Source organism: Podarcis muralis, chromosome 4, assembly GCF_964188315.1.
Source record: "Podarcis muralis chromosome 4, rPodMur119.hap1.1, whole genome shotgun sequence".
NCBI classification, from domain to species: Eukaryota; Metazoa; Chordata; class Lepidosauria; order Squamata; family Lacertidae; genus Podarcis; species Podarcis muralis.
Window position 1 is genome coordinate 16185677 of NC_135658.1, and position 72089 is coordinate 16257765.

The following is a 72089-nucleotide window of genomic DNA, read 5'->3' on the forward strand; positions in this document are numbered from 1 at the left end:
ATTATTATTATTATTTACAACAGTGGTTTGCCAGAGGTTACAGCTCAGAGGCAGATGAGGGGAAAAGTTGGGAAAAAATGGGAGAGGAGGAGCAGGCAGAGTCAGAGCAGCAGTTGGCTGACATGTTGTCACTAGAAAGCATTCCAGACCCTCCATCTCCCAGAACCCGGCGAGCCTTAAAAGTAGGAGAGCAAAAAGCTCAAAGACAGAGAGGGCACTTAGCAGCACCCGTAGAGGAGATGATGATGTTGACGAATGAGGAAGTGGGAGAGAAGGTGGGGTGGAGATTCACTCGGGACAATGCCAAGAATCCAAGAGGTTGTATTCTAAAACCTCCCTCTGAGAAGTTTGAAATAAAAAGGACTGTAAGAAAATTTTCCTTGTCTTTATACTTTCCTGGGCAACCAGCCCGGAGCCAATAACAGCATCCTTACACTGGTGGACTGGATGAAGGCCAAAAAACTGAGTTTGAGCTCTGGGAAGATGGAGGCACTTTGGTCTGGTAGTTCCTGTGTCTGTAAGATCAGCCAGTTTTCAGAGATTCTGAAAGACCAATTTATGTATGCAATGACGCCTGCCAGAATGATGTATGCCCAGAGATGGAAAGAAGATGTGGTTCCAACCAAGGAGGAATGGCATACAAAACTAATAGACTATGCAGAAATGGCTAAACTTACTGGAAGAACAAGGAACTAAGATGAAGGAATCTTCAATAAAGAATGGGAAAAATATGTGGAGTATTAAAATGTATATATATATCATTGTAAACAACTACATTAGCAGGAACTTAAGACAAGCAGTTAAACTACTAACTTATTTGAAAAGTTGAGAGTAATAATCATAAGGAATTATAGTGGAGATGCAGTAATATAAGTGAAATTAGAAGAAACCACAGAAGGGGAGGAGGGAAGTCAAATTATGTTTTTATTTGCGAAGATGTATTTTATTTCACATTTATTTTAAAATTGAAAACTTTGCAAAATCACACACACACACACAGCCAGTTTTTGGTTCTGGATAGGGTCTTTGCTCCTACTGAAAGAGCAGGTTCGGAGTTGGGGATTGATCCTGGCACCACCATTGTCACTGGAAGCTCAGGTCACCACAGTGGCTAGGAGTGCCTTTCACCAGCTGGTAGTACAAATAGGACTTCTTGGACAGAGATAACCTGACCATGGTGATTGATGCATTGGTAACCTCAAGCCTTGGTTGTTGCAATGCACTCTATGTGGGGTGACTCTCGGGTCTGGAGACTCCTGCTATTGCAAAATGCTGTGGTTAGCCTGTTGATGGGGACACACACTATTGCAATTACGAGCAGGAAAACTGCACTCAAGAAGGGTTCAGAGTAAAGCAGTAATTGTCGTATTTGCTCAGGGAACATAGCATGATCAGGGGCCTGTGGGGGACACCTTTGGCCCTCAGGCCCGAGGTTCCCTGGCCCTGATGTTAGACATGGCAGAGAAATTAACAGCCTTTGTAGAACTGAGTTTCCAAGTCGTTTGAGGCTCTTGAAGAATTTATTGTGATAGCTCTCTGAATGCCGAGACCAAACGAAAGGAAGGCAGCCACCCACCCCTGGAGCTGCTCAGCATCCTCAAAGTGGGAGGAGGCAAGAGAGGGGAAATTTTTGGTTTCAACATAGTAATTTCCCATGTAGAGAATGAACCGGATGACTGATCTATAATTGCAGTGCGATTGCCACCCTGATTAGCTAGAAGGGGGGAAGACGCCTGCATTGCTAATATCTATTTAGCCAGGGATTCCACAAGAAGGCATAAGCTTTGGGTTGGAGATCCAGCGATCGGCAGAACAGGAGCAAGAAGCTGTGTGCTTGCACATATCTTAACCAGGTAGGGAATTAAGGAGGAGGCTCAGGAACGCTCCTGCAGCCATTCATTTGTAACATCGCCAGGGAGAAACGATGATATAATTTCTCTTCTGCTCATGAAGCAGACTGGAAGAAAGATCGAGGCAATGGGCGTTTGCCCTAATCTGGAAGATGCTATGCATCTTTGATGCACACACAAAGATAGTGACCTGGTTTATTCAATGTAGAGCTTTTTTCCTGGGAGCATTCTGCCAGCACCTTCCTCCCACCCAAAGGTTTAAAGTGTGCCACTTACTATAACAACTTCATGGTGAATGTTGTGCTTGTCATTGAGCACTCTTCTTGAAGCATGCTCCAATCTCACTCATGCTTACAGGAGTAAGGCTTCTTCACCAACCCTACTAAACCCCTTAGAGCCAGTGTGGTGTAGTGGTTAAGAGCGGTAGTCTCGTAATCTGGGGAACCGGGTTCGTGTCTCTGCTCCTTCACATGCAGCTGCTGGGTGACCTTGGGCCAGTCTCTGAAGTCTCTCAGCCTCACTCACCTCACAGAGTGTTGTGGGGGAGGAAGGGAAAGGAGAATGTTAGCCGCTTTGAGACTCATTTGGGTAGTGATAAAGCGGGATATCAAATCCAAACTCCTCCTCCTCCTCCTCCTCCTCCTCCTCCTCCTCTTCTTCTTCTTCTTCTTCTTCTTCTTCTTCTTCTTCTTCTTCTTCTTCTTCTTCTTCCCCTTTGCCTCCCTTCCACCATATCCCTGCACACCGGCCATGTTTGTTGCTGTTCCTCTGAGGTTAGTTCAGAACCCTTGAAGGAAGCACAAGCCACCATTACCCAAATGGAAACTCACCCCCCCCCATTTTTGAACCTTATTGGGAAAGTTTATGGAAACCTGAGCGAAAGCTAAACTTGGCATGGGGGCTACACGGCCATCGCCTGAGTTCCAGCATTCCTCAGGGCCATCTTACCAGCTGCTTCTCTCCACTCTAGGAAACCAGTCACTTCCTTTCTGAACCTCTGCTAGAAATTCCGGGCTCGTCTGTGACTGTGTTCCCATAGGTCTGTCGACATGCAGAGGGCTGGGAGGCCAGCTGGGTAGCCCCAGCTGGGCCATCTCTTTCCAGCCGTCCGCTGCAAAAACCCATCGGCCTCTGCCCCGAAGTAAATCAGCAACCCAGGCTTCAAAGCCAGGGCACACTATCAGCAGATTGAACTGTGCACACAGAATAGGCGTGAGGCTTGTGAAAGCTTACTACAACTATGGATTTATTAATCATAAATCAGGACAAAGAAACATGCAATCTCTCTCGCTTCGTCTTTTCAGAGAGAACCGGGAAAAGCAAAAGGTATACACACAACGGAAGTTCCCAGCAAGCTGTGCTGGAATGTAAACAGACATGTGACACGCAACAGTTCCACACGTCTGATCCTTAAGGTGGAATGGAAATCTCTTCATGACAGGCAGGGCTGGCCTGCTCATGAGGCGAGGTGAGGTGGTTGCCTCAGGCGGCCAATCTGGGCCCAAAAAGCACATCGTTTGCTGCCACACCATGCCCCCGATGCTGTCTCCTCCTCCTCCTCCCCAGCTGTGTCTCACTGCTGCCATGGGTGCCCCCACCTCCTCCTCTGCCATGGGCATCCCCACTGCTGCTGTGGGTGCACCTCCCACCATCACACCCTCGCCTCCTCCTTCTCTGATGTTTGTTTAACTGGAATGTACGAAGTTAAGAGTCACCTCTGTTGCCAATCTATCCTTTGCTTCGGCCTCCAGAAGGGAATCTGGCCCTCAAGATGAAAAAGGTTCCCTGCCTCTATCTTAAAACAAGGTGACCTATGTGTGTCTGCAGACAACGGTAACATAGCAAAGGGAGGGCATATAGGGTGTCTTTCCTGAGGGTGTGTCCCCCCAAACCTGGAGCTGAGCCAGTGTGGTGTGGTGGTTAAGAGCAGTAGACTCGTAATCAGGTGAACCGGGTTCGCTTCCTCACTCCTCCACCTGCAACTGCTGGGTAACCTTGGGCTAGTCACACTTCTCTGAAGTCTTTCAGCCTCACTCACCTCACAGAGTGTTTGTTGTGGGGGAGGAAGGGAAAGGAGAATGTTGGCCGCTTTGAGACTCCTTAAAGGGAGTGAAAGGCAGGATATCAAATCCAAACTCCTCCTCCTCCTCCTCCTCCTCCTCCTCCTCCTCCTCTTCTTCTTCTTCTTCTTCTTCTTCTTCTTCTTCTTCTTCCCCTCAAACCAGAAATGGGTCCACTTATTTTTGGGGAGGAAGGGTAGATGAAGGGACTGCGGTACCTTCTCCCTCCCTCCTTGCCTTTGCAGCTGCAAAACTCTGCAGAAAGCACAACTTTACGTGACTCCAAACCCTTCCATTTTTTGAAAGGGACTCATTAATGCAGCTGTCAGCCAAGCGACCGACTCTCCAAACCCTCTTTTTGCATTTTCGGCTTTCGTTTCCCTGCTTCTGAAACTCTGTTTATCAAGAGTTCCTCTGGAGGGTTTGAAGAGGTAAGGGGAAAGCGGGTTTCGCTACTCAAAGAAATAGGTTGGGAAAATCCAATAAGACTTCACAGCACTTGCCAAGCCAAGTAATTACATGAGCTACAGCAAATATTTAAAGAAAAGCAACACTTTCGCCTCTCATTGCTGCTTTTGTTGATAATAATGAAGTGACTTGATAGGGAAGAAGCTGCAATGAGAGAGAGGGAAGAAGGAAATGAGAAACAAACCAGCTGGCTATTTATCTCCCTGCATTTGAGGACTTAACTGAAGGAGACACTTCTCTATTTATTTAGGCAAATGGATAGAGCACACAGAAATATCCAAAAGGGCACAGTGGCTTCTCAGCATTCTTCCACATTATTGCTATTGGTTGCTGGGATGATATACAGTGGTACCTTGGTTTGCATACGTCTTGGTTTGCATATGTTTTGGATTACAAGCACGTCAAACCCAGAAGTGTGTGTCCCGGTTTGCAACCTTTTTTTGGATTACAACCCATTTCTATTTTACTTTTGGATTATGAACAAATTTTTTTTGGAGGCCTCATTGGCGAAAGCGCGCCTTGGGTTACAACCTGTTTTGGTTTACAAACGGACCTCCGGAACAGATTATGGTTGTAAACCAAGGTACCACTGTAAACGGCATCAAGGGATGTGGCATTTGATGGAGTTTAGTAAAGAAAAAGATAGGCTCTGCCCCCAAGGAGCTTACATTTTTCTAGTTGCAGACCACTAATGAACAGGTAGCGTGGACGAGAGAGGATGTTAGCTGAAGTCAAGTCTGGATTCAACAGAGAGCAGATAGAAATAGCTCGTAAAATCCTCTTTATGGACCAACTCAGTGCTGGATTCAGATTTGTGCTTCACTCACAAATACATCTCCCCGCCCAAGTAAAAAAAGGCATTTTTTCCACAGTTCCAAACAAGCAAAAGTACTTGAGGGGGGATGCAAAGCAGGCTGGGGGTGGTATCCTGAGGGAAGGGGGTGTGGAATATCCTAGGGGCCAGATAGAGAGGTTTCAGGGGCTAGATTCAGCACCTGAGCTCAGCCCTCTAAGAGAGCTGGCAAAATGCTGGCAAAATGCAGGGAGGGGGTACATCGAATCACAGAATTGTAGAGTATGAAAAGGACCCCATGGTCATCTAGTCCAACCCCCTGCAATGCAGGAATTTCAGCAAAAGCATCCACGACAGATGGCCATCAACCATGGACACCTGCCAACGACACAAAAATTGCAAAGAAATTCTTAAGTGCTCTGAGAAAGAGACAGAAAAACGGAAGCCTTTTCCACAGCGGAAGGTAGCTTTCGAGAATCTAGAGGATGGGTTTTAAGCGCAGCACATTTTATGCCCTCCTCTGAAGAGAGCATAAGGGATGGGGCAGGGGAGATCTCTTATTCTCAAAAGAAACCCAGACTCTAGAGCAGAGCCAGATTTAGGTTTGACGAGGCCCTAAGCTACTGACAGGGATGCGGGTGGGGCTGTGGGTTAAACCACAGAGCCTAGGATTTGCCAATCAGAAGGTTGGCGGTTCAAATCCCCGAGATGGAGTGAGCTCCCGTTGCTGGGTCCCTGATCCTGCCAACCTAGCAGTTCAAAAGCATGTCAAAGTGCAAGTAGATAAATAGGGACTGCTCCGGCGGGAAGGTAAACGGCGTTTCCGTGCACTGCTCTGATTTGCCAGAAGTGGCTTAGTCATGCTGGCCACATGACCCGGAAGCTGTCTGCAGACAAACAGTGGCTCCCTCGGCTTATAGCGCTAGATGAGCGCGCAACCTCAGAGTCAGTCACGACTGCACCTAATGGTCAGGGGTCCCCTTTACCTTTTAAGCTACTGACGGTAATGGGGCCCTTTATATATGTCCAGCTGTCCTTTGTCAACAACAAATTGTCACTGTTTTTTATGTTGAATATATGCTATATGGTAATTTATGGACCTAATAGGTATCTAAAGCCATTTGCCCATGCAGAATGTAGGCACCCTATATATAGAAATGAGCAAACCAGTGATATTTTAGGGAGCAGGCTAGCAGGCAGGTCCTATTACTTACATCATAGGAGACTACACAACACAAAACACTGTTGCTGTATGTAGGTTATTATTTTATTTGTTTTTTATCTTATATTTTGGAAATGTACATCCGGTTTTTTCCCCTTTAATTTTTTTGGGGCCTCCGCCCAAGAGAGTGGGGCCCTAAACTATAGCTTGTTTAGCTTATATATAAATCCGGCACTGCTCTAGTCCTGTTCTGCAATTGTAATGGAAAATGTACAATCTGTGTATCTGAGGTTTGTAGACATTAACTTCTCCTTTCCTACTCCTTCTAAGAATGAAAAGAATGGAATGCTTCTCTGCTTTGGCAATGCAATACACACTCTTCCCTCTGCAATCCATTCATACTTAGGGCTCCCAAAACAGAATCCTTTTTGTGCCCCGTGACAGCATTATTAATGAATCAGCTGGCCACTGGGCATGTCAGGCCTCTGTATGGTTCATCAGACTGAACTAGTGAGCAATTATAACTACTTCATCTGTCATTTTTTCTCCTTCTTCCTTTATTTTCTAACCGCTAGTGCCGTCGCCTCATTGACCTTCCCTGGTACTCTTTCCTCATCTTTTAATTGGTACCGTTGTCAGTATTGTCGTCGTGACAAATCCACCTCTCCAGTATAGCTTCCATTGATTGGTCCTCTGCTATCCTTTCAGCCTCATCTGTTACTTCTTCTTTCTCTCTCCCACTCCCCACCCCCACCCCCCAGTTTGCTCCTCTTACTGTATTTTCATACACACAGAGAGAAGAAGGAATCATGAGGCAGCAGCTATCTGCAATTTTCTGCTTCTGGGGTGAGAATCTGATAGGCACTGTTGTGGGTAAGTGTTTGCGCAAAGCAGAACTGATAACAGTCTCATCTGGGCAAATCTTTGCTCCCGTGCAAAACAGCAGAGGAGCAACGACAGGGGCCAAGCTGAGAAGTAACTGATATTCAGAGGCATACTGAATACCAGGCAGAGGGCCTTCTTGGTAGTGGCACCCACCCTGTGGAGTGCCCTCCCATCAGATGTCAAGGAAATAAACAACTACCTGACTTTTAGAAGACATCTGAAGGTAGACCTGTTGAGGGAAGTTTTTAATGTTTGATGTTTTATTGTGACTGTTGGGAGCCGCCCAGAGTGGCTGGGGAAACCCAGTCAGATGGGCGGGGCATAAATAATAAATTGTTGTTGTTGTTGTTGTTGTTGTTACTACTATAGTGGTACCTCTGGTTGCGAACGGGATCTGTTCCGGAGGCCTGTTCGCAACATGAAAAGAGCGCAACCTGAAGCGCTGTATCTGCGCAGGTGCACAGTGCGATTTGGTGCTTGTGCGAATATGCGAAGCACAAGCGGCAAAACCTGGAAGTAACCCTTTACGGTATTTCCGGGTTGATGTGGGACGTAACCTGAAAGAACGTAATATGAAGCAAATGTAACATGAGGTATGACTGTACTATTACTACTACTACTGTCTCCAACAGAGGAAGCAGAAGATAGTCCTCAGGGCTAGTATCCATCAATATCCTCCATGAATTTGTCTCATTCTCTTCTAATGCAGCTCATGTTGGTGGCCTTCCATGCCTCTTGTGAGAATGAATTTCATGGCTGAACCATGCATTGTGAAGAAGTGCTTTCTTCCAACATTCAGCTTCAATAGATGGCCCTATTTCTAGTATGATGAGGGAAATGAAATCTCTCTCCACTATACATATTCCAGAAGGTTGTGGAGAAGAAACCAAGTTCTGCTTCACACATGCAGGTACTTCACTGAATGATGAAGATAATGATTTTGCATTCAGCTTTTACTGGACACTTGGCATCTGGCAGCTGAATGTGTGGACTTGAGTCCACTGAAAAAAAGCATCGTTTTAGAAGAGATAGCCAGGTTTTCTCTGCGACATGTTATCTGTGGTGGTGCACTTCACAGACCTAGTCTACACATCTAGGAGACTGATACAGCAGCATCCTGAGGTGGGACAGTGGACTCTTCTACTCCAGGCAGAAAATTTTAACAATAACAATAACAATAACATATTTATACCCCACCCATCTGGCTGGGTTTCCCAAGCCACTCTGGGCAGTTCCCAACAGAATATTAAAAACACGATAAAACATCAAACATTAAAAAACTTCCCCAAACAGGGCTGCCTTCAGATGTCTTCTAAAAGCCAGATAATTATTTATTTCCTTGACATCTGATGGGAGGGCATTCCACAGGGCAGGTGCCACTACCGAGAAGGCCCTCTGCCTGGTTCCCTGTAACCTTACCTCTTGCAGTGAGGGAACTGCCAGAAGGCTCTCGGAGCTGGACTTCCCATGTGAAAAACTTCACGAAAGCAAAGAACTAGCTCATCAGGGAGAAAGGTGCTAGCTGAGCCCTGATGCTTGATGTTCTACCCAGCCTGCTATTTAGTTGCGCTAGAAGCATCCAGAGAGAATTCTGAAGGAAAAGAGACGGTAAACTGACATAAAAAAACAAACAAACAAAAAACGTTGAAACCAAAGAGCACCGCAGAATGTGTCATCTGCATCTCCTAAGCTATTTTTAATGCTTTTGCGTGTCTGTGGGGGGAAGTGATTACAAAGTACACCTGCATGCCAGTAATTGAAGTTGTGTTTAATGCTCATTAAGGTGCAAATCAGGAGGAGAAAAAGGAACACGACCACCAGGCATTTATAATTAATGACACTGTATTAAGCCGTTACTTGGATGGCTAAACGATACAGAGCGAATTGCAATTACAAGACATATTTCCAGGCCATCAGTTCATCGCCACCCCCTCACCTGTCTTTCCTCCATTGCAGTCCCTGCCTCTCACACGTGTCTGAAGAGGATTCTTCGTCTCCATTCACAATGCATTTTGGGAAGGGCTGTGGCTTAGGGGTAGGGCATCTGCTTTGCACGCACAAGGTCCCAGCTTCAAACCCTGGAATTTCCAGGTTCTGCTGGAAAAGATGCTGCAGAGGCACTTCCAGTCACTGAGCTGGATAGTCTCTTGTTGTTTAGTCGTTTAGTTGTGTCCGACTCTTTGTGACCCCATGGACCAGAGCACGCCAGGCACTCCTGTCTCCCACTGCCTCCCGCAGCTTGGTCAGACTCATGCTGGTCGCTTCGAGAACACTGTCCAACCATCTCGTCCTCTGTTGTCCCCTTCTCCTTGTGCCCTCCATCTTTCCCAACATCAGGGTCTTTTCCAGGGAGTCTTCTCTTCTCATGAGGTGGCCAAAGTACTGGAGCCTCAGCTTCAGGATCTGTCCTTCCAGTGAGCACTTGGGGCTGAATTCCTTCAGAATGGTGAGGTTTGACCTTCTTGCAGTCCATGGGACTCTCAAGAGTCTTAGTATGCAAGAAGTAGAGAGGTTGGAGAAACTGGCTCATAGACTGTGGCCCTCCCAAGCCAGAATGACCACACAGAACATAGAAAATGGCCTTATACTGAGAGTTGTCCACATGGACTAGCAGCAAGCTGTTTCCCTCAGGTTTGCCTAGGGGTTGGACCTGGGATTTCTGCATGCAAGACAGATACTCTGCCGCTGAACTAGAACCCTGCCCCACATAGCAGGGTTTGCATCCTATGCTCATTTACTCCAAAGTAAAACCATTTTGTCCAATGGGTCTTCCTTCCAGTGCATTGGGTTACAGCCTCAGTTGCTGCTGCTATCCTTTTTGCTGCTGGCATCTGTCTGTCTCGAGAGACTATGGAGTCAAACGGCTGTGCTTGCAGCACTGAAGTGACCTCCCTGAGGTGCAAGTCTGGGCAGTGTGTGTGGAGGTCCTGGGTTGCCCAGACGACAAGACCCAGCTCTTGGCCTCGCTGATGTGGTCCAAAGGAAAGCAGAGCAAGACGCTTGGCTGCAGGCATTGCCGGAAGGAGGTGCACAAGGCGCCATCCAACCACCTTTGGGACTCCATTTTGGACTCTTTAGCCTTATCTTCTCCCGAAGATGTCCCACAAGGCAGCAGAGGTTCAGGATCAGAGTATTCCTTCTCCTAGATGGGCTACATTCCCAGGTTGACGAGCCCCATCTGCCCCTTTCTTTCCTCTACTGCACGTGCAGAAACCATCTTCTTGACCATTGGACCCACAATTGGTCTAGTCCACTCAATCCGCCACAGTCTGTCTTCACATGCAGAAGAAGTCCTGTGCTATGGTTTATGGTTGTGATTATTGCCTATACAGTCTCCTGCCCTGCATGTGAGCTTCCCATAAGCACCTAGTTGGTCACAGGATGCTGGAGAAGAGAGGCCTAAGCTCTAATTCAGCAGGGCTCTTCATAGGAACTAGTTAAGGTGAATAAATCAAATAACATTCATTCTACCATATGAGACCTTAACTTTCCAAAGTTTGAAGCATGCTTAGATGTCAGGAATCCAGGTCCCCAACTTGATAACACAGTCAGTGTAGGTAATTAAAAAGGAGGATTTATTGCAAAACCAGATAGCTCTGGACGGCTCCGACAAAGCCTCTGGCATCATTACTCAAGATGACCCTTCTGAAGACTCCTTCCAGCCACGACAGAAGATATTGAACTTACGACCCTTACATCTCTTGTTTTGCATCCTATCTAGCAGCCCTCCCATTCTCCGACTCTTCGGACTTAGTGGATCAGCTCCAACCTCTTCCTGTTCTGGGAGGCTGAGTCTGTTTGCTCCTATCTGTGCTTCCTGTGAGCTTTGGCTGTGTTCCCACCTGTTCTCAGCTACTGCCTTATCAGCCTGCCTGTCAAGGTCAGGAAGAGCCGAAATCTGTGGCTGCCGGCTCTCCCCTGCCTGACTAACACCTAAGCCTCTCTGTTCCTGACAGCTTTCTGCCGTTGGCTGCAAATCTTCGCTTGGAGCTGGCTCATTCCTGACATTAGATATCTGGTGTTTTTTATGGCATTTTGTTTCTCTACCCCCCCCCCCGCAATAACTGGTGTTGGTATTTGATGCTTACAACCTATTAGTTATTATTATTAATTATTCACTGTTCATACTTCCATCTGAATTTTTTGGTACGAGATGTTTCTTATTAATGGCTTACCGATGCATTAATTGCAGTCTTTAGTGCTACGCATTTGTTTTGAAATGAACGGTTAGCGAATAGTTAGAAATCAGAGCTTCATATTTCCACCCTCCCACCCCCCGGTTGTTATTTACGTTCACTTGATACCTTATTGTGTTGCTAATTTGGAATCTGCCTTAGTGTTTTAATTGCTAGGCTTTGGTATGAATTGTTCGCAGAATGCCTTGCTGTAATATTTTAATTTATTAATGTGAGTCTCTTTGTTGGACCGATTGAAATGTTTGTTGCGTTGGACATTTGGTGTCCCCAGAGGAAAACTGGATTAAATGCTTCCCCAGTATGGAGTGTGTGTTTATTTATATGTTGCTGATCTGAATGGGATTGTTAATGAATTGTCTTGGAATGACAATTATGCTTTATTATGCATCATTATCTTATTACTGTTGCAATGTTATTCCGAGCCTCTTTGGACTTGCTGTGGAAAGGTGGCTTAGGCACAAATTGAGGCTGGTGTTGATGTTGGCAGCTGCTGCAGCTTGGCAAAGAGACTCAGCTACAGATCACAAAGGCCGCATTCACACCATACATTTAAAGCACTGTAATGCTGCTTTGAGGGATGCGGGTGGCGCTGTGGGTAAAAGCCTCAGCGCCTAGGGCTTGCCGATCGAAAGGTCGGCAGTTCAAATCCCCGCAGCGGGGTGCGCTCCCGTTGCTCGGTCCCAGCGCCTGCCAACCTAGCAGTTCGAAAGCACCCCCAGGTGCAAGTAGATAAATAGGGACCACTTACTAGCGGGAAGGTAAACGGCGTTTCCGTGTGCGGCTCTGGCTCGCCAGATGCAGCTTTGTCACGCTGGCCACGTGACCCGGAAGTGTCTGCAGACAGCGCTGGCTCCCGGCCTCTAGAGTGAGATGAGCGCACAACCCTAGAGTCTGGCAAGACTGGCCCGTACGGGCAGGGGTACCTTTACCTTTTAATGCTGCTTTGAACAGTCACGGCTTCCCCGCAAAGACTTCTGGGATCTGTAGTTTGTTAAGGGTGCTGAGAGTTGATAGGAGAACCCCTATTCCCCACCCAGAGCTACAATTTTCAGAGCGCTCTAGCAGTCATTCTGTATTCCCAGGGAACTCTGAGAATGGTACCTCTGGGAGGGGAATTGTGGTCTCCTAACCACTAGTCCTAACCACTAACCACTGGGATGCGGGTGGCACTGTGGGTTAAACCACAGAGCCTAGGACTTGCCGATCAGAAGGTTGGTGGTTCGAATCCCCGCGACGGAGTGAGCTCCCGTTGTTCGGTCCCTGCTCCTACCAACCTAGCAGTTCGAAAGCACGTCAAAGTGCAAGTAGATAAGTAGGTACTACTCCGGTGGAAAGGTAAGCTTCAGGTTACAGGCTCTACTAACCCAGAAATAGTACCTCGGGTTAAGAACATTCCAGGATCAAATCCAAAACCAGGATGGCTTCTGTAAATCTGGGACAGTCCCTGGAAAATAGGGACACTTGGAGGGTCTGCCACAGTTATTCCTGCTTCAGTGCAAACCCAGCAGACTTAAGCACGCTTTAAATAAATATATGTTTATGTAATTTGTCTCCAACTCTCCCCATCTGTTTCAAAATGCAAAGGGAAGTAAAGGGTTCAGTACATTCAGGTGCTCCCATCCTTTGCAAACAGATTAAATTACACAGAAGGTTACAGAGTTTGCTGAAAGTTACAGCAAAATAAAGGTTGCTGCCTCTCTCCATCCCCGCCGACCTGATATCCCTATTTGGAAATGGGTCAAAGCACCTGGCACCCCCATTCATTTTGGCGCAGGGCGGAAGGAAGGGGGAGGCCACTGAACACTCTGCCTGTTCTTGCAACTCCACTCAGCGCAGGTGTTTCTCTAATTGTGCAATAATGAGAAAAATGCCCGTGTTCGACAGCCTCTGAGTTCGCACTTCCTCCTCACGGTTGCAGGAGTGTAAGGTTACCTATTACACTGAACCGTAATACAAACATTTGCAGGCGAGCTGGCCAAGAGCCCCACAAGGCCTCTAATGCCTTCTTCAGCTGTTTCTCTTTTGCATTTCCTGTTTTGTGCTTTCATATGAAGGTTTTTTTGTCACCCAGCCTGAAGAAAGAAAAATGCAAAAGCAGATTTCAGTCTGCTTCATGTGACACATTCTCTCGCAAGAATGCACAGAAGCCCCATAAAGACTAATATATAACTGGGGAGCAAGGAAGAGTTCTCTTTATGTCCGGCAAGGGACAAAGATTGATGCACATGCTAAATCTTTGGGGCCTCTCCAGAGGGCGGTTTGGAAGGGTGCCGGATATGTGGAGGCAACACGGTCCGCATGAAACCTTCGCCATAAGAAACTCTGGCTTATTTAAAGAAAATAAACGGCCATTTTTCATCAGAATATTGTTATTCTTAGAGGGAGCTCTAGGAATACTTCGTTTCATTTGCAACCTGCATTCTGAGCCAGAGTTCCGAAAGCAGCGAAAATATACAATGCCTGTGGTTGCAACACAGAGCCCATGGCTGGCAGTGGCAGGGGTAAAGGAATAATAATAATAATAATAATAATAATAATAATAATAATAATAATAATAATAATTTTATACCCCGCCCATCTGGCTGGGCCTCCCCAGCCACTCTGGGCAGCCCCCAACAAAATGTCGAAACAGAGTAATGCATCAAACATTAAAAGCTTCCCTAAACAGGGCTGCCTTGAGATGTCTTCTGAAAGTCTAATAGTTGTTTATTTCCTTGACATCTGGTGGGAGGGCATTCCACAGGGTGGGTGCCACTACCGAGAAGGCCCTCTGCCTGGTTCCCTGTAACTTGGCTTCTCGCAGCGAGGGAACCACCAGAAGGCCCTCAGTGCTGGACCTCAGTGTCCGGGTAGAACGATAGGGGTGGAGACGCTCCTTCAGATATATCCATCACTGCCACCACCGCCACTTACCCTAGCCAAGGTGGAATGCAGAAAATGACCCTTCACTAGTCCAAATAGTCCCTGTTGCCATCAATGATGTCAGCTCAGGATCTAGCAGCCCAGTTCCACCACTTCCATGATTTGAGCAAAGTACTGGGGCACACCTCAGTGGCGTATCATGGGTTGCCAGGGAGCCGTGGCCCCGGACACACATTTCTGAGGGGGTGCAACCATGGGCCTCAGGGCCAGGGCCAGGGCTGGGCCTCAGGGCCGGTGGTGACACCTCCTTCTTCTTGTGGCCGGCAAAGGGATGCCCATGCATACCCTGCCCCTGGGCTGGCCAAGAGAGAGGAAAAGGAAGGTGGGAAAGCCCTGCTGGAGCCACATGCATTGCCCAGAACACCTCACTACAAGGAGAGGAAGGAAGGCTGATACAGTGGCACTCCTGGCTTTGCATTCTTCTGCCTTGTCTCTGCTCCCTGGTTGGGGCAAGTTTTCAAGGAGAGACTCTTTTGGTAAAGGGTCTGAGCGCTGCCTAGCCCACCAGGGGAGGCATAACACTTGCCCTGCCCTGGGAGCTGGCAACCCACACTACGCCCCTGGTGCACTTTGGTTGTTGCACGATGCTCCCACCAGAGCCACTTCCACCCTTCGGAGGAAGTGGAGTTGCAGGCTTCATGACCCCACCACGCGTGCGGGGGCTGGGACCCAGCCCCCACGCGATTGGGGGTATTCCCGGCCGTGTCACCTCCAGGCCAGCCAATTAGATGGCTCTGGGGGTGTGGCCTGCCTTATTTAAGGCAGGACGCGACCGGAGATCTCCCTCTTTGCCACCTACCAGCTGTTCCTGCTTTTCCCACCCTCCCACCCTATAAAGTTTTCGTTCCTTGACCTTGCTATGGACCTTGGTTGGTCGCCGTTGAGGGGCCTGGTAGGAATTTTTCCACTTGGCAAATTGGCACCAGCCACTTGGTTTTCGCCTACCTCGTAGCAAATCGTCACAACTTTCTTGGTATTGGCGGTTAGGCATTGGTATTGTTTTATAGATGGAAGAGAGGAGGAAGCGCCATCACCTGCCCCACATATTGAAGAGTAGTCCGATAAAGGATTCCGGGGGGCGTGGCCCTGTCTGAAGCCTGGGGAGGTGGGGGCCTAAGGCATGCCCCCTATCGGTGACCCCGGGGGGAGTTCCTAGTTGATGTGCATCAGCAGGACTCCCCCTACTGGTGGTTAACCCTTCCTGGACTCTAGCGGATGGGCTGAAGTCAGATATAGTCGGTTAGGACCAATGCCTAAGCCAATACCGCTCATCTCCTGTAACCAATAAAAGTTGTAGCCTTATTTAGCCCATTAACCTTAATAATTGTGTCATGTGTCATTATTTCCACTGGGGGGGGGGGACTCACCATGCAACTGAGACCACCAGAACAAGACATGGGCTGGGCAGAGGGGCATCACTGCCTCATCTGATCCCCCTCCAGCATGGTGTATCTGGGGTTTTGATTGCTCTCTGAAATTTACCCACTTGCTTATTGGCAGTATTTTTATACCGCTTTTCAGAAGGACCTCACAAAGCATAAGATTATTCAAAGAGAAAGCATCATTTTTTTTAAAAAAGAAGTTACAATAAAATGGGAAAGACCACATGTTTGTTTCAAAAGGGCTGTTCCTGCTTCTTCTCCTCTCCCCTCTGGTCCTTCAGATGCCATGGTCGTGTCCGTTGGACCCAGGGAAAGGTCACAAAGGGTGATGGATGGTGACAGTTCCTCAAGCTTCTTTCCGCTCTCCACGCCTAAGGGCAAGAAGGACCGAAACACCACTCCAAACATTAATGATAGGTGCTAACATCGGACCCCTCAACTGTCCTGATGAAATCATTTTTGGGTTTTCCACAGCAACAGATGTAAAGCACATAAGATGTAAAGCACATAAATGAGGGGTAGGGAACCTTCGGTCTGAGGGCCAAATGTGCCCCTCCAGGCCTCTCTTTCTCCCTTATGGAACTTCCCCGAGGTCGTACCTTTTGCCCAGTCACACTCCCAATCTCCCCAGGCAACAGCCCTCACTTTGCACACCCCTTGACTTGTTTTTGCATGGCTGGAATGTGTTCCTGAACTCTGAAACTGCCTGGATGGAGGAGAGAGGTGTGTGTGTGTGGAAAATAGCCCACTATACAAAGGTAAAACCTACATACGTTTCTCCACCCACTTTTTACCTCTGGCATATGGCCCCTGGAAAGTTGCCAGGGGGGAAACGTGGCCCTCAGGCTGAAAAGGTTTCCCCAGCCCAGTATAAATCTAGTCTGTGCTGGGCCCGGGGGTAACCGATAAAATGCGGTCCAGGTCCAGTTCAGAATCCAAAGGTTCCACTGGGAGTCAGTCTGACAGGGCCAAGGCAGGAAACCAGGCAAGGTACAGGATCTAGCATACAGCAATGTTGCTCCCACAACCTGGGGTGGGGTCTGACAGCCTTTTATCTTTGTCGGGGTAGCTGCTGGTCCTGATCCCCTGGCGACTCACCTTCCTGTTTCGCCTGAAAGCGAGCACTCCTCCTGCAAGTAGTCAGATCTCTCCTTCTCTCAGACCTTCGTCTCTGCATCTCGGGAGACGTTGGTGGGTTACTAGACCCAGTGGCCGCCTCAGCCTCCCCTGACCCAATCGGTAGTGGAGCAGCTGTAAGTGATGGCCCAGTTGAAGGCAACGAGGTCATCTCCGCATCTGGAGCCAGGGCAGGCTCAGGCCCCTGACACGGCCCAGCTGGTGTTTGTTGCAGGGGAACCTGTGCAGACTGGGGCTCTTCAGGACCAGGCCCCAGACTTGGTTCAGATGATGCCTGAGGCAAAGGATCTGGTGCAGACTGAGACTCCTCTGGTTCCAAGTCTGAGCCCGAGTCCCAGAGCCATAGTCCAAGAGCCAGTTCCTTCATGTCCTTGTCTGAACAAAGTTTGATTCGCTTGCGTAATGTCTTGTTTTATTTAAAAAGTAGTGATGTGTTCTCTCTTCTTTTGAGGGGGAAGTGGTATGTTTCCATCTGAGAAAACTGCATTTAATATCCCTTAATTTTCTTTCCAGCCCATCTCTCTTCTTATTTCCGCTTCCCGAAGGAGAGAACACCTCACCTGAGATCATCCCCAATGGCCCTTTATCATTTCACATTCTGCAAATCAAATTCATTTCAGTACCATAAAAAAAGAGAGTCTTCGCGGAGAATCAGATTTCTCACATAGGAAATTTGCATTTCAGCCGTGAATATGTTCTAATTATTTCAGCTCTCATTTTAACAGGAGTTAAAAATATATCCTTTTATGCAGAACGTGTCTCATTTCAATGGCAATATTCCCTTTGCTTCCAAAGTTTGAAAAGCTGGAATTTTTTTTTTCTTTCTCTTTTTGTAGGAATATATTACATGCTGAAACAGTAGCTTATTTTACCATCAACACCAGTGCATTTTATAGGGCATAACATGAATATGATGGGCACAATATAAGGGATGGCCCATTGGCCCATTTGCACACCGTGTAAATTCCGCTTGCATTCATTCATAAATTCGTGCCATGCCACTTCCACATTAATATGAGATTTTGAAATATACATGTATGAAAATTCATATTGAACTCTGTATTTTATCTCAGTGTACTGTACATATTTCTAAATTTATTTTCATTTTATTTAAAATATGCATTTTTACCCATTTCGATCCTTTCTTTGAGCTAAGAACTGCACTGTAAAATTTAGAGAAGTGCAAAATCCAAAGGGTAATTGCATTCTGGTGTGTGTACTGGAGGTGCAAATTAGATTAGTTTGGTTTTAAAATGCCAACTAAATGAAATTTTCCATCCCTTGCACAACCCACGTTGTACTCCAGGAATGCTTTACTTTGTACTCCCCATCTGAAACCCTGGAGAGCTACCACCTGTGAGTGTGACCTAGCTGGACCAATGTTATGGACCTATGTTCTTGCCCAAAGCAGGCATGCTTTAAGTGCAAATACTTCCTTTGCATTCCAAATATCCCGTTGATTTGTGGAGCTTGGTGTAATCAAGAACAATCTTTTACATCACTGGCTTGAATTGAAACCAGCGATATGAAGGCAGGGCTTCTGTTGAGGTAGGTGATTAGCTGTGGGAGGAGCTTATCAGAGCTTTAGGGCAGCGGCGCACGCCTAGCGGCGCGCGCAGTTTGATCCATATTTTAGATTTAGGGGAGCTAGTCTCAAACATTTGTTGGGGGAGACCTAGGTTTTTTGGGAGGGATTTATTTGTCCTGTCTCCACACTTTTTATGATAGAGGACCACTGTAGTCACCCCCAACGACACGTTCCCAAGATGGAGGGTGAGGGAACAGCTGCAGTCGCCTGTGGTTCCTGCGCAATGTTTGCCATCTTGCCAAAGGTTGCAGGCAGCTTTACCTGCAGCAATTGCATGTTGATTGCCCTCTTAAAAGACAAAGTCCAGCAACTGGAGGAACGTGTAGCTACGCTCCAAAGAATTAGAGAGCTGGAACTCTTCTTGGAAGCAACAGAGCACACCGTCTCCACCAAGGAAGAGACAGGGGACTCCCCTGAGAAGGTGGCTAGTTCACCAACACAGGAGTCAGATATATGGAGAAACGTGACTCAAAGAAGTAGGAGGCCCAGGGTTCGCTCTGATTGTTTAGAAATACGCAATCGCTTTGAGGTCCTTTCCCCTAGCATGGAAGACGAAGAGCAGACTCCATTTGAGGATCTCTCCCTCATTACAGTCGATCAGGTATATGAAGACGAGGAGCAAAGGCAGTCCTCTGGGAATGTCCAGGCGACCTTGGAACCGACAGCTCACAGAAGAACCCCGACCAGACCTAAGAGGAGGCGTGTAGTGGTGATAGGGGATTCCCTACTGAGGGGAACAGAAGCAGTGATCTGTGGGCCTGACAAGATGTCTCGGGAAGTGTGCTGTCTCCCCGGGGCTAAGATCCAAGATGTAACTGAACGACTGCAAGGAATCATAAAACCCACTGACAAATACCCCTTCCTCTTGGTTCATGTGGGAACCAATGACACTGCAAGCAATAGCCTCCAGAAGATCAAAAGAGATTACGAGGCTCTGGGCAGGAAATTGAAGCAATTAAATGCACAAATTGTCATCTCATCTGTCCTCCCAGTTGAACGACGTGGCCCAGGGAGAGAGGGAAAAATAGTGGAAGTGAACAACTGGCTTCGCAAATGGTGCAAACAAGAACGGTTTGGATTCTTAGATCACGGAATGCAGTTTCTTGAAGATGGACTTCTGGCAAGCGATGGGCTGCACCTCACAACGGTTGGGAGGAATGTTTTTGCAAAAAATCTCAGAAACCTCATCAGGAGGGCTTTAAACTGACTAATGTGGGGGAGGGAGACAGTGCTCCTGAAGGTAGGAGTCTATCAATTGATGAAGATGATCATCCAAATGTCATAGACCGAATGGAGCAAAGAGCATGCAGACCTAGTGGTGGGAGGAGAAAATCCTTAAATAAGAGACACGGGGGAATGATTAATGGACTTCAATGTCTGTACACTAATGCGCAAAGCATGGGAAATAAACAAGATGAGCTTGAGCTCCTGGTACAGCAAACTAAATATGGCATAATAGGAATCACTGAAACCTGGTGGGATAAATCCCACGATTGGAATGTAATAATGGAGGGATACAATCTATTTCAAAGAAACAGACCAGACAAGAAAGGAGGAGGAGTGGCGTTATATGTCAGGGATGTGTATACCTGTGAAGAGATCCAAGATTTAGAACCTCAAAGCCAAAGTGAGAGCATTTGGGTCAAAATTAAGGGAGAGAAGAATAACAGTGACCTCATTGTGGGAGTTTACTATAGATCCCCAAGCCAAACGGAGGACATAGATGATGCCTTCCTGGAACAGATGGCCAAGCATGCAAAAGGAAGGGAGATAGTAGTAATGGGGGACTTCAATTACCCGGATATTTGTTGGATGTCAAACTCAGCCAAGAGCATAAGGTCAAACAGATTCCTCACTGCCCTTGCAGACAACTTCATTGTCCAGAAAGTGGGAGAAGCAACAAGAGGAACAGCCATTTTAGATCTGGTCCTAACCAATGTTGATGACCTGGTTAGTGGGGTAGAAGTGGAAGGATCATTAGGCGCGAGTGATCATGCTCTTCTGAAGTTTACTATACAGCGGAAAGGAGCAGCCAAGCATACTAGGACTCAATTTCTCGACTTTAAGAAAGCCGACTTCATAAAGCTTAGGGAAGTGCTGGGTGAGATCCCATGGACAGTAATACTAAAAGGAAAGGGAGTTCAAGATGGCTGGGAGTTTGTTAAGAGGGAGATAGTAAAAGCACAACTTCAGGCAATACCAATGAGACGGAAACATGGAAGGTGCCTAAAGAAGCCAGGGTGGCTATCTAAAGAACTTTTAACTGAGTTAAGATTAAAAAAGGATGTGTACAAAAAATGGAAAAGGGGGGAAACCACCAAAGAGGAATTCAAACAAATAGCCAGCACGTGTAGACACAAAGTCAGAAAAGCTAAAGCACAAAATGAACTCAGGCTTGCTAGAGAGGTTAAAAGCAACAAAAAAGGCTTTTATGGGTATGTTCGTAGCAAAAGGAAGAACAAAGAAACCGTGGGGTCACTCAGAGGAGAAGATGGTGAAATGCAAACAGGAGACACAGAAATGGCTGAACTCCTCAATGCCTTCTTTGCCTCAGTCTTCTCCGATAAAGAAAACAATGCCCGACCTGAAGAATTTGGAGCAAATGATTCAGCAGAGGAAACACAACCCAGAATAACTAAGGAGATAGTACAAGAATACTTGGCTAGTCTAGATGTATTCAAGTCTCCAGGGCCAGATGAACTGCATCCAAGAGTATTAAAAGAACTGGCAGATGTGATTTCAGAACCACTGGCAGTCATCTTTGAGAATTCCTGGAGAACAGGCGAAGTCCCGGCAGACTGGAGGAGGGCAAATGTTGTCCCTATTTTCAAAAAGGGGAAAAGAGAGGACCCAAATAATTACCGCCCAGTCAGTCTGACATCAATACCAGGGAAGATTCTGGAGCAGATCATTAAGCAAACAGTCTGTGAGCACCTAGAAAGGAATGCTGTGATCACCAATAGTCAGCATGGATTTCTGAAAAATAAGTCATGTCAGACTAACCTGATCTCGTTTTTTGACAGAATTACAAGCCTGGTAGATGAAGGGAACGCAGTGGATGTAGTCTACCTTGATTTCAGCAAGGCATTTGACAAGGTGCCCCATGATATTCTTGTAAAGAAGCTGGTAAAATGCGGTCTTGACTATGCTACCACTCAGTGGATTTGTAACTGGCTGACTGACCGAACCCAAAGGGTGCTCATCAATGGTTCCCCTTCATCCTGGAGAAGAGTGACTAGTGGGGTGCCACAGGGTTCTGTCTTGGGCCCGGTCTTATTCAACATCTTTATCAACGACTTGGATGATGGACTCAAGGGCATCCTGATCAAATTTGCAGATGACACCAAACTGGGAGGGGTGGCTAACACCCCAGAGGACAGGATCACACTTCAAAACGACCTTGACAGATTAGAAAACTGGGCCAAAACAAACAAGATGAATTTTAACAGGGAGAAATGTAAAGTATTGCACTTGGGCAAAAAAAATGAGAGGCACAAATACAAGATGGGTGACACCTGGCTTGAGAGCAGTACATGTGAAAAGGATCTAGGAGTCTTGGTTGACCACAAACTTGACATGAGCCAACAGTGTGATGCGGCAGCTAAAAAAGCCAATGCAATTCTGGGCCTCATCAATAGGAGTATAGCATCTAGATCCAGGGAAGTAATAGTGCCACTGTATTCTGCTCTGGTCAGACCTCACCTGGAGTACTGTGTCCAGTTCTGGGCACCACAGTTCAAGAAGGACACTGACAAACTGGAACGTGTCCAGAGGAGGGCAACAAAAATGGTCAAAGGCCTGGAAATGATGCCTTATGAGGAACGGCTAAGGGAGCTGGGCATGTTTAGCCTGGAGAAGAGGAGGTTAAGGGGTGATATGATAGCCATGTTCAAATATATAAAAGGATGTCACATAGAGGAGGGAGAAAGGCTGTTTTCTGCTGCTCCAGAGAAGCGGACACGGAGCAATGGATCCAAACTACAAGAAAGAAGATTCCACCTAAACATTAGGAAGAACTTCCTGACAGTAAGAGCTGTTCGACAGTGGAATTTGCTGCCAAGGAGTGTGGTGGAGTCTCCTTCTTTGGAGGTCTTTAAGCAGAGGCTTGACAACCATATGTCAGGAGTGCTCTGATGGTGTTTCCTGCTTGGCAGGGGGTTGGACTCGATGGCCCTTTTGGTCTCTTCCAACTCTATGATTCTATGATTCTATGATTCTATGATTCCCTCCAGGAAAGGTGAGAAAATGGTGATGGCAGGTGATGGACAGGTGGGAGAATCTATCCATCTGCCCAAATTGGCCATGGGGTGGGAGAGTGCAGGATCTGGCCCCCTAGTCAGTTCCGGTTCCCCATCCCTGATATAGGGACATGGGTGGTGCTGTGGTCTAATCCACTGAGCCTTTTGGGCTTGCCGATCGGAAGGTCGGCAGTTCGAATCCCCGCGACGGGGTGAGCTCCCGTTGCTCTGTCCCAGCTCCTGCCAACCTAGCAATTCGAAAGCACACCGGTGCAAGTAGATCAATAGGTACTGCTACAGCAGGAAGGTAAACGGCATTTCTGTGTGCTATGGTTTCTGTCCCGGTGTTTTGTTGCGCCAGCAGCGGTTTAGTCATGCTGACCACATGACCTGGAAAGCTGTCTGTGGACAAACGCCAGCTCCCTCGTCCTGAAAGTGAGATGAGCGCCGCAACCGCATAGTCGCCATTGACTGGACCCAACCATCCAGGGGTCCTTATGAACAATGCCCTAGCTTTTAAGTTTTTATTTACTGACATTTTATGGCATAAACTGCTTTCGTGTTCTGTTGTTTCCTTGTTTTTTGCTATTTGAAGATCGGCTCCAGCCAACAAGACCAAACACCTGCAAGATAGTGGCTCTTCTCCTATGAACACCTAGACACCTAGGTCTAACTTTAGTAGACTTCTTTGGGCTTACCCACAATTACCTTTTGCCCTGCTCTTTCCAGACACAGCTTTGCACTTTTTAAGTCTGAGTGCTCTTTACTTGTTCCAGAGCTTCCCCCCGTGAAAAGCTGCTCTTTAAAGCTGAACGGCAACAAACGGCTATTCAGGCTTTCTGTAGGTTGCTGTTTGTTCTGATTCAGCTTTAAAGAGCAGTTTTCATGGGGAAAGCTCTGGAGCAAAAAAAAGGGGGGGGGAGCTCAGACACGGAGCTTTAAAGCATGGGCCATGCCTGTAAAGCACAGAGGAAGTAAGTGTGGATAAGTCCTTTGACTACATGGCTAACCATTTGATATACTCACTTTGTCTCAGTTACAGATAGGTAGCTGTGTTGGTCTGCCATAGTCAAAACAAAAAAAATTCCTTCCAGTAGCACCTTAAAGACCAACTAAGTTAGTTCTTGGTATGAGCTTTCGTGTGCATGCACACTTCTTCAGATACACATCTGTATCTGAAGGGTGTATCTGAAGAAGTGTGCATGCACACGAAAGCTCATACCAAGAACTAACTTAGTTGGTCTTTAAGGTGCTACTGGAAGGAATTTTTTTTGTTTTCACTTTGTCTCAGTTGGTTTAGCCCTCTGATGGTTTCATGAATGTCGGTTTCATTTGCAGTTGTACTTTATCACAACTTTTGTTGCCTTCAAGGGTTTTTTTCTTCCTCTTGGGGCAAAAATGGAAATTGTTTGCAAAAGTGCTTCATTATTTTGATGACGCAGGGGGTTTGGCACCAGAAAGTCATCTTGAGAATGCAGGTGAAAATATAAAAATGCTGAAGTAATACATGAATATATAATACATGAATATATAATGCTTATTCATGTGCATGTGACCTGGAAGCATGTTCCATCAAATTCATTTCACCAGAAAATGTAAGTTATACAGAGAGCCTGTTGGAATGCATGTCTCAAAATCCATGTTGGAAACTAAACTGGTTGGATGTTTGCCACAGGAATGGCTTATGGGAGCATTGCTGTGAATTACAACTGCACATTGTGGGGGCGATGGATATTAATGGATTTCAGCATCTTGAACGTTTATACGATTATGTGCTGAAGTGTCTTTTGACTATTATATTTATTTAGCTGCATTGTCCCTTCACGTTGCTTTCATGGCTTTATTTTATTCTTTTTTCAAATAAGTACTCGGCTGCCTCGAAAATAATATATATTAAATGGAAGGTCAGAAAAACACACACATTTGAACCAAATAAACTAGAAATCCTTATATCTTTCTCTTCCAACTGAGTATTGTGGATCGAGGGCCCGACCCCCGCTATGTGAAATAAACACACAAGGACACGTGATATAAGGTTAATGGGCAAGAAAAGGCCACAACTTTATTGATTACAGCAGTGAAAATGTATTGGCTTAGGCATTGGATGACTATAGGAGGTGGGTTTATTCAACAGTAGGTGGAGCCTGTTGATGCTCACCCAACTATAGGCTCACCCCTGATGTCACCGAGGGTCGTGCCATGGCCTCCCGCCATGCAGGCATCAGACGGAATACACGACCGCCAGATTCCTTTAACGGAATAACCCACGGTAGATAGCATAGGCGATGGCCACACCTAGCCCTTGACACACATGAATCCAATGCCTAACCACCACCCGAGCCGCAAAGGGGCTCGCCGCCAATACCCTCACAGCTGCAACCAATCCCTAATGCTACTAATGATGCTACCCAACCAGATGTCATTCCCAATGTCTGTTAGATCAGTGTTTCCCAACCGGTGTTCTGCGGCACACTAGTGTGCCGCCAGACGTTGCCTGGTGTGCCGCGAGATGTTGCCTGGAGGGAGTCGGGCGAGTCGGGCGGCGAGAGGCGGGGCGGCGGGCAGCTCGTAGAGGAAGCGCGACGCCCCGGGAGCAGCCATGGCCCCCCGGCCCCGACTGCCACTCTCCGCGCCCTCCGCGCCCTTGGCCAGGCCATAGGAGAGCCGGGCGCCGACGACGGAGGAGGCCGGCCGCGGGAAAGGGGCCACTTCCCCTTTAAATGCCGCTCCGGGCGGGGGAGGGAAGCGGCCCTCCGCCGCGCCGCTCTGCGCCTGCGCCACAGGCCCCGGGGAAGAGCGCTTCGCAGGACTCGTGGGCCAGGCGGAGCCACCTCGAGCGCCACCCAAGCGGGCATCTCTATAGCGACGGACCCGCCCTTTCCGCTGCCCTCCCGCGCTGCTCTGGCTCCGCCTAGCGGCCCGAGGAGGAGCCGCGCAGCCTGTCGCTGCCGCCCCCGCGGAGCCTGAGGCGAAACGCACAGGGGCCGCCGCCGCGCCGAAGCCTCCCTTCCGGGGTCCCCTCGGGGCCATTGGGCGGGGCTGTCGCCTCCTGGACGCCGCAGCCCCGAGCTCGTGGATGTAAACCGAGAGATGGACTTGCTTGGGAGGAAGTTCCGTTGTACCAGCGGGAGTTATTTCCTAGTAAATATGAAACACTTGGGGATATTAGGTTGAGACTGAGGGGAGCGTGGCTGGTAGCCCGAAACATCCGGAGGGCGCAGGGCTGGCGAAGGCTGGGGGAGCACGAGACTTCGACAGTCTTTTCAGTATGTTACAACATAAAACTGCTGGAGCAAGTTAACATATTTTGTTACCTTGTGCATTAAAAGGACCGTATGTAAGAATATAAGTGGGTTTGCTTCGTTCCATAGGATTCACACCTCAGAGTGCAATGGCAGGCAGATCTTAGAGCCAGCTTCTGTCTATGTATCTGAAACCTGTTCTGCCCCCTCCCCCACACTTGGTGCCATTTTCATCTACACATGCAGCAGAGTAAGTTGACCCAGAATAGTACCAATTCAGATGGCAGATGGGAGAATGACAGTGCTGAATGCTTTCCCATGTAGAACAGTCCCTGCAAATAAAAACCTAGCATATTTGGAAGAGGGATGCTAGCCTAACCATTACCTTCTATGCTGTTACTATTTTTTTATTTTTTTTTACATAAGTAAAAAGTGACCTTTCCCCATCTGGCATGGTGGTGTGCCTCGAGATTTTTTTCATGAAACAAGTGTGCCTTTGCCCAAAAAAGGTTGGGAAACACTGTGTTAGATGAACTCCGTCATTCCGGTACATGGCTTGGTCGCCGATCCGGATACAGTCGCTGGAGCCGCAGCATTAAGCTGCTAAACACGCCCCCCGGAGACACCTGGTTGGCTGTCTCCGGTGGGCGTGGGCACCAGCCAGGCGAGGAGGGGAGGGGGCTAAGGCCCCTGGCCACGGGCGGAGCTCAGGCTCCCGCCCACAACCACTCTCCTCTCTTCCAGGGAGGAGAGTCTCTAGCCGCTGAGTACTAGAAGCTTTGCAATCAGAGTCAGAAAATAAATCTCCTTCCCACTTCTGTCCATTTACAGTGGTACCTCGGGTTACATACGCTTCAGGTTACAGACTCCACTAACCCAGAAATAGTGCTTCAGGTTAAGAACTTTGCTTCAGGATGAGAACAGAAATCGTGCTCCGGCGACACGGCAGCAGCAGGAGGCCCCATTAGCTAAAGTGGTGCTTCAGGTTAAGAACAGTTTCAGGTTAAGTACGGACCTCTGGAACGAATTAAGTACTTAACCTGAGGTACCACTGTACTGGGCTGGAGCTGTGGTGATGGCAGGAAAGTCCTTCGGTGCTCATTCAACACAAACAAAAGAAAGTCTTTATTCCCACGGAGCATAGTTAAACTGTGGAATGTGCTTCACAAGAGGTAGAGATGACCACCAAGTTGGCTGGTTTTTAAAGTGGATTGTGTCAGAATCTCTGTTGTTCTGAGCTGATAAAGCTCATCTTCGGAATCGCCTCCCGACGGTTAATTGACGACCTGATCCTTTCATCATCATTTTCATCATTTTTAATTTGTATACCGCCTTTCTATCTTACAATACTCAAGGAGGTTTACAAGCTGAAGAAACAAAAAATGTACATCTTATAACAATCTAATGCAATACAAAAATGTGATAATAAAACATAACTTGAAAATAGGCAGCCTACATCAAAATAGCAACATTCAACCATCAATTAGAATAGTATAACAGAATAATAACATATAAAAGTTAAACAGAAATCCACTCAACAGTTAGATATTATTGTATCTAAACTATAATCAATAAAACAATGGCAAGCCACAGCACATAAAACAATACAATACACATTGAGAAGCAGAGGGTAGAGCAAGGCAGGTGGAAGGAGGCCTTGCCTGATGAAGTCTCTCCCCTCACAGTTCTTCCTCCAGGAACAGCTCCTTTATGAGGACTCCTAGGGTCGGAGGGTGGGGCAAGGCAGGTGGAAGGAGGCCTTGCCTGATGGAATCTCTCCCCTCACAGTTCGTCCTCCAGGAACAGCTCCCTTATGAGGACTCCTAGGGCCAGAGGGTGGGGCAAGGCAGGTGGAAGGAGACCTTGCCTGATGGAGTCTCTCCCCTCCCCTCATCCTTTGATCAGGCCTCAGGCACGTCGTCCCAGCAGAGCATCAAGACAGCACGCGGAAGGATGAGATAGTATGAGCTACATTGCTATGCTTTATTTTCTAGCTATGCAGAGAGCAAAGAAATATACATCCTCTCCCTGTGAGAGCAGAGAGCAACTGAACAAAGGAACAAAAGAAACAGAAAACCACTAACGTCGCATCCCGTCTCCTTTCCCGTGAGACTGGAAGGTCTCTGGAATGTAAACAGAGTCCTGTGACTCCCAGCAGCTGCTCAGTGAGAAACAGAAACTAACAGATTGGACATAGGAGGAAAAGGCTAACAGTGGCTGCTAACCTAGACGGAGATCTTCTGCAATGCATTTCTTGAAGCCATTTGTGGGAAAGCACAGGAGAAGAGAGGGCTGTTGAGCTCACATCTTGCTCATGGGCTTCCCCCAGGCATCTGATTGACCACGGAGAGATTAGAAAGTTGGACAAGCTGAAGGGCTGTTGGCGGAGCATGTGCAGGAGCACCAGCTATGATTTGAGGGTGAAGTCGTGTGGCAGCTCTGCTCACTGAGAGGTTGCCAGGGTCGCGGAGGGAAAGAGCCACACAGCCATCGGGATGTGGTATGAGATGTTGCCTAGCTTGGGCCTCATGTACATGTGCTTGGTCATCCCTGGCGTGAGCACCTCCTACATCCACAGATACACCAACGGGGGCAAGGAGAAGAGAACTGATCAGAGCACCTATCAGTGGTACCTGTTGGAGAGAGACAAGCGTGTGTCTGGAGTAAATCAGTACTATGACTCCAAGGGTTTGGAGAACATTAACATTAAGCGTCTCCACCCCCATTGTTCAGCCCGGACACTGAGATCCAGCCCTGAGGGCCTTCTGGCGGTTCCCTCATTGCGAGAAGTGAGGTTACAGGGAACCAGGCAGAGGGCCTTCTCGGTAGTGGCACCCGCCCTGTGGAACGCCCTCCCACCAGATGTGAAGGAAATAAGCAGCTATCTTATCTTAAAAAGACATCTGAAGGCAGCCGTGTTTAGGGAAGTTTTTAATATTTAATGTTGTATTGTTTTGAACACTTGATTGGAAGCCGCCCAGAGTGGCTGGGGAAACAGATGGGCAGGGTATAAATAATAAATTATTATTATTATTATTAATATTATTATTATTATTATTATTACCACAGTGCAATGAAAGCAACTTAATAAACATGTATTTGAAAAAGTGTGGAGCATATTGATCATAATCTCACAAGGAGAGAGGACAATAAGCTTCTAATACTGTACCAATAAAATTGCAATAAAGAAATAAAATACAGATTGAGATAAAGAAAGAAATAAAGTTGTACAAGCTGGGCCTTTGGCCAGATCTAGCAGGCTCTTCTTATGTTCTTATGTCATTAGTTCCCATCTAGTTTCGGGGATTAGCACAAAAACACATGTGGAAAGGAATGAATTTTTAACAGAGGAGTTTGGCAGAGACAACTCATGTTCCTCCTACACGAGAATATTCTCTCTCTGTGTGTGTCTTCTCAAAATAAAAATTAAATACCTCTCCTCTCAGCCGAGTGTTTCATTGTTTTCTCATGTTGCTAAATGTTCGTTTGACTACTTCATCTGCCAGAGATGTTTCCCTCCCTACATTTCGATTTCCTTGTGCTGTGTCTTGCATGGAAAGTGTTTCCTAAATAAAACCTGATTGATGGATGTTTGGCGTCGTGGGACCTGCAGCCTTGCGCATGAAGGAAAACATAAGAAAGAGGCAGATGGAATCTCCGTTGCATATTGGAACTGAAAGATGCCATCTTCAATGTTGTTACACGTCCAGAACCGCACTGTGCATTAGTCTTTGAATAAAAGAGGCCTAAAGCATATCAGTCCAGGCAGTTTTTGCAAAAGGCAGTGGCTTGGTTGCCCTGAAAAACTGTTCCTCCATGCTCTGGACTCCATATGGTTGAAATGATGTGCTTTGTGAGCTTAGCATGTAAACAGTATTTCATACCTGCCATGCAACTGTGTTCGACATTTGCTTTGACACCTGCTATTCCATTTAGTGATGTGTGGAAGTGAGAGCTGGACCATAAAGAAGGCTGATCGCCGAAGAATTGATGCTTTTGAATTATGGTGCTGGAGGAGACTCTTGAGAGTCCCATGGACTGCAAGAAGATCAAACCTCTCCATTCTGAAGGAAATCAGCCCTGAGTGCTCACTGGAAGGTCAGATCCTGAAGCTGAGGCTCCAATACTTTGGCTACCTCATGAGAAGAGAAGACTCCCTGGAAAAGACCCTGATGTTGGGAAAGATTAAGGGCACTAGGAGAAGGGGACGATAGAGGACGAGATGGTTGGATAGTGTTCTCAAAGCTACCAGCATGAGTTTGACCAAACTGCGGGAGGCAGTGGAAGACAGGAGTGCCTGACGTGCTCTGGTCCATGGGGTCACAAAGAGTCGGACACGACTAAACAACTAAACAACAACAACAATTCCATTTAGTAAGTCCTGGTTGTTGTTGTTTGCATTCATGCATTGTTCAGCCCTTTCAACAGGTGATGAAAAACAGAAGAGATATTTTTTTAAAAAAGCTGATCCTTCCACTTTTACTTCAAAAGTTTGACAATATCCAATCCCACAGTTCCAAAGAGCAGATTGTGTGGGTTTTTTTCCTGAAGAGCTCGGTATATCAACATTTCCCATGCCCCCATAATTATTCCATGGGGAATGTGATTGGTTTCCGATGGTCATTTGCAATAAATGGAACTGCACTTCACCTGTCAAATAGTAACAAATGTATAACAAATACCAACAAATATTGCATGGCAGATGTCAAATACTGTTGCATGGCACACTTGCTGGTTCAGGTGTGCAGAGGTTTCTCCCAGCAGTCCTGATGTTATCCTGAAAAAGACTAGCTGAATAATAATAACAAAAATCTCAAGGAGCCAGCTAAAAGAAGAAACTGTTGGTGTCATCCTTTTTATAAAATGTTTTTTATTGGTGTTTCATTTAATACAAACAAACAAAATACAGTAAAATTCAACAATCATTTACCCACATTCTTTCCCCACACTCTGAGCATTGACTTCCTTCCCTCCCTTAAACAGGTTTTCTTATGTCAGTTACTTTCCCACAGTTTCTTATTGTATCCAATCCTATCTACATCGTAAGATTTATTTCAGTCCTGCCAGAGTCCTCAAATTTCTACAGTTATTATTTATGTACTTCATAAATTTACTCCAATCTTTTTGGAATTTTGCTTCCACCTGATTTCAGATTCTACAGGTCAGTTTTGCCAGTTCCGCATAATCAACCATCTTTGTCTGCCACTCCTCTGTTGTTGGTAATTCTGGTACTTTCCATTTTTGGGCTAACAAAGTTCTGGCAGCCGTCGTAGCATACATAAATAATCTTTCATCTGCTTTTTCTATTTCCTCTCCCATCAAGCCTAGCAAGAAAGCTTCCGGCTTTTTTGGGAAAGTGTATTTAAATATCTTTTTCAATTCATTATATGTTGGTGCCATCCTAATTTCCGGGGGTGGGGGTGGGGTACATTCCGAAGTGTGGATACCATGACAATAAAAGATGTACCCTTATCTGTTTTATAAAACAAAACTTCCACCCACAATTGTGCCCCACAAGGAAACCTAAGGGTTTGTGGGAAAGGGTTCATACTGGAAAAGGTAGCTGAACAGACAGCAACAGCAAGGAGGGGGAGCAGAGGGCTAGGAACGCCCGCCCATCAGATGTCAAAGAGATAAGCAAGTACCTGACATTTAGAAGACATCTGAAGGCAGCCCTGTTCAGGGAAGTTTTTAATGTGTGACATTTTAATGTATTTTTAATCTTTGTTGGAAGCTGCCTAGAGTGGCTGGGGAAACCCAGCCAGATGGGCGGGGGACAATTATTGTTGTTGTTGTTGTTGTTGTTGTTGTTGTTGTTGTTGTTGGCTCCAGGGGTCAGCGGTGGGCCCCCAATTGGGACGTGGGCATCAGCAGGTGCCCAGGGATACTTACTCCTGACTTCAGCCCTTAAGGATGAGCAGAATAGCCTTAATCTACTTCATTTCTGTGTTGTGTGCATTGAGCTCCCTCTCTGTTTTGTGCTGATTCTTTAAAATTTTGCATGAACTTGATACGAAAAGAATTAAACAAATTTGTGTTTGTTTTGTTTAAACAGTTTATATATCGCTTAACTACAATGGTCCCTAAACAGTTTACAAAGATACAATACAAAGAATAATGCATTTCAGTGGATGAAAGTAAAGCTATTCTTTACATTAAATTTGCTTGCGCGATTTCCGCTCCTGGGTTTGGATGAAAATGAGAATTGCAGGAATTTCCACCCCTATTTCCATTTCCAGTTGTATTCTCAGACATCCCAAGTATTTACCCTGTACTTACCAAGTCCTGATGCTTCTTAACAGTTTGAATCTTTGTACTTTTGTCCATTTAATGTATTTATTTTTCCGGATTTGAACTATAGAATGGTGATTTTTTTTTGAGTCAAAATGAGAGTACCCCTAAACACTTTTTAAAGAAAAAAAGCACTGCTCCTTAACATTTTATACTAGGAAAGAGAAACATCTATTCCTTCTGTTGCTCTTTTCCATGATGCTGAAAGGAGCAAATGTAACTTTAAAGAAGACTTTGGGGAGCAAATTGTATCCCCCCCCATTACATCCTTGAATGTATCAGAGCAAGTTTGTCTAAGCAGAACGAGAAGTGCCCAAGGGCTTAGCGACTCTTTTATTCTGATGCTTCTTATCAGAGTCATCCAACAGAGCAGGGAGAAAATGTCCTGTAGCTGATTATCCCTAGAGAGAATATAGCTGATCTGCACCCTACCTTTGGTTAGGGAGACTGAGTGGGCCTTCTTTCAGGTGACTGATTTGGAGGATGGGCTATGGTTAAAAGGGCAGCAAAACTGCAAGGTATTTAGTCTGCCATTATAATATCACCTCTGTTTGCTATTTTCAGTTTCAGTTTATTATTTTCAGTTAATAATAATAATAATTTATTATTTATACCCCACCCCTCTGGCTGGGTTTCCCCAGCCACTCTGGGTGGCTTCCAACAAAATATTAAAAATACATTAAAACATCATTCATTAAAAACTTCCCTAAACAGGGCTGCCTTCAGATGTCTTCTAAATGCCAGATAGTTGTTTATTTCTTTGACATCTGGTGGGAGGGCGTTACACAGGGCGGGTGCCACTACCGAGAAGGCCCTCTGCCTGGTTCTCTGTAACTTCACTTCTCACAGTGAGGGAACCACCAGAAGGCCTTCAGAACTGGACCTCAGTGTTGAATGATGGGGGTGAAGATGCTACTGGGTCTACTGGGCCGAGGCTGTTTAGGGCTTTAAAGGTCAGCACCAACACTTTGAATTGTGCTTGGAAATGTACTACGAGCCCAATGTAGGTCTTTCAAGACCGGTGTTATGTGGTCTTGGAGGCCGCTCTGTGGTCTAAGTGACTAGGGCAGTAGTTCTCAAACGGTTTTCTCCAGGCCAAACATTCAGAATTATCACGCCACACCAAATTTTGTATTGCTAAGAAAGACATTGGAAAACAAAAAGAAATGACTCCCAGCAGTGCTTGATTTATAACATAGAAGATAAGTGTTTTATGATAGGATCGTGGCATCCAGAAAGTATAAAACAATGCAGCTGCATAAGGACCTGAATCATTCCCAGAATATAATCATAAATGAGCCTCTTACATATGCAACTTAAGGATGTATACAAACTCAATGAGAACTGTGAGCTCTCACATTTAAATTAGGTCTGAATCAAGACAAACAAACTCTCATCTCCTCATCAACACAAATAAGCCTTTCCCTTTTCTGATCTTTCGAATCTGTCAGAGCTGAAAATCCCTGCTCACAACAATACGCCATGGAGTGGGCATTATTATCTTGGAAGATGCTTAGTAGGGCCAGTTCTGGGGTTACTTTCTAATAATTGTTTAGTTATTTTGCATATTTCTCGAATGGATGTTGTCCAGAATAGTTGGATTTTGGGACACTCCCACCACATGTGGAGGTATGTGCCTGTGGAGGTGCACCCTCTCCAGCGTTTTGGTAGGGTTCCTGGGCGTATTAGCGCTAGTTTCCTTGGTGTTAAGTACCACCTGTAAGTGAGTTTCAGAGTGAGTTCTTTCCTTTTCGTTGATATGGATTTAAAGGGCAAATAGAAACATCGCCACCTGACCCCACCCCCACTCACCATTCCCCCCTCCACCTCTTCCCCCCTATTCTTCCTAATGTAACACTAATGTCTCAACAAATGAAACTGATCTGTAGAAAATGAAACTTGAAAAAAGAGACATTGCACATATTTTGGTAAACCAAGAAATCTTTAATAAAAAAAAGTTAAAAAAACACAAAACAATACGCCGTGGAGAACGGTAGAAGAATAGCCAATGTTCTGGAAGAGAGGCATGGATACTGTTTCTGCTTGTATACCCTCCCCAAATTATTTTGATACTATGCTATACTATACTACACTGAAATGCTTAAATGTTTCTTGGATTGTCCTTGAAACTTCCTGCCACATCTGTCACACTCTTCTGCGCCACAACCTTTGAGAACTGCTGGATTAGGGGGATTCCCATTGGCATATACAGTAAGCAAACATATAGAATAGCTAATACCAAAAACCTTTGAAAAGAAGAATATATCAGTTCTGGAACATGAGATGATCCAAACCCTGCAGCAGTTTTTATTCCAGGAATGTGGAACTTTCCCCAAAAACCATTTCCCAAAGGGTACTGAACTGGAATATTAACCCTACATGCCTTCCCCACTTTGAGTTACCAGCAGTACAGTGGTACCTCGGGTTACAGATGCTTCATGTTACAGACGCTTCAGGTTACAGACTCCACTAACCCAGAAATAGTGCCTCGGGTTAAGAACTTTGCTTCAGGATGAGAACAGAAATCGCACGGCCACAGAGCGGCGGCAGCGGGAGGCCCCATTAGCTAAAGTGGTACCTCAGGTTAAGAACAGTTTCAGGTTAAGAACGGACCTCCAGAATGAATTAAGTTCTTAACCCGAGGTACCACTGTACCAACCAAATCCCAGGTTGATTTGGAATGCAGCAAACCAATCTTTAACATTTTTTTAATCCCTCATAAGAAAGGTCATTTTTTTAAAATTGCCTAACGCCAAGGTCAAAACTTGTTCTGGTCCTAATGACATCCCTGGAAGTATGGCAGAATCTAAACATCTTGTCCCCAATTCTTCCTGAAAAACAGGGCTGGGGAAACCTGTTGTCCTCCAGATATTGTTGGACTCCAATTCCCATCAGCCCCAGCCAGCATGAAATCACTATTTAACAGAGCTGCTGGAAGGCAACCAGGGAGGTACCTTTCATCGGAATGGAAGGCCCTGGGTGGCACCATGTTTGTTGCTGTGTCAAGGGAAACCTGGAAGCACGAGGAATCTCTCTCTTGTATTGCAGCACTGGATAACTGTAGCACACAAACATTTAAAGGGCAGGACATCCAAATGAAGACAAATCAGTTTTGCTTTGTATGTACATTTTGGCTTAATCAAGTTGGCCTTCCTCACCCCTTCCTCCACCACAGGTCTCCCAATTGTATTTTATGGTAAATAAAAAATAAGATCTGCCGAGGCCCAGAACAACAGATCACAACAATGAACAACTCATTATGGGTTTGTTTTTGTTTTAATCCTTTGGGGGACATTTTATTTGAACCCAGTTTCCTTCAGGCTCTGGTCTGGCGATTAGTGACTGCTTAATTATCCACCTCATTAGCTTCCTATTAATAATAAATACCAGGAGGCAGATACTTGCAATTGCACAGCTTGTTTAGGAAAGAAAGGCTGTGTATAGGCGGCACTTCTAAAATGCAAATCCCACTTGCAAAACCAAACCAAAAAAACCCCATACCAGGAGGGTAAGTTTTACCAATGCTATTTCTCTGTGGGGTCATCGAAAGCTACCTTATACTGAGGACTCAGCTATACAGCTGTAAATAAAACGGTTTAAGTGTGTTTTAAGTGCAATATACAAGCCAGACTGGGTTGCTTAATTAAAGGATTCTAATGAATTATCTCCCTGCTTATTTAACTTATATGCAGAATTCATCATGCGAAAGTTTGGGCTGGATGAATCCCAAGCCGGAATTGAGACCGCTGGAAGAAATATCAACAACCTCAGATATGCAGATGACACAACCTTGATGGCAGAAAGTGAGGAGGAATTAAAGAACTTTTTAATGAGGGTGAAAGAGGAGAGAGCAAAATATGGTCTGAAGCTCAACATCAAAAAAACGAAGATCATGGTCACTGGGCCCATCACCTCCTGGCAAATAGAAGGGGAAGAAATGGAGGCAGTGAGAGATTTTACTTTCTTGGGCTCAATGATCACTGCAGATGGTGACAGCAGTCACGAAATTAAAAGACCCCTGCTCCTTGGGAGAAAGGCGATGGCAAACCTAGACAGCATCTTAAAAAGCAGAGACATCACCTTGCCAACAAAGGTCCATATAGTTAAAGCCATGGTTTCCCCAGTAGTGATATATGGAAGTGAGAGCTGGACTATAAAGAAGGCTGATCGCAGAAGAAGAAGAAGAAGAAGAAGAAGAGGAGGAGGAGGAGGAGGAGGAGGAGGAGTTTGGATTTGATATCCCGCTTTATCACTACCCAAAGGAGTCTCAAAGCGGCTAACATTCTCCTTTCCCTTCCTCCCCCACAACAAACACTCTGTGAGGTGAGTGGGGCTGAGAGACTTCAGAGAAGTGTGACTGGCCCAAGGTCACCCAGAAGCTGTATGTGGAGGAGCGGAGAAGCGAACCCAGTTCCTCAGATTACGAGTCCACCGCTCTTAACCACTACACCACACTGGCTCTCGAAGAATTGATGCTTTTGAATTATGGTGCTGGGGGAGACTCTTGAGAGACTGCAAGAAGATCAAACCTCTCCATTCTGAAGGAAATCAGCCCTGTGTGCTCACTGGAAGGACAGATCCTGAAGCTGAGGCTCCAATACTTTGGCCACCTCATGAGAAGAGAAGACTCCCTGGAAAATGTTGGGAAAGATGGAGGGCACAAGGAGAAGGGGACGACAGAGGACGAGATGGTTGAACAGCGTTCTCGAAGCTACAAACATGAGTTTGACCAAACTGCGGGAGGCAATGGAAGACAGGGGTGCCTGGCGTGCTCTGGTCCATGGGGTCACGAAGCATCAGACACGACTAAACAACTAAACAACAACAATGAATCATCAACTTGCTTCCAATAAGTTGCAAAGGGAATGTGGCCTGCTATTTGCTCACTAGCATGACTGAGGAGGGATAATATCAAAACAATATATCCTCTCCTATATTCCTAAAGATTCCCATAAGCTGAATTCAGGACAGATTTAAAATAGCCCTGGAGCTCTCTCCCACAGCAGGTCATGATGGCGAGCAAGCTAGATGGTTTTAAAGAAGGATGAGAGCGATTCATGGAGGAGATGGTTATCGATGCTTCACAGCCTTCGTGGGATTTCTACTATATCAGGAATTCAAGCTGGAAAATGCATGATTGAATGCCTTCGTGTCAAAAACACACACACACACACACCTCAATTCACATTGCAAACTTGCACACCATTTGTAAAGCGATTCTAGAAACTGTTGTTCTGTAGGGCTAGCTTTCCACAGGCAAGGGAAAGGGAGGGAGAATTCAATGATGCAACACTGCATCTCCATTTCTGATATGGTGCAATCTTACGAGGAGCATGTCATCATTGTGGAACATGCCGTTCATCTCACCAAATGACTTTGCAGATGATATGAAAGGAGGCAAAGCCTTGTTCCATTAATCGCTTCGGGAAGCTCAGATCTGAAAGCAAAATCAGCTTGAGTGTGACCACGGGGCGGAGGAGAATTCCGTTCAGTCTGCATTTGAAAGCAAATTGGCCTAATTCCCAGTTTCTGGACTGATCAGATTGTGGACTTCTTTGAATTTTGCGATGCAATTTTGGTTAAAAATATTTTATCGATCATTGCAGAATTTCTGTACACCAGGCACGTCCAACTTCCAAGACACTGCGATCTCCTCCCACTATAAAAAAACTGGCAGTGATCTACCCATCTAAGTTGTTGAGCTTTTTTGGGGGGTGGGCAAAGGGGGTCCGGCTATCAACCATGATCGACCTGTTGGACACCCCTGCTGTACACCATGCAGAGGTTTTACTATAAACCATTCTACCCGGACACTGAGGTCCAACGCCGAGGGCCTTCTGGCGGTTCCCTCACTGCAAGAAGCCAAGTTACAGGGAACCAGGCAGAGGGCCTTCTCGGTAGTGGCGCCCACCCTGTGGAACCCCCTCCCACCAGATGTCAAAGAGAACAACTACCACCAAACTTTTAGAAGACATCTGAAGGCAGCCCTGTTTAGGGAAGCTTTTAATGTCTGATGTACAGTGGTCCTCTGGTCCCGCTGCCGCCTCGCAATTTCTGTTCTCATCCTGAAGCAAAGTTCTTAACCCGAAGTATTATTTCTGGGTTAGCGGAGTCTGTAACCTGAAGCTTATGTAACCTGAAGCGTATGTAACCCGAGGTACCACTGTATTACTGTATTTTAATATTTGGTTGGAAGCCGCCCAGAGTGGCTGGGGAAGCCCAGCCAGATGGGCTGGGTATAAATAATATATTATTATTATTATTATATTAGAATCAAAGGGTATATAGTGTTATGAGGATTTTGGGGAGGGTCAGTCTGGATGTTGTCTTAGGACCCTTCCAGTTGCTGTGATCCTGTATCTGCGAGGCTAGAATGTACTACATAAGGGAGACTCTGATGAACAGGTCAAACTAGTCCCTTTCTCAGGGTAGTGACCTTGGTCATTCAGCCAACGCCTGACATCCGCATATAAAGAGAGTGAGAAAATAGGTGGGCCTTCCCATTCCCAGCCTCGCTTGACTGGTGGGTGGGAAAGCAATTGTCAGATTTTTTTGGGGGGGGGGTGTGTGTGCTTGTGAGTTGGAAGGTGAATGCTGGAAGCTGGAGACAGAAGCATGCCCATAATACTCTATAGACTCCTATAGTACAGTCGTACCTTGGTTTTCGAACAGTTTATTTCTTGAATGTTTTGGCTCCCGAACACCGCAAACCCAGAAATGAGTGTTCTGGTTTGTGAACTTTTTTTTGGAAGCCGAACATCTGACTGGGCTTCCGATTGGCTGCAGGAGCGTCCTACAGCCAATCAGAAGCCTTGCTTTGGTTTTCGAACATTTTGGAAGTTGAATGGACTTCCGGAACGAATTCCGTTCGGCTTCCAAGGTACGACTGTACTCTGCTGCATAACTGTATTAGATTTAATAGAGAAGTATTTTTATATAGTTATGCACATGTATGCGCTGTTATTTTAGGAAACCTGGACTGTACGTGCGTGGGCAGGCGGTTTAAAAATGTTTACAATAATGCATGTAGCATGCAGGAATTGTTCCTATTTTTAGTGGAGCAATTTTTTAAAAATAGCTTGCATCTCCATGGTATCAATGAAATAAGATGGGAATTAGAGGGGGGGGTCTGTGCAGATCAGTACAACATCGAGATCCTCCCCCAGTAAATTCCATCCCTACTCATAAATGAGCCGATTCCAAATTGAGACATTGGGAGTTCATTTATCCCTAAAGCCCGTAGGCTAGTTTGACCCTGCTTGTATTTAACAGTTCTACCTTGAAAACTTGCAAAAGTGATATGCTTGTTCTTTCTCTCCTCCCCCTTTACTTTCCTTTTCTTGCAGAAGAAATAATTTCTCTCTCTCTCCCTCTGATCTAGTTAAGCTACCCCCATGGTCCCCAAACATGTTTCAGACAAGCTTTGGATGATTCCTGGTTTTATGATACGTTTGGAGCAGCCACCTGTATTTCCCGACAATAGATTTTCTTTTCAGATAGCTGAAATTGTTTGCAATGCATTTTCTTCATAAAGCCACATAAGGTCTTCGAGGCAGAAAAAGTGCAGGTCTAGACAGAATTATCTCCGGAGCCGAGAGCTGTGCAGCTAAGGGTGTCCACGGAATTTAAAGCAGATTCAGGGGTGGGCAATATAAGCAGAATTGGAAAATTCTTGCTGGTTCTGTGAGAAGTTGTTAGGAGGGTGGGAGGGAGGAAAACCACTGACACAGAATTCACTCCTAGCTGGACCACACAGTCTTCAGACTGCTAGGGGACACCAACAGAACCTGGAATGCTTGGGCAATGGCTGAGGACCTAGCACTCAATAATAATAATAATAATAATAATAATAATAATAATAATAATAATAATAATTTATTATTTGTACCACGCCCATCTGGCTGGGTCTCCTCAGCCACTCTGGGCAGCTTCCAACAAAGATTAAAAATACATTAAAATGTCACACATTAAGAGCTTCCCTAAACAGGGCTGCCTTCAGATGTCTTCTAAATGTCAGGTAGTTGTTTATCTCTTTGACATCTGATGGGAGGCCGTTCCACAGGGCGGGCGCCACTACCGAGAAGGCCCTCTGCCTGGTTCCCCGTAGCAACAACTGATGACTCCACAAAGCCATCCTGCGCGAAGACCAGGGCTAATGTGAGTTGTGAGTCAGAAAGTAGGTTGGTAAAATATTAAGTAACTGAAGAGCCACAGTAGAAGTAGATCATTAAAAGTGGAATAGACTGATCAATGGATACAGTGGAAGATACATATATATGGTCTAATTCAGGGGTCAGCAAACTTTTTCAGCAGGGGGCTGTCCCTCAGACCTTGTGGGGGGCTGGACTATATTTTTTTGGGGAGTGGGGAATGAACAAATTCCTATACCCCACAAATAACCCAGAGATGAATTTTAAATAAAAGGAGACATTCTACCTCATGTAAAAACACGCTGATTCCCGGACTGTCCACAGGCCGGATTTAGAAGGCGATTGGGCCAGATCCGGCCCCTGGGCCTTAGTTTGTCTACCCATGGCCTAATTGGTTTGGGAGTTTGGCCATGGTAGATTTCTGTAGATTATATTTTAATTACATTGTATGGGATGAGCTGCCCTCTCTCATACAGTGGTATCTTGTTTTGAGTCCGGGATCCGTTCCGGAGCCCTGGACACTTGACGAGAGGGACGCTCAACAAAGCGTTGCTCTGCGCATGTGCGAAGCGTGATTTAGTGCTTCTGCGCATGCACGAGCGGCAAACCCGGAAGTAACCCATTCCAGTACTTCCGGGTTTGCCATGGACATTCGCCAAAATGGACCGTCGATGGGGCGGGCATTCTAGAAGGTATTACTGTATTTATACCTGCCCTTCAGTTGCACCATTCTCTGATACAGCTACTCCCTGTTGCTATGTAATAAGTTGCTCTTGAGAGATTGATTAGATGCTTTATCCTTATTTTACACTATCAATCAGCTTCAGAAGCTGCTTATAGCATTTGTGCAGGACAAAAGCATCCCAAATGATTCCTTAATGGTGATGTGACATTTGATGAATAATCAGAGGATTCATTTTTACTGTCATTCTTTTTTTTGGTGGGGAGAGATGGGGACAGAAAACAATTTGCAACAGAGAGATAACTCAGATGCTGAGGGCTTTTAGTTTTGAACCGTTTGCAGATTTCGCTTTTTCAAATATATGTTCTGGTGTGGGGAATGCAGAACATGGGAGAAGGTGGCAGGACAGTGAGCAATGAGTGGTCCAAGAGGGGGAGGAAAGGTTCTACAATTTCTGCAAAAACAAAACAAGAGGCTTTGTAGCTATCTGTTGTCAACAGAAGGGTTCATTTTGTTCAGTGACATTTTAAACAATTGAGCGGGCACTATTTAAAACCACATTGTGGCTAGAGTGTTCAAGTCTAACACTTAAGCCCAGAGGCAGATATAGTGCTGTATAGAAGTTGTTAGACTACAGCTCCCATCATCCCCACAGACACCATGCTCAATGGTCAAGGTTGATGGGAGTTGCAGTTCAACAACATCTGGGAGCACCCGGTTGGGGAAGGCCACCCAGGGACTTACCACTACACAACACTGGTGGCTGAGCCAATTCAGAAAAGAACCTTCTTGCTAATTTTGGGATTAAAAAACAAAACAAAACTTTTCCATATTCTTCCTCAGCTGTGGGAGAACTTCAGCCTGCCCCTGGAGAATACTTAAGAAAAATAGCCTCTCCAGTTTGCTTTCACCTCTACACTTTCTAGTAACTATTAGTTTGGATCAGCCATTCTGATTTAAGCAGGGATGTTGTAAAAGGTTACTTAAATTGCAAAATAGAGGTGGCTGCTAGATTGAGGATGCCAATTTACGCCTTCTTACTTAGGAGTAAGTCCAACTGAGCTCAGTTGGACTTTCTTCTGCATAAATACAGATAGGATTATTATTATTATTATTCATTGAATTCTTATACCACCCTTCATCTGTAGATTTCAGGGCAGTTCACAAGATAAAAACACAAGATAAAAACACAAAACACATAATAAAAACAATAAAAACCACAAATCAATACCTCCAGCTCTTTCCACAAACATATTTAAAGGATTTAGGATGTTACATTGATGATGCAACTTAGGCTGGATCTAGACACATCAAAAACCCATTTCAGGAAAATGCTCTATAAACCTCATAATGGGAAATCACATTGTCGAAAGACCGAACTCTACCGCGCCATCTGGTGTCACAGTGTTATAACTCATTTAAAACACTTTTTTTGACTAATGTAGTTGAGTCCTTAGGCCACATTCAGACCACATATTTAAAGCAGTATGATACCACTTCAAATATTTGTGACTCCCCCCAAAGGATTGTGGGAGTTGTAGTTTGTTAAGGGTACTGATAGTTATGGGGAAACCCCTAATAATTAATATAATTCCCAGAGTGGTTTATCAATCAACCCCTATTTCCCATAGAACTCTGGGAATCATAGCTCTGTGAGGGTAAAAGGAGTCACTCACGAATGCCTTTCAGCCACTTGGAAAATAAGATTGGTGCAACACCCCCCCCCCACGAAAATTTCACTAAAATTGTCTCTTTCCTTTCATAATTTTTTGGTGCAATTTTTTTCAGATGGCATGGCTGAGGAAAAAATGCAGGGCACAATTTCAGTGCAACACTAGTCATTGGGCTGAGGCAGGTATTCCGATCTGTATAAGCTTTTGATTCGCCCCACAACCAAAAACAGACACAGACATTTCCCCACAATTTGTAATCCTGCATCTTTCTTGTTACAACTAACCAGGGTGAGTGCTATTCAATTATATCAAACATAGACTTTTTCTTTCTCAACATGAACTCATGGCTTCAGTTTATCCTGCCATGATAATGGGAAATGTTTGTGACCATGAAAAATAACATCCATGCACCTTTTCAAAATGGGACTTCTCACCAGTAATCATCATTATTCATATTCAAACATATTCCATTTTTTCCATAAGTAGTTTAGCTGACAACTTACCTGAGGACTACTTAGAACACAGACACACATCTAAACATCTTAATGTGTAAAAATACTGGCAATTAACTGCAAACGATTTGAACCACTTAGTGCTTTTAGAGAATGACCAAATGGATTTTCATTTCTTCATGCCTGTTTTGCACCAGTATAATGAAAGGCACTCACACAATTAGAACAATTTCTTTCTGTTATAAACATGACAGCAAATACGACCTTTTGTGGGATAATTTTTGATAATTAGCACTGCCAACCAGTTTATTTCTGGAAGGTTGTTATATAAACACACATGCATGTATTTGGAAATGTAACACTCCCTTTCAACTTTGTAATCCAAATCGGAAAAAGCAACTTTCCTTCCCAACCATGTCTGCTTAAGAGTCTGAAGTTGTGGTGATGGCAGGGAGGTTGCGGGGGTGAAATTCCCTTTGGGGGGTTCAATAAGGAAGCGCAACCCAGATTTCCAATTAGGCAGACTTTTATTCAGTAATGCATTACAGGTCAGAGTCCAAAGAGTCTGAGACAATATTCTATTAGCACACCCGTATATAGGGGGGGGGGGAGGTGTTACCTTGGCTGTTTATTCTCTAGCCAATCACTTTGTGCCACCTACTATCACCCCATCACCTCACTATCTTTTCATCCAACCACAGTCCATGAAAACAGTCACCCAACCCAACTTCTTTCCTCTGGCCTCTTTGCATCGTACCTGGAGCTGCTTTTCACTCCAACTAAGACCCTCCATAACTGGTTCGTACTAGTTTTGTGTTCAAGCCCAGTCTAAACCACAGAGCCTAGGACTTGCCGATCAGAAGGTCGGCGGTTTGAATCCCCGCGACGGGGTGAGCTCCCGTTGCTCGGTCCCTGCTCCTGCCAACCTAGCAGTTTGAAAGCACGTCAAAGTGCAAGTAGATAAATAGGTACCACTCTGGCGGGAAGGTAAACGGTGTTTCCGTGCGCTGCTCTGGTTCGCCAGAAGCGGCTTTGTCATGACCCAAAAGTTGTACTCTGGCTCCCTCGGCCAGTAAAGGGAGATGAGTGCTGCAACCCAGAGTCGGCCACAACTGGACCTAACGGTCAGGGGTCCCTTTACCTTTACCTTTAAGACCCTCCATAACTGGTTCTTACTAGTTTCGTGTTCAAGCCCAGTGCCGGATTTGCGTATAAGCTCAACAAGCTATAGCTTAGAGCCCCACTCTCTTGGAGGCCCCCCAAAAAAATTAAAGGGAAAAAACTGGATATACATTTCCAAAATATAAGATAAAAAACGAATAGAATAAAACCTACATACAGCAACAGTGTTTTGTGTTGTGTAGCCTCCTATGATGTAAGTAACGGCCTGCTGGCCTGCTCCCTAAAATATCACTGGTTTGCTCATTTCTATATATAGGGTGCCTACATTCTGCATGCGCAAATGGCTTTAGATACCTATTAGGTCCATAAATTACCATATAGCATATATCCAACACAAAAAACAGTGACAACTTGTTGTTGACAAAGGACAGCTGGACATATAAAGGGCCCCATTACCTCCAGTAGTTTAAAGGTAAAGGTACTCCCAGACTGTTAGGTCCAGTCGCAGATGACTCTGGGGTTGCGTGCTCATCTCGCTCTATAGGCTGAGGGAGCCGGCGTTTGTCTGCAGACAGCTTCCAGGTCATGTGGCCAGCATGACTAAGCCGCTTCTGGCAAACCAGAGCAGTGCATGGAAACGCCGTTTACCTTCCCGCCAGAGCAGTACCTATTTATCTACTTGCACTTTGACGTGCTTTCCCCCTGTCGCGGGGATTCGAACTGCTGACCTTTCGATTGGCAAGCCCTAGGCTCTGTGGTTTAGACCACAGTGCCACCTCATCAAACCTAAATCCGGCCCTATTCAAGCTGTACTGTTGTATGCATGAAGCTGGCTCCCCTAATAATGGATTTTTCTCTCAAGGTGCTATAGTGCTCATTCAGAACAGACAAAAGAAAATAGACACACACACACAGACACCCCACTTTCGCCCCGTCCTACTCACACACGACCGCACCACTGGGTGTGCGTTAATCTTAGAATTGGACTGGAACTTAAAAATGGAGCTCTTTTTCCTTTCCTTTCCTTCTTTCCTGGGCTTTTCTAACCCAATCTCACATCAAAGCAGGGTGGTTTCAGTTTGCACATCACCGCTCTGGGTCCTCATGACGACGTTGGTGCTCTTCGACGGGATTTTTTTTTGCAACCGTTGGCTGCCCAGGCAAATGAGCGCATTCCTAGAGAGCTCATTATTCACCGTCCTAAATTGACTCATCATGATTCATTTTCCCCTCGCTAATCTGCATGCATCACCATAAATTATTAATAAATTCTTCATCATCATTACCCACATCGTAAATTATTTACTTTACCTTTCTACGGTTCAGCACTTCCCTCCCCCAATCCCCCTCCCCGATATTACCGGCACTCCCTTCCAAAATAAAATATTCCTTTTTGCAACAAAAAGGAAAGGGAATATGAGGGGTGGAGAGAGAGACACAGATGTTTCCATTATATTTCTTCTCAGTGCTATTTTTCTAGAAAAAGAGGTTCTGGAACTCACCGTGAGCGCCTCCCTTGTTCTCTTATAATGGCAATGGTGGCCACTGAGTTCCAGCTGAAAAAAAGCTATTTCTAGTTACTCTAGTGGAACCTCAATTTCTGAGCATCTTGGAACCCAAACGTTTCGATTTTCGAACACCAAAAACCCGGAAGTAATTGCTTCCATTTTCAAACGTGCCTCAGAAGTCAAACGGCTTCTGAGGTGCATTTCTCAGTTTTCTCAATGGGATTTACCGACTGCCCACTGAGCCTTGGTTGTCAAACGTTTCAGAAGTCGAACGGTCTTCCAGAAAGGATTATGTTTGACAGCTGAGGCCCACTGTACAGTCATACCTCTTGTTATGTTTGCTTCAGGTTGCACGTTTTCAGGTGGCGTCCCGCGGTGACCCGGAAGTACTGGAAAGGGTTACTTCTGGGTTTTACCACTCGCGCATGTGCAGACGTGCAAAATGATGTCACATGCATGCGCAGAAGCGGCGAATCACGACCCGTACACGCGCAAACGCAGGTTGCATTCCTTTCATGTTGTGAACGGAGCTCCGAAACGGATCCCGTTCACAACCAGAGGTACCACTGTATTTGAAGAAACAAAGGGGCTTAGGAATGGCTTTGAGAGCCAGTGTGGTGTAGTGGTTAAGAGCGGTAGTATCGTAATCTGGTGAACCGGGTTCGCTTCCCCGCTCCTCCACATGCAGCTGCTGGGTGACCTTGGGCTAGTCACACTTAGTCTCTCAGCCTCACTCACCTCACAGAGTGTTTGTTGTGGGGGAGGAAGGGAAAGGAGAATGTTAGCCGCTTTGAGACTCCTTCGGGTAGTGATAAAGCAGGATATCAAATCGAAACTCTTCTCTTCTTCTTCTTCTTTGCTCAAGGCCAACACAGCATATTTTGCTGTCTGAGGAGAATGTGGAGCAACCATGTCCAGCCAAGTTATACCGGTGACTGCCAGAGCTGCCACAAGCACCTCTTCCTCTGTCGGGCAACAAAAGTTCTATAATAATAATTTAAATAGCTAACCATTTCCTGCCCTTTCATGATGCCCTAAAGCAGTCGCTTAGTGGTTAAGAAAATAAAAACAAGCCTACTGGATCAGGCCAGTGGCCCATCTAGTCCAGCACCCTGTTCTCGCAGTTGCCAACCAGATGCCTGTGGTAAAACCTGCAATCAAGGCCCAAGCACAAGAGCAACTCTCCCCTCCTGTGGTTTCCAGAAACCAGTAGAGTGGTACCTCGGGTTACAGATGCTTCAGGTTGCAGACTCGGCTCACCTAGAAATATTACCTCGGGTTAAGAACTTTGCTTCAGGATGAGAACAGAAATCGTGCTCCAGCGGCGCAGCAGCAGCGGGAGGCCCCATTAGCTAAAGTGCTACCTCAGGTTAAGAACAGTTTCAGGTTAAGAACGAAACTCCGGAACGAATTAAGTTCTTAACCCGAGGTACCACTGTATTCAGAAGTGTTACTGCCTCCAACCATGGAGGGAGAACATAGCTATTACGGCTAGTAACTATTGATAACCTTACAGTGAGGGGGAGGGGAAGTATTTGATCCCCTGCTAAATTTGCCTGTTTGCCCTCTGACGAAGAAATGACCAGTCCATAATATTAATGGTAGGTTTATTGTAGCTGTGTAGAACGTGTCACAGTGGGCCAATTATTTTCATTGGCCGGTGAAGCCAATTCAGAGGGAGGGCAAATGCTAGTCAATGCTCTCACTTCGACTTGATAAGAAGAGGAGTTTGGATTTGACATCCCGCTTTATCACTACCCGAAGGAATCTCAAAGCAGCTAACAATCTCCTTTCCCTTCCTCCCCCACAACAAACACTCTGTGAGGTGAGTGAGGCTGAGAGACTTCAGAGAAGTGTGACTAGCCCAAGGTCACCCAGCAGCTGCATGTGGAGGAGCGGGGAAGCGAACCCAGTTCACCAGATTACAAGTCCACCACGCTTAACCACTACGCCACAGCTTGGGCTCCATTTAAGTCACCAACCCCTCTATACATGTATGTACTTTATACTCCTGCTAAAAGTTTTGGCATAAACTTTGTACTTGGCCCTGATGATGGTCTTTAAAACAACAACAAGTGTTTTGACTTGCAAGATTAGGAATCCTTCTTGTAAACTTTTTCAGTCTTCCGCATGTGGGCTGCAGAAGGGACACACCAGATGCAGAATACAAATATAGTATTTGTGAGCATATTGTGAGCATCTTGGTTCTGTTTCCTATTTGTCACACTGTATCTATCACAGGTTATTTTTAAAGCTCTTGTTCTCTCCTTTTGAAAATCTGGTTTATAAAGCTCCTGTGACTGGGATAGGTTTGGTTTCGTTCATTTGGAAAAGCACACACCACCCGAGCATGGCTTCCTGCTCCTATCTCCATGTTGCCTGAAATTGCAGCATATCTAGGGGAAGGGTGGCAGCTGGGTGGTTGAACACCTGTTTTGCATGTAAAAGGCCCTGGGTTCGAATGCTGGCACCTCCAAGTCGAGCTGTCAATGACCACCCCTGTCTGAAATCCTAGAGAACCACTGCTGGTACTTGTAGACTTGGGATGGGAAATCTGTGCCCCTACAGATGTTGCTGGACTTAAAAATGGAAAAATCTATCAACTTTGGTTCTCCCAGGAATGGAGATATGTTTGTGCTGGGTACAATCAACCTCACATCCCTCTGGTCAGCAGAGGGCAGGATTGAGACTAACAGATAGTCAGGGGGAAATGAACTTTGTGGTTTCCTATTGAATTCCCAAGCTCCACCTTTCTGTCTCTCGTCCTGCATGAAGCAGTCACGAGAAACTATTATTATTATTATTATTATTATTATTATTATTATTATTATTATTATTATTACCTGATAGGTACCCAAGGTGGCTTACAGATAAAAATAAAAACAGCAAAAATAAATAAATGGGGGGTGTTAAAAAAACAATTATACATTAATAGAAAATTGTGTGTGTGTGATTTATTAAAAACATACAGACAATCACAACGAAAACTGCATGGCAATCCGTCCCTAAGAGCCTGTTGGAACAAGAAAGTCTTTGCCTGCCAGCTGAATGACAGCAAGGAGGCAATAGTAGAAGATTTTAGGAAAATAAGACAATTGTGATATGTTCTGACTGATGAAGAATAGTGCGCTATATTGAATATAATTTGGACCCATTATGGGGTGACTGGAAGTCGTTATAGAAGTTATGTATGAAGAAAGTAATTTATCTTCTTGGCAAAGTGAATTATACTTTTTTGTTGACTGTTTGCTTTTTAAACTCAAAAAAGCATTTAAAAAGAGGGGAGGGAAATGATAGCAGGGAGGGAGCCAGTTTAGCTTCTCTAGGGAGAGAGTTTCAAAGTCTCGGAGCACCCACCAAGAAGGCCCTCACCCCAGTGGCGTAGCTAGCCCCTCTGGTGCCAGCGTGGTGCGTACACCCTGCAGCCCAGGGCGCACCACGTGGAGCTTCTCTGCAGCCTCCCCTTCACCTGTAGGGCAGCTGAGGTGGTCGGCGGTCGGCAGACACAAGCCCCGCGCTGCTCGGAAAAGCCATTGCTCTGTCCCAGCTCCTGCCAACCTAGCAGTTCGAAAGCACACCAGTGCAAGTAGATGAATAGGTACTGCTATAGCAGGAAGGTAAACGGTGTCACTGTGCACTCTGTTTTCTGTCACAGTGTTCTGTTGCGCTGGAAGCAGTTTAGTCATGCTGGCCATGTGACCCGGAAAGCTGTCTCTGGACAAACACCAGCTCCCTCGGCCTGAAAGCAAGATGAGCGCTGCAACCCCATAGTCGCCTTTGACTGGACTTAACCGTCCAGGAGTCCTTTACCTTTTACCGTACAAACTATTAACTAACCCAATTTTGTTTTATTAAAACAAGAGTTTGTTGACCAAGCTCAGAAATGCTTCAGGACCCAAATGCACAAGCAGGTCGTCACCTCCTGCCTTTATGTCCGCTGTATATTATTATTATTATTATTATTATTATTATTATTATTATTATTATTATGCCATCCTCTCCCAACACATGTGCAACTGTGGCTATGGGTGGAACTATTACAGCTACTATAGCTGCAAATAGCATCTCATGAAAATTCTAACCACCCTTAGAATCAGACATATTTGGCAACAGGAAAATAATGTTTTGCTGTGAATTGCCCATTGCGGTCCTCTGTGTTCTGTAAGCTTTCTTTCTTTCTCATCATTATTGAGATGTATCCTTCCTCTCATTTTAGCCAAGATCTTAGCTATGAATAATTCATTGTTATCAATTTGGACACTTACATTTTAAAAATGGAAAGCCTGCAACTAGCCTCCAGATTAAATCGCATTAAGAATAGTCGGGTGAATATCTTATTTAACAAATTAGCCTCTTCTCCCACCATAAGATGTACTTTCTGAGTTAATGACTGGGCATTTTAATAAGAATGGATGTAATTATTTTACAGTCTCTGCTCTTTAGAGACCAGCATCCTTCATTTTCATGTACAAAATCCTCTGGTGTGGGAACATTATTGGAACAGAGGGTTTTTTTAAAAGTCACAACACATGCCTATAACTTAGGGGGAATGGCCTTTCTTGGAGAATAAATAACACATGGGGGAAAAGGGTGGTATTAGAAAAAGCACTGAGCCTTAAAGAAATGATAAGAGTCATTAAGTGTTATTTCCCCCCTTAAACTCCTTTGCTGCCACTGTCTCTGATTTTTTCAAGAAGAAAAATGGGAGGGAAAACAGGCAAATGAAGGCAAGAAACAGAAACACAGGAAGTTGGGTGAAGGTCGGAACTGGAAGCACAGGAAGTTGGGTGAAGGTCGGAACTGGAAGCACAGGAAGTTGGGTGAAGGTCGGAACTGGAAGCACAGGAAGTTGGGTGAAGGTCGGAACTGGAAACACAGGAAGTTGGGTGAAGGTCGGAACTGGAAACACAGGAAGTTGGGTGAAGGTTGGAACGGGAAACACAGGAAGTTGGGTGAAGGTCAGAAATGGAACCACAGGAAGTTGGGTGAAGGTCGGAACTGGAAACACAGGAAGTTGGGTGAAGGTCAGAAATGGAAACACAGGAAGTTGGGTGAAGGTTGGAACGGGAAACACAGGAAGTTGGGTGAAGGTCAGAAATGGAACCACAGGAAGTTGGGTGAAGGTCGGAACTGGAAACACAGGAAGTTGGGTGAAGGTCAGAAATGGAACCACAGGAAGTTGGGTGAAGGTCGGAACTGGAAGCACAGGAAGTTGGGTGAAGGTCGGAACTGGAAACACAGGAAGTCGGGTGAAGGTCGGAAATGGAACCACAGGAAGTTTAGCACTGGAAGCACTCAAACTCACCTCCTTGATCAATTGTCACTGTTACAGAAGAGAGGCAACAAATGGCTGTCATTATCTGGTTCTCAATCCACTTGCACTCTTGAACACAAAGAAGCTCATCCCACAAGGAGAGCTGGCCCAAGGCATTTTAAGATTTTGAATGATAGATTTATTTATTTTTAATGTCACAAAGATTAGTTCTCATACCAGGGCTGGTGTTGATAGATGGCATGGCTGGGCACCTGACAAGAATCCCCCTTCACCATTGCAACCTGCTTGTTCAGCTACCTCCCATTCTGGATCAGAGGAGATAAGCAAGCAAAGAATTGGGGAAGGGGCAATGTGGGGAAGAAGCTGCTACTGCCTGCTTCAACATTTGTGTCTGCCTGGCAAGTAAGCTGGAGGTAGAAATGATGGAGGCACTGATGACAATGAAAAGCTCACTGAGATGGGTGTGTGTGTGGGGGGGGTGCTTATCGGTGATGTCTTGCTCAAGGGCACTCCCAAGATCTGGAGCCAGCGCTGGCTTATGCCCAAAATGCCTGTGACTTTTCCATAACAATAATGGGAAGATTTTATTTCTTCTTATTAAACTTCTAAATGGGCCAGAGGGAGGAGTGGGGGTGAGAGGCAATACAATTTAATCCTTTCTCTCTTTTTTGCCAGTCTGTTAAAGGTGTGTGCACTCTTTAACAGCCCTTTATCAGTGATTTCTTTTCATACTTTACCCCTTAGCGTCCAATAAAATCTTGAAGCAAAATAACACACAAAGGGCGGAAACATGCAGGCAAGAGATATAAAAACCGTGGCGGAAACTAGCCTCCAAGACACAAGATTATTTAGTTTACAGTATCATAAAATATTTCTCATGGGCATGGAGAGGTGGAACAGCTCTATAATACTGAAGAGGAGAGAAGAAACAGAAAGAAGTAAGTATTCCTAACACAGCTGCAAAACTATGATGGGTACAAATTTGTATTTAGGGGCCAGCTTTCTTTTGATCATCATTATCTACCATATATTTTGGAAAGCTGTTCATTTGCTATATGTTTGGGCACATCTTATGATACTGTAACTAAATTTTGCATGATTGGTCCACATACCAGTACAATTTGATGCCATTTTGATTCAAGATGGCAAACTCAACTTTTCAAAACTGCGCAGATTTCAACCACTGGTTTCAAAACACTGTGTTGTTGTTGTTGTTGTTGTTTTCTTGGAATTTCCAAGCAATGGTTGGTACAAGGTTTCTGGTGATAAATATAGTTCCAATAATATAAATGATGCTTTGAAGAGTGATATAAAGAAAACCACTCCAGAATGCAAACCACTCACTATGCAAATTTTAACAGAGACAAGAGAAGGGGGGAAAGTCATGGAAAATAGTAGGCAGCTGAATTGGATTTGAACAGGCCGAATAAGAAGTGGGAACAGAAAATAGAAGGAGCAGTTGCTTCCATGTGCCTTGTGTTCTCTCTCTCTCTCTCTCTCTCTCTCTCTCTCTCTCTCTCTCTCTCCCCCTCCCTCCCTCCATCCCGCCCTCTCTCTCTCTCTCTCTCTCTGGGAGATAGTCTGGATTGACTTACTCGGTCATGAAGTTCACTGGGTGACCCTGGGTTAAGTCATTGGTTCTTAGCCTAACATACCTCACAGGGTTTTTGTGGAGATTAAATGAGCTCATTGGGGGCAAAGGTGGCATATGTGATAAATAAATATTTTGGGGGTGGTTTGACTGTTTTGTTCTTTATGCGTTCAGACACCTCTTCAGATATCATCACCAAACTCAGGACAAGCTTTCCCAAGGTGGAGGGTGGTAGTTTTTGTTGATGTTGGGATGCCAGATGCCATTTTGAAACAAGATGGTGGTCTGAAAATAGCTCCAAAACTCACAAATCATGTTATCCATTTTCAAAATGTTGTTGTTTAATCGTTTAGTCGTGTCCGACTCTTCGTGACCCCGTGGATCAGAGCACACCAGGCACTCCTGTCTTCCACTGCCTCCCACAGTTTGGTCAAACTCATGCTGGTAGCTTCACGAACACTGTCCAACCATCTTGTCCTCTGTCATCCCCTTCTCCTTGTGCCCTCCATCTTTCCTAGCATCAGTGTCTTCTCCAGGGAGTCTTCTCTTCTCATGAGGTGGCCAAAGTACTGGAGCCTCAGCTTCACGATCTGTCCTTCCAGTGAGCACTCAGGGCTGATTTCTTTAAGAATGGATAGGTTTGATCTTCTTGCAGCCCATGGGACTCTCAAGAGTCTCCTCCAGCACCATAATTCAAAAGCATCAATTCTTAATAATAATAAATATTCTTCTTAGTGTCTTCTAATTCCTGGGAAGTGCTAGGTGCTCCCTGCTGATAAACAAACAAACCAGCACTGCCCATAAGAGGGTTAAATCAGAAATGCCAGGAGCCCTTCTGTGAAGCTGGCAAGCCAACAACCTGTCTTCCAATAACTTGTTTCTGGCTATTGTGTTAAGAAGGACCTTTGATTCCTTGTTCACTCCTGAGCAACTTTAATGAAGGTTCTGATGTTAACTCTCTTGGATCCAAGTGTGATGTCATCTCACTTAGCAACACCAAGTCAGACCCCAAAGCCAAGATCTGAGCGTTCCCTGATTCTTACCCTATAAAGGTTCTCCGGTGTGCTCTTCACCCCTAAGAAAGAAGACCCAATCAATCCAAAACTCATTTATTTCACAGCAAGTCACCCAGCTCCTGCTGAGTTTTAGGAATGGAAAAGAATTTTAATTATAAAGAAGAAATGCTTGCGGAACTTTGAAAATTAAACTTGGAGGTGCTTCCCTCCCCAGTTCTCCCTCAGCTTTCTTTTTCTTTTTAAAGTGGTAATTATAACAAGTTGAAATTTCGTTAGATTTATTGGAATGGTCCAGTAATATGCCTTTGCAGGAAATAAGGAGATCAGATTCAATATAGTCACGATAAGTTGTAACCAGAAACCAGATCTGACAAAATGGTAATATTTTAAACAAACAAACAAATAAAGCGCCACACTTTCAGAGCAGTTAACAATTAATGTAAAAACAATTCAGTAAGCCATAAAATCAATAAAACAGCAGAGCAGGCAGCATATAACACATGATCGATCAATCCATATGAAAGAGCAGACAAAATGTATCCAATGTCTTAAAGGGGCTAGATAGACCCACTTTTAAAATCTTTGGTAAGGAAGGATTTTTATTTTGAAAATGAATCAGCTAGAACCCTGTTCTTGTTCTTGGGTATTGCAGTGCAAGCTAAGGTAAAGGTAAAAGGACCCCTGACCATTAGGTCCAGTCGTGACCGACTCGGGGGTTACGGCGCTCATCTCGCTTTATTGGCCGAGGGAGCCGGCGTACAGCTTCTGGGTCATGTGGCCAGCATGACAAAGCCGCTTCTGGTGAACCAGAGCAGCGCATGGAAACGCTGTTTACCTTCCCACCGGAGCGCTACCAATTTATCTACTTGCACTTTGATGTGTTTTCGTACTGCTAGGTTGGCAGGAGCAGGGACCAAGCAACGGGAGCTCACCCCATCACGGGGATTTGAACTGCCGACCTTCTGATCAGCAAGTCCTGGGCTCTGTGGTTTAACCCACAGCACCACCCGCGTCCCTGCAGTGCAAGCTACAGGTCAATTATTAGCAAAATAGATTTTATTTTAATAATAATAATCATAGTATCAGAACTGTAGAGTTGGAAGGGACCCCAAGTGTCATCAAGTACAAATGATGCTTAGTCAGAATCTCCTTTCTTATAACTTTAATTTATTGGTTTGGGCCCTAGCCTCCAGATTAGGAGAAAACAAGCTTGTTCCATCCTTCACATGACAGTCCTTTTAGATTATTGAAGACGGCCATCACATCTCCTCTCAGTCTCCTCTTTTCCAGGCTAAACGTACCCAACTCCATCAACCGTTGCTCATAAGACTCGGTGTCCAGACCCTTGATCATCTTGGTCACCATCCTCTGCATATCTGAGCATTCCTGCTTTTGTGTTTGAAGACTTGCTATTTGAATATGAAGCCACAAACAACTTGGGACCAGAATACTTCTAGGGGTGCCTTGCCTTACACTTGGTTACTTCAGTCCTGTCATTGAAAGTCTACTCAATATTGATCCAGAGCAGAACTCCAAAGTATAGTTAGGAGAGAAAAAACTTAAACACATTGCAGGATTCCCTAAAAAAATAGACCGTAGGCGATTAATATTTCATCCAGCAGAGCTTTATTGCTACTGAAGGCAAGTGAGCATCATGGTCACAAATCCAATACATTCAGGATTGGCACTGTCCATAAGAAGTTCAGTTGCAGCAGACTTAACTTAAACTTACAATAACTTATAATAAGTCTAAACCTTAACACTATAGTATACTATGTACAGAACACCACACCAGAAGGAAAAGAGATAGAAAATGAAAGTGAAACTCAGGCTCTTTCTGGCCCTACTTTTATAGACAGCAAGACCTTGATAGAAAGAGATAAGAGAATCAGTTTAAGCCAGCTTCTCTGAAGGAATAACCCAAACATCATGAACCTTCTAGGTACGCGGGTGGCGCTGTGGGTAAAAACCTCAGCGCCTAGGGCTTGCCGATCGAAAGGTCGGCGGTTCGAATCCCCGTGGCGGGGTGCACTCCCGCTGCTCGGTCCCAGTGCCTGCCAACCTAGCAGTTCAAAAGCACCCCCGGGTGCAAGTAGATAAATAGGGACCACTTACCAGCGGGAAGGTAAACAGTGTTCCGTGTGCTGTGCTGGCTCGCCAGATGCAGCTTTGTCACGCTGGCCACGTGACCCGGAAGTGTCTGCGGACAGCGCTGGCCCCCGGCCTCTTGAGTGAGATGGGCGCACAACCCCAGAGTCTGTCAAGACTGGCCCGTACGGGCAGGGGTACCTTTACCTTTACATGAACCTTCTACTTGCTTCGTTCACACAGAGAAGCTTCCAGAAGCTTCCAGAACCCTCTTGAATTAAATAGGAAAGATCTCTGCACATCAGATCAATACTTTCTGCACTAAGAAATGCAAACTGACAAATCCTTGGGAGTGACACTCTTAGTAGTGCTATATGCTACTGACATTTGTCTTACTTCCACTAAGACCAGGTCCTTCAGTGTGATTTCACCTGCCCATAGCAATTCACTCACAATGACCACAAGGCAGGCATCTGTCTTCCCTAACTGGGTGACCAAGCTACATTTGATGTAGTCAGCTGATCTACTGGTTTGTGATGTAGGTTGCATCTGCTTTATGAATATAATTTTGTTGCTGATGATATGATGTTTGCTGCCATGATAGTTACTGATGATACAGATTTTTGATTTTTGATTTTTTTAAAAAAAACACCCAATAAAGGAATATCAAACACCAGAGGAGTGGGAACACATTGAACAGCTCCAGCCTTTGTACAACTGTCTAAAGCAAAAGCTGTGCACAAAAGGCTTCCATGCAGCCTAGACACATGCACAATTGGTGCTCTGAGAAATGTGGAATTATTTGCATGTACAGCTATATGGAGGGACACGGGTGGCGCTGTGGGTTGAACCACAGAACCTAGGACTTGCCGATCAGAAGGTCGGCGGTTCGAATCCCTGCGACGGGGTGAGCTCCTGTTGCTCAGTCACTACTCCTGCCAACCTAGCAGTTCGAAAACACATCAAAGTGCAAGTAGATAAATAGGTACCGCTCCGGTGGGAAGGTAAACAGTGTTTCTGTGCGCTGCTCTGGTTCGCCAGAAGCGGCTTGGTCATGCTGGCCACATGACCCGGAAACTGTACGCCAGCTCCCTTGGCCAATAAAGCGAGACGAGCACCACAACCCCAGAGTCGGTCACGACTGGACCTAATGGTCAGGGGTCCCTTTACCTTTACAGCTATATGGATGCAGGCTCCATCACTACAAATGGTTGCACTCTTTTCACGAAGGCTTGGCACATCCCTGCTCCCATGTTGACCAGCATGGGGGCAAGAATGCCCAGAAAGCGTTTTGGTTGTTGTGAAATCCAATTCATATAGAGGAGTCTGGATGAAGTTTGTAGAATAAGCCTAGCCCTGCTTTGTCTCCCCATAACACCAATTTTGCTTTTATGAAGAAATGGAAAGCAAGCATGTATTAGGTGCATGATTTGCCTGAGATAGGGAAGGTAGTGCAGGATGAAGCAATGACATTACATATAGAATCGTGTAGTTCTATGCAGCATGATAGATAGTCCCATTATTTTCAGGTGCACCATGTGGTCATTGAGCTATTAAGGAAACATAGTTTGAGTGAGAGAGCAAACAAGTGATGAGGTCTTAGTTTCTGGAAGTACATCAAAAGGAAATTATATGAAGCAGTTTTTTACGGATTTAGATAAAAGGCCCGGTGTCTTTATCTGAGGAAACGACAAAGATCTGAGGAGAACCATATCAGAGGAGATATGGCACTGGATGGTTTTAAATGTTCCTGAGGTAACTTTGTGTATGGATCTTATAGAGGGCTTTTAGTCCTGTTCAGATGGTATCTTATCCAATCTGGGTTGTCCAATATATGTAACAGTCAACGATACCTGCTGGAAATGTGGTAATACTGGAGCAAATTTGCTCCATATTTACTGGAAATGTCCTAAGATTACACACTATTGTATATCAGTTTGGGAGCATGTTGGAGATATGGCTGGTAATGTGCTACCCTTGTACCCATTAGTAATTTTTTATTATCACTATCTAAAAAGTACAGTTGTACTGGAAGTTCTGGAGATGACTAGACACTTTTTAAGAGCAGCTAGGAAGATAGGATCTATACAGGGAGGAGGGAATTCTATATCTACTATCTATGTCAGAATGGTTACTATGGGTCTGAGGTATGGAAGACACTGTAGTATCGTCTTTGCCCACTCCTGATGCTCTCATCAAAGAGAAACAAAAACATTACAATTTATTAAACATTAACTCTTCCAATAAACCCTTACAATTCTACACATGTGCAGGTTTTGCTCATGTTGGCCACTGTGATGATTTGAGGGCCTAACTATACATGACACTAATTGCATAGCTTGCAGTCATGTCATCCTTTTTTCTTGCATTCAGGAAGAGGGGAGATTGTTATCAGGACTGCAGGAGTGTGGGGAGGGGAGCTTGAAACCTTTGCTTACCCAACGTGATCTTGGCAAAATGCAGGAGCATACACACACACACACACACACACACACATGCATAAGGAAATCAGAGAAGCATAGAATTGTAGAGTTGGAAGGGACTCTGAGGGTCATCTAGTCCAACCACCTAACAATGCAGGAAGCACAACTAAAGCATCCGTGACAGATGGTCTTCCAACCTTTGCTTATAAACCTCCAAAGAAGGAGAGTGACCACCTTCTGAGGAAATTCGTTCCATTGTTGAATAGCTCTTACCGTAAGAAAGTTCTTCCTAATGTTGTATTGCTCTGTGCTGAACCTAAAGCGATGGCTTGGGGCTTCTCCGGACACCTGAAGGGAGGCAAGAGCTGGTAATGATAGTAATATGGATGTATATACAGTGGTACCTCGGGTTAAGAAGTTAATTCGTTCTGGAGGTCTGTTCTTAACCTGAAACTGTTCTTAACCTGAGGTACCACTTTAGCTAATGGGGCCTCCTGCTGCCACTGCACAATTTTTGTTCTCATCCTGAAGCCAAGTTCTTAACCCAAGGTACTATTTCTGGGTTAGTGGAAGTCTGTAACCTGAAGCATCTGTTACCTGAAGCATCTGAAACCCGAGGTACCACTGTACAAGGTGTGACTGGAAAGTTCAGTGAATGGTCACAGAAATTGGACAGTGAGAAATATTCCAACATACAATCGGCATTGGAAACCCAGGAAATGCTCACAATTGTGTACGGAGATGAAACTGTAACTTGAAAGACAGTGTATGAGTGGTTTAAGCGTTTCCGTGAAGGGCGGCAAACCATCGAAGATGACCCTCAGTCTGGCAGACTGTCAACGAGCGGAATGGCGGCAAATGTCGACAGAGTTCGTGAGTTATTGATGCGGGATCACCGTTTGTCTGGCCGAATGATGGCAGAAGAATTGCATATGCTGTGTGAAATCATTTACTTAGGTTACTGAGTTGTCCCACCCTCCATATTCTCCCGATCTGTCCCCACCAGATTTATTTCATTTTCCAAAACTGAAATCTGTGTTGAAAGGGCACAGATTTCCCAACATTTCACACGTCCAAGCTGCTGTGATGAGGGAACTGAAAGCAGTACGGAAGGAGGACTGCTCCAGAAGTTTCCAACAGTTCTACAAATGTTGTCAATGGTGCACTGTATTTTGGGGGGGGGGGGGTACTTTGAAGGGCTGTAAGGTAGGTATGTTGAAATATTTTAAACTGTCCAATTTCTGTGACCATTCACCGAACTTTCCGGTCACACCTTGTATGTGTGAATTAAACCATGTGCCCTAAAGGCACCACAGTCTGCACTGACGTTCATTCCAAGGAAATCAAAACTAGGGAAAACTGCAGGCACCCCGGCGTCCCTTGCCTCTCAGAGATTGGGTTCCATGCAACACTATTCTGAAGTTTTCGAAAACGTTAAAGGTTAAATGCTGAGTGGCTGTTGCCCAGCATCCATGTCCTCACACACCCACATTCTTAAATCCCCAGCCATTCACAGAGCCTGCAAATGTGCAGCAGGTTGCCCTGTGTACAGTACCCTTTTAATTCATTACCTCCACAATGCCGCTGCTAATTTTTACTTGATTGCCTGTTAAGTAACTGCATTGCATTGAATTAATAATTACACCAAAATAGCCCACAGAGAGAATGCTAAGAAGCAACTTCTGAGACGATAAACTTTCTCGCTTGACAGTGTCTGCTCAAAACTAACACAGCATGAAGATTGAATTATCTCGTAGCCATTTACAGATAACCATTTCTGGGTCACTCCTGTGGGAATACACACAATGGCAGCAAACTCCCTGTCAGCGCCCTGGCAATGAATAGAGGACATGAGTTAATTTCACAAACATTGATTTATCTGTGGAAGGAGAAAGAAAATTACATTAAAAACATTAGATATCAGATTGCCACTCTTGATCCCATTCTTTCAAGCACCGCATGCCCTAAACGGAAACACAAAGCTAAAGAAAATGGGAATTTTTCTTGACGCCGGGGTCCTCGTTCCATTCCCTTCGTTTACAGGGCAGAGCCCTGCAGGGAAAAAGATTGAGCAAAGCACTTGCTTAGGAACCCTGAGGAAGCCTATTAGGGAATCCTTGGTGAGAAGATCAGTAACAGCAGATTGGCTGATACAGCTGCTTAGCCACCACTTCCCGTTCTCCCCCCTATGGAACATGCAGCTGCAAAGAGGGGTTGCCAGCTCTTGAAATTAGTTACAGCAACAAAATGCTGGCTCTTAAATAAGCCTCCAGGTAAGGTCTCTGAGTCAGAGGGATGAGCCCAGAGGGAACAGGTAGTGAGTGGTGTGGAGGACCAGTGGCTGGTCAAAAGGACAGGCCACAGATTATTGCAAGATGGGCCTGGTGCTATACCAGCTGCACTGGCTCCCGGTGGAGTACAGGATCAGGTTTAAGGTGCTGGTTTTAACCTTCAAAGCCCTATATGGCCTAGGACCCTCATACCTACGGGGCCACCTCTCCTGGTATGTCCTACGGAGGACCTTACGGTCCTCAAACAAAAACATCTTGGAGGGCTTTTTCGGCTGTGGCTCCGATCTGGTGGAACGCTCTGTCACAAGAGACTAGGGCCCTGCGGGACTTGACATCTTTCCGCAGGGCCTGCAAGACAGAGCTGTTCCACCAGGCCTTTGGCCAAGGCACAGCCTGACTCCCTCCTTTGGCAATCTTCACAGAACTCTAGCCCAATGGTTGCCATCAATCTGATTTGAATTAATTTTAGAATGAAATGATTTTAGAATGTTGTATTATTTTGTTAGCCACTCTGAGCCCGGCTTCAGCTGGGGAGGGTGGGATATAAATAATTTTTTTAAAATTATTATTATTGTTATTATTATTATTTCACACACTATGAAAAAAGGAGAGATAGAAAGGGCAAAAGAGGGCATAGATTTGCATTACATTGGCACATGCTGATTTACATGAGTAGATGCAAATTTGGAAATGATTACCATCATTTCGGCAAAAATACAGTGCACCGTTATGGGGTGGCTGTGAAGAAGTGACCTGCGTGCCTGTTCACTCTTCTGTTGATGGAGAAACCTCAAGGTCTCTGCTCTCTGTTTAGATGGGGAGAGACCAGAGATTCTTAGAGACAGAGGACTGTCTGAACACACAACCACCCTAGATTATAGAAAGCTCCAGTCCGGGGCAAAAAAAAAAAAAAAAAGCCTGCCTGAATAGCACAGTTAAATGGGAATGGCTTTGTCCTCTTGTTTTTTTTGGTAATTTGCCCAGGAAGTAAAAACCTTTCCCTCCAGGATTCTCTGTGAGAATGTGGACTCTCAGACCCTCCAAATGTCCTTATTTTCCAGGGGCAGCCCCGGATTTACAGAAGTCATCCTGGTTTCTGATTTGATCCCTGAATATCCAGCTTTTCCTTTGTTGTTGTTGTTTAGTCATTTATTCGTGTCCGACTCTTCGTGATCCCATGGACCAGAGCATGCCAGGCACTCCTGCCTTCCACTGCCTCCCGCATTTTGGTCAAACTCATGTTCGTAGCTTTGAGAAAACTGTCCAACCATCTCGTCCTCTGTCGTCCCCTTCTCCTTGTGCCCACATCAGGGTCTTTTCCAGGGAGTCTTCTCTTCTCATGAGGTGGCCAAAGTATTGGAGCCTCAGCTTCCAGTGAGCACTCAGGGCTGATTTCCTTCAGAATGGATCGGTATGATCTTCTTGCAGTCCATGGGACTCTCAAGAGTCTCCTCCAGCACCATAATTCAAAAGCATCAATTCTTCGGCGATCAGCCTTCTTTATGGTCCAGCTCTCACTTCCATACATCACTACTGGGAAGACCATAGCTTTAACTATATGGACCTTTGTTGGCAAGGTGATGTCTCTGCTTTTTAAGATGCTGTTTTTTAAGATGCCGCTTTTCCTTAGGACGTCCCTATTTTCATGGGAGAAATGTTGGAGGCTTTGCAGTTTATGCTTCACTCCATGTGAATTAACCCAGCATAAGGGTTAATTCTGTGGTGAGCTGAGTGTTAGCAAAGTCACCAAAATAATGCAGATGGAGACTAGAGAAGAAAGAAATCCTAATAACTCTTTACTCAACAAAGAGTACAATGTGTAACTTGAGAAAGAAACAGATTTTTTTTTGTCTTTAAGGGCAGGCCTTGTTGAGAACGTAGTTATACTCAACTAAACATTCAGATGAAAGCTCCCTCATAGCTGCACAGCCAATCTGAGCACCTGCGACCTCATTAAGGATCATGCCACCTCACCGGTTGCTAAGCAACATCTCTTCTGCCCCTCTTGTCTGGTTCACTTACTGACAACTGAATTAACCCTTAAATTACAAACTGGATGATCCCTGCTGTTGCATTTCCAACACGGGCAAAGTTGCTCTTCTTCTTTTCCCAAGATGAACAGAGCCTCTTGTGTCTGAGGAAAGGAGCTCAAGGGGGGATCCTAGTTGCCCTCTGAGGTAAGAAAATACTGGACTGTGCCTCTGAGGGGTAAAAGTAAGAAGCAGATTTATGACAATGTCAAATCCACCGGATTCATCAGTTTCAAAGTGTGTTCTAACTCTGGCCAAGAACCATAACATTTCCCCCAATGGAGGAATACATGCATATAATATGTTGAAATGAAATAAGGAAGATCTATTAGCAGGAGCCAGCAGGCGGAATATGCTTCTCTCTTTTCAACAAAATCGTTGCGGATTTTACATCCTGATGAGGGATGAACAAATCATCCCTTTTCCACTCCTTGCATACCAAATACAGTCAGATCTCTTGAGTGCTAGTTCAAGGGAGAGCCTAAGCTTAAAAGCATCCCCAACATCCAGTCACATTATCTAGATCCCATCTTTACTGACGGAGGGTGACTGACCACTGGTGTTACAACCACACTAGGGTGATGGGTTGGTGTGTCTGGCTGCTAACTGGAAGGTTGGTGGTTTGAGTCCACCCAGGGACAGCTGTGGGCATTTGTCTACATTTGGGGTTTGTCTGCTGGATTTAAGGGCACGCCATATAGCTGCGTCCAAGAAGTGAATGGGACTCACGCGTAGCCTGCTCGTTCGAGTGATCATAATTTGAGCAGATATTCTGTTTAAAGCAAATTACACAGAACATGGAGGGCAGGTGATAAGAAGGAGCGCAGCTGAACTGATTAAATTCACCTCAATTAGGCCCGGGTGTGTGGATTTAGTGAGAGGAAATGGCATCCCAAAAGTGAAGAACTTTTTTAAAAAAGAAAAAGAAAAAAGAATACTGAACTGCGAGCATAAAGAGGAAAATCTTCCTCCAAAGAAGAGTCTGGAGGAAAATCAATTCCAGTATAAGCCTCTTATTAAATACCATTTTGGCAGTCAAATTATCTGCACTTTTTCCCTCCTGAAATATGAAACCACCTGCTTATTTTAATCCTGCCAAAAGGGAAATTTTCTGAACGTTGTGTGCTCTTCTTGAAAAATTAACTTGACTTGCCATTTCTTTCTTTTCACAAAAGGCATCTCCTCCATTGAAGGCAGGAGTTTAGATCTTTTCCCCCAAGAAGCAAAGCCCATTTGGGGCAGCGGTGACTAGTGGTTGCAGCTCCCTCCCAGGGCTCGGGATCAAAGCTTTGGGTGATTGGAGACACTTGTCTGCATTCACAGCACTTTCTCTAGCAATCAATCAGCCATCACCTATTGCTGTGGTATCTCCGGAGAGGATGGTGATCCCTTGCCAGGTTTCATTCGGGGGCGGGGAAGATACGGTAACTTCCTCAATAAAGGGACCACATTTTTATTCATGCTGTAAACCTGTATGAAATACATTTGGCTTTGGCGAAGTCCTCCATGTGCTTTTAAAAATATGTTATTTCAGGGAAATCTGATCTATTCAAAAGAGGAACAGATTAGCAGAAAAAGGGAAGGTGGTGGGTTGTGAGTTTAGAAGGAAGGCTTTTGAAGGAGTTTTGACCTAAGGGACCATGATAAGGGCAGAGAATGAAGAACCACACAGCTTAAAAAGGATAGATAGATTGTCTAGAAAATAAACTCCAGGCCTGTCTTCTCCAACCTGGTGACCACCAGATGTTTTTGGACTACAACTTTGAGAAGCCCCAGCCAGCATGGCCAACAGACAGGGCCGATAGGAGTTGTCCTTCAGAACATCTGCCCAAATTCTGGAACCAGTTGGTTCCCAAGCCTTCAGCTTTCCCTAATCCCATGTTGTACAGAAATTCCAAGTGTCCCTATTTTCCAGAGACAGTCCCGGATTTACAGAAGCTGCCTCAGTTTCAGATTTGATCTCAGAATGTCCCGCTTTTCCTTAGGACATCTCTATTTTCTTCAGTGAAATGTGGGAAGGTATGGAGCACTTATGGAGATAAATAATTACACAACCTCACACACAAAGCTTTATTGAGGTCCATAGACCTAAAATATACTATACAACCTTTAGAAGACATCTGAAAGCAGTCTCGTATAGTGTAGTTTTTTAATGTTTAATGTTTGATTATGTTTTTATTAGGGCTTTTTTTCAGCCGGAACTCATGGTGAGTTCACCTCCCCTTTAACCCCCTAAAAAATAGCACTGGTTTTTATATATGTTGGAAGCCACCTAGAGTGTCTGAGGCAACCCAGTCAGATGGGTGTGATCTAAATTATAATATTATTGTTATTAGTAGCAGTACTATGGAATAGGACGTCCATACAGTGGTACCTCGGGTTAAGAAGTTAATTCGTTCTGGAGGTCTGTTCTTAACCTGAAACTGTTCTTAACCTGAGGTAGCACTTTAGCTAATGGGGCCTCCCGCCGCCGCAGCACGATTTCTGTTCTCATCCTGAAGCAAAGTTCTTAACCCAAGGTACTATTTCTGGATTAGTGGAGTCTGTAACCTGAAGCGTCTGTAACCTGAAGCATCTGTAACCCGAGGTACCACTGTATTTTCATTGGAGAATTGTTGGAGGGTATGTGATAATGGGTGCTGGGCCTTCTGATAACTTTTATCCAGCGCCATTGCCTGCCATGAGGAGAAAAACGTTGAGAGCCAGTGTGATTTAACAGTTCAGGAATCGGACTACAACCAGGGAGACCAGGGTTCGAATCCCCACTCAGCAGTGAAGCAAACTGGGTGACCTTGGACCAGTCACCCATCTCTCAGCCTAAGCTAACCCACACCTCTGAGGATGAAATGGGGAGAAGCAGCTATGCCACCCTGAGCTCCTTGCAGATATAAATGTAACAAATAACTAGTGCAAAAATGTGTACTTTAGGAGAAATCTGATGAATTTTTGTGAGGACTTGAAGGAAAAAAAACCTGATACGAATTTGTGGAGAACTCAGCAGAAGATTGAAAAAATGAGAAACTGACAAAAACCTGATATTAACAGATTCAACAATCCCTAATGTTCTGTCACAGATTCTTCCTCCACAAAGGACTGTTCTACCCAAGAACCTTGAGAAGTGATGCGATAAGGCATTTTCCACTCGAAGGGGTGCACATGAGACATTTAAAAGTAGACAAAGAAAACAATCACTATAGATGGCAGAGCACCAAACTGAACTTCTGTGCTTGAAAATATATTTTAAAAAACCAGTTGGCACAGTCTCAAACCTGCCTGGAAGAATTAAAACTTTAATCCCTATTTAGAAAGTATTGATACCTCAGCTTGTAACAGGCCTCTGCAGAACTCTGCAGTTACCTCAGGGATGGTTCTCGCCGCCAAAATACTGTCACCTCTTAGCTGTTCAAAACCTTTCTGAAGGCAGATTTTATCCCACCCTCCAAAGACAAATTGATTCCTGCAAATAAACCCAATTCTACGTTCTGTCAGCTTTTATTTTACAGCATGAAATGCATTTTCGGGCAAAGCGGTTTCGACAAAATGGCTCTGCTTGACTTAGACATAAGCGTGTGGATCTGGGCATAAACTTGTGTTTTACTCAAGGACTGCAACTTTGGGGGGGAAAAATACATATTACCAATTGTACATTTTTTCTTCTCTCTTTGCAGAAATCAGAGGCTTGATCCCTGTAGTCCTGAGAAATGAGCCAGGATGTTTTATTCTTTATTAGTTGTGGTAGTTTCCTTTTGAGTCAGCAATCTGAGTGCTTCCTTTGATCTGAAGGCCTTTGCAGTTCTTTTTTTTTAAAGAAATGAATGAATGAATAAATAAATAAATAAATAAATAAATAAATAAATACAGAAAGTAATTTGTACCAAGGATGGGAATCAAGAGTCAGTTAAACAAAGGATTTGGGATAAATGTCAGGTATTTTTCATGAAGGCATATTCATATATCAGGGGTATCTAAGCACACTGATTTATTGTGTGTAGCAGTTACCAGGTCAATCAGATTTTAGGCCCAATATTATCGACTAGTGCAGAGACAGGGCTTGAGCCAGACGATCCTAACATGGTCTACACAGAAGTCCTATTGAATTTAGCAGGGCTGATACCCAGATAAAAAGAGTTATGTAAAGGTAAAGGTAAAGGGCCATTAAGGACCATTAAGGTCCAGTCATGGCCGACTCTGGGGTTGTGGCGCTTATCTCACTTTATTGGCCGAGGGAGCCAGCATATAGCTTCCGGGTCATGTGGCCAGCATGACTAAGCCCCTTCTGGCAAACCAGAGCAGTGCATGGAAATGGTGTTTACCTTCCCGCCGGAGCGGTACCTATTTATCTACTTGCACTTTGACGTGCTTTCAAACTGCTAGGTTGGCAGGAGCTGGGACTGAGCAATGGGAGCTCACCCCGTCGCGGGTATTCGAACCACCAACCTTCTGATCAGCAAGTCCTAGGCTCTGTGGTTTAACCCACAGCGCCAGTTATGATTGCAACCTAAATCATGGAAATGCTGTGTGTATATATGTGCCTATAGTGTGTCTGGTGCATGCATGCTTGCATGTGAGAATGTACACATGAGTGGTGAATGTGCATTTGTGGTGTGTATGTGCCCATTCCTGTATACATGCTGCTGCTGGCATGTGCTATTCAGAGGGCAAAAACTAGGGTTGCCATATTTCAAAAAATAAAAACCAGGACACCCTGAAAGTTGTTGAGCTTTTTGGAAATTCTCCCTGGATGTCAATTCCACCTTTGAAATCCCGGTAATGTTTGGGGAACTTCGGATGTATGGCAGCCCTAGCAAAAACTGGTTAGCTGCCCCCCAGAATAGAGTTTCTATTAGTCCTAGCCAGCACAGCCAATAGTCAGGAATGATGGGAGCTGTTGTCCAGAAAACATCTGGAGGCCTGATTCTGATCTGTTCTCTCATTTTGGGACACAGGGAAGGAGAAAGATTTTGCTTACTCCACAGTATGGAACAAAGCCCCCTGGTTTGTACCCCAAAGCAGTACTCCAGACATAATTACAGTCATACCTCGGGTTACAGCCACTTCAGGTTGCATTTTTTCAGGTTATGGACCGCTGAAACCCAGAAGTACCAGACCGGGTTACTTCTGGGTTTCAGCGGTCATGCATGCGCAGAAGCATTAAATCGCGCTTTGCGCATGTGCAGATGTGGGTTGCGAGTGCTACGGGTTGCGAACGTGCATCCTGCATGGATCACATTTGCAACCCGAGCATCCACTGTATTATTATTTATTTCTATATTTATACCCCACCCATCTGGCTGGGTTTCCCCAGCCACTCTGGGCAGCTTCCAGCAAAATATTAAAATACAATAGTTCAACAGTCCATGCCAATCTGTGGTTTAGGCAACAAGTCTACAACCTGCTCCAAGCATTGCTTTGGTCATTTATTTCCAAGATAGTCAGAAGCTATGTGCAGCCACTTCCTGGAGCATTAAAAAAATAAATAATAATAACTGGCATAACACAAGTGGCATGTTTTAAAGTTCCTCCTTGCAGTGCTACACTGTCAAGTAAGAAAACAAAGAAGCAGACCTTTGGACCAGTAGCAACCTTTTTGTTATTATTCATCTTTTGGTGTACATGTTTAAGGCTTTCCCCTTAAAAAACCCACAACCCACACAGAAGTGGGACAAGACTCCCAGCAGCTGGGGCACATTTGGAAATAGGGTCAGCTGTCCATTCCTAGTGGACCATTCTAATGGTTCAGATGCTCCAATTTTCAGAAGAGTCAGCCCGCTTCTCTTTCATCACCTGCTGATGATCCCACTGCAAGCTCGGGATCATCAAGGCAGAATTAAGGAAACTGCGGGCTTCATAACACCAGCGTGACAATGCAGTTACTCTTTCCACTTGCTTTGGGGTATTGCACATTGTTGTTGTTTAGTCGTTTAGTCGTGTCCAACTCTTTGTGACCCCATGGACCAGAGCAGAGCCAGTGTGGTGTAGTGGTTAAGAGCGGTAGTCTCGTAATCTGGGGAACCGGGTTCGTGTCTCCGCTCCTCCACATGCAGCTGCTGGGTGACCTTGGGCTAGTCACACTTCTCTGAAGTCTCTCAGCCTCACTCCCCTCACAGAGTGTTTGTTGTGGGGGAGGAAGGGAAAGGAGAATGTTAGCCGCTTTGAGACTCCTGAAGGGGAGTGAAAGGCGGGGTATCAAATCCAAACTCTTCTTCTTCTGCTTCCACTGCCTCCTGCAGTTTGGTCAAACTCATGTTAGTAGCTTCGAGATAGCCCTTTGGATTTTTGAAGACATCTCCTCTCAGCCTCCTCTTTTCCAGGCTAAACATACCCAACTCCTTCAACCACTCCTCATAAGGCATGCATTCCAGACCCTTGGTCATCTTGGTCGCCCTCCTCTGCACACATTCCAAGTTGCTGATATCCTTCTTAAATTGTGGTGCCAAAGCCAACAAGAGGCAGAACCAACTGATTCTAGCTTTGTCCCCGTCCTCCTCCCTGCTGAAATTAAGGAGGAGGAAGCTGACAGGCCGTGACACCCTCTGGGCTGGTTTTAAGTAGGGTGGTAGATCAGTTAGAGCTGGCTGAGAGCAGACTGGTGGGGCAGTGCCTCATTGGCTTGAATGGACCAGCCCCTGTTGGTTGTGGGCCTTAATAGATGCTTGATAATGCTAATCCCTGACACTGGTTCTGGCTGCTGCCCCCATATCCCACTTGTGGGCTTTCCAGAAACATCTGGCTGCCAACTGCATGACACAACACGGACCTTTGGCCTGTCCCAGCTGTGCTCCTCCGATGTTCTTCTTATCTTCTGTAACATAGGTATGTGGAAGAGCAGGTTGGCTGGATAACTGTGCATTGAAAGGGGAAACGGGGCCCGGGGGAGGAGTACCTCTAAAGAAACTGGATGGTTTTAAAGAGAAAACATGAAACATGCTTTTATGGTATCATAGATTTCCAAAGGAGTTTCTTGGACATTAGCGTGATGAGACTGGCACGATAATCAGATTCAGAAGCAGAGTCAGCAGAAAGCTCCCTTGCTCACTGCTGCAAAACACATTCATATGGAAATTAAATGGGAATTAGCCCCCTCTCCCTTTCCTCCTGACTCCAGTCTGATGCTCTGGAAAACAAACAGATGCTTAACGAGCACAAGTGCAAACGAGGACCAGAGGAAGTGACTTTATTCCATTGCCAAATTGTCCAGGCCTTTCCTGGTACAAGATCTTAGGAGATTAGCGAGAAGCTGTGTCTATGTGTTTGAACGAGATCAGCAAGGGAATGCTGAGAGCACAACCCAGTTACAAGGCTAAAAAACAACAACAAATCGTTTTCATTTTCCAAAGCAATGCGATGCACACCGGGAATTTTCTTTCCAGCTGGATAAAATGCAGGCCACTGGGTTTCTACCTTCAGAGCGCTGTACTCCTTTGCACTCTTACATGAGAGAAGACCCCACTGAATTCCCTGGGATTTACTTCTGTGTAAAGCCAATTAGGATTGCTAAAAACAGAATCTTGGTTTGAAGATATAGATCAGGCTTTATTGGATCTCCTATGTTTTGGGACTATAATTCCCATTATGCCTAGTTAACAGGACCAGTATTCAGGGATGTTGGGAAATGTAGCCCTAAAAACAGCTGGAGACCCAAGTTTGGGAAACCCTGATAAAGACTATGTCATTGGATGAGCTAACCCCATGTCACTTAAGGAATGGGCAGCTTATGAAGGCATCCAGTGCTATAGGCTTTGATAAAAACTCTCCTATATTCTGAAGCTTCAAATCACTGGTGAATTCACAAGCATCTTTGAAGTGCTGCTCAGGAATGTAGCATTCTTTGTTTGTTGTCCTTCATTCATCCTGTGCATCGTGCATCATGTTGCTTTCTTCTCTGATTGGCCATTATATAAATTACTGGGTCAGATGATCACCTTTCATTCTTCTTACACAATTGGTTATTTTATGGTTTGGGGTCCCAATTTTTTTTTTTTAATTGTTTGGTTTCTTTTTCCAAAGAGTAGCTAGAACATTCAAGTGCAATCATGCCCAGCATGTGGATACCACTGACATTCTCATTTTCTTACATAACATAAAGGTTAAAGGCAAGGATGGATAAGATTTTGCAAGCCAATGGCCACGTTGATCTCTAGCCAACGCTCCAGGAGCCACATGCCACAGTAGACATGGCTACGGGGAACATGGTGAGAACCAGAGTTCTTAACAGTGCCTTGTAAAAGAACTTCTCATCCCCTACTCTACACTTCCCTAAATGATTGCCATTATTTATTATTATATTCATTTTAGAAAAATGCACAAATTTTGGAATGACTTGGGGGGTTCAGAAAACCCTTCAGCACCAATGTACCGTAATTAGGGATCCATGAGAGCAGACATGATTTTTTTCTACAAAAATAAATGGATATTTTGGGGGTAGCCCATAGGGATGGATGGACAAAAAACAAACAAACAACTTTTGGTGGAAAAAAGTCATCAGTTAAAAAGAGAAAAAGAAATGTGGGGCTTGTGGGCTCACATAAAATCCTTTGGACATCATAGAGGGAGATCTGCAAGCGTGGTCCAACAGATTTCCATTTATACAACAGAACACAGGAAGCTGCCTTATACAGAGAAAGATCATTGGTCCATAAAGCTCAGTTATGTTTACACTGACTGGCAGCAGCTCTCTGTGGTTTCAGGCAAGAATCTCCCCCTGCTTTGCCGGGAGAATCCAGAGATTGAATCCGGGACTATCTGCATTTAGGGCAGATGCTCTGCCAATGAGACTTCCTTCCCCTTGTCCTTCTTGCAGCCCCTGTGTGCCCCCAAAATCTGCTCTGGAGGGTTGGGGACAGTGCTGATCAACTGACTTTTAAGTCCTGCTGGGGTTGGCTACACAACAGAGTTTCCAGTCTGTTGATCAGTGATGAAGCCCTGCTGGAGTTGGTTGGGATCTTCCTTAGCTTGTGCTGCAATTTATTTATTTATTTAAAAAAAAAAAAGCGGGGAGGGTCACTTGGTATCACACTGGCATCAGGTGACTGACAGGTGGAGGGACCCACCTGTCAAAGTGGCTGGCCGAAGGGAGAGGACCGCAGGATCTGGTCCACCAGGATGAAAAGGTTTCTAGCTTCTCGTCTAATGCAACTCACTGTGCGATGTGACATTAACACAATGAGTTTTTTGGCCACCCAGTGATATGCATGGGTGGCGCTGTGGTCTAAACCACTGAGTCTCTTGGGCTTGCCCATCAGAAGGTCAGAGGTTCGAATCCCCACAGCAGGGTGAGCTCCCATTGCTCTGTCTCAGCTCCTGCCAACCTAGCAGTTCGAAAGCACACCAGTGCAAGTAGATAAATAGGTACCGCTGCGGCGGGAAGGTAAACGGTGTTTCCAGGCGCTCTGGTTTCCGTCATGATGTTCTGTTGTGCCAGAAGCAGTTTAGTCATGCTGGCCACATGCCCCCTCGGCCTGAAAGAGAGATGAGCACCACACCCCATAGTCACCTTTGACTGGACTTAACTGTCTAGGGGTCCTTTACCTTTTTACCTTTACCTTATGTGCAGTGGAAAAACTCCCTTTGTAAT

General features: G+C 45.2%; 1 pseudogene; it reads left to right on the top strand.

Moving 5' to 3' along the window:
• Positions 1 to 28418: 28418 nt before the first annotated feature.
• Positions 28419 to 53692, top strand: LOC114595447 (NADH dehydrogenase [ubiquinone] 1 alpha subcomplex subunit 1 pseudogene; annotated as a pseudogene).
• Positions 53693 to 72089: the final 18397 nt, after the last annotated feature.